This window comes from Salvia miltiorrhiza, chromosome 1 (assembly GCF_028751815.1).
Source record: "Salvia miltiorrhiza cultivar Shanhuang (shh) chromosome 1, IMPLAD_Smil_shh, whole genome shotgun sequence".
NCBI lineage: Eukaryota > Viridiplantae > Streptophyta > Magnoliopsida > Lamiales > Lamiaceae > Salvia > Salvia miltiorrhiza.
The window spans coordinates 15,561,009-15,633,097 of NC_080387.1; the positions used below are offsets into that span (position 1 = coordinate 15,561,009).

General features: G+C 38.6%; 3 protein-coding genes and 1 long non-coding RNA gene across 5 annotated transcripts; 2 read left to right on the top strand and 2 right to left on the bottom strand.

The window, feature by feature from the left end:
* Positions 1 to 4,823: 4,823 nt before the first annotated feature.
* On the bottom strand, positions 4,824 to 13,187 carry LOC131006710 (LRR repeats and ubiquitin-like domain-containing protein At2g30105). Its single transcript, XM_057933855.1, has 10 exons — positions 12,751 to 13,187; positions 12,571 to 12,665; positions 12,150 to 12,302; positions 9,937 to 10,047; positions 9,734 to 9,834; positions 8,051 to 8,188; positions 6,375 to 6,423; positions 5,933 to 5,998; positions 5,671 to 5,790; positions 4,824 to 5,137 (listed from the first exon to the last, which is right to left on the bottom strand). Exons 1-10 carry the CDS (start codon positions 12,923 to 12,925, stop codon positions 5,024 to 5,026), a joined length of 1,122 nt encoding a protein of 373 aa, XP_057789838.1. The 5' UTR covers positions 12,926 to 13,187; the 3' UTR covers positions 4,824 to 5,023.
* On the bottom strand, positions 7,046 to 8,027 carry LOC131006711 (uncharacterized). Its single transcript, XR_009095727.1, has 2 exons — positions 7,622 to 8,027; positions 7,046 to 7,287 (listed from the first exon to the last, which is right to left on the bottom strand). It is a non-coding gene; the product is annotated as an uncharacterized LOC131006711 (long non-coding RNA).
* Positions 13,188 to 29,305: 16,118 nt separating the features above from the next.
* Positions 29,306 to 31,022, top strand: LOC130985140 (uncharacterized). Its single transcript, XM_057907981.1, has 2 exons — positions 29,306 to 30,112; positions 30,426 to 31,022. The coding sequence occupies exons 1-2, from the start codon at positions 29,306 to 29,308 to the stop codon at positions 31,020 to 31,022; spliced, it is 1,404 nt and encodes a 467-aa protein (XP_057763964.1).
* A 3,181-nt stretch (positions 31,023 to 34,203) lies between these two features.
* LOC131006712 (uncharacterized protein At5g39865-like) lies at positions 34,204 to 36,495 on the top strand. 2 transcript variants are annotated; one of them, XM_057933856.1, is made up of 2 exons: positions 34,204 to 35,242; positions 35,807 to 36,495. In XM_057933856.1, the coding sequence occupies exons 1-2, from the start codon at positions 34,506 to 34,508 to the stop codon at positions 35,832 to 35,834; spliced, it is 765 nt and encodes a 254-aa protein (XP_057789839.1). In that variant the 5' UTR covers positions 34,204 to 34,505; the 3' UTR covers positions 35,835 to 36,495. The 2 variants fall into 2 exon arrangements, with proteins under 2 accessions (XP_057789839.1, XP_057789840.1); XM_057933857.1 differs by having other exon boundaries at positions 35,818 to 36,495.
* The last annotated feature ends 35,594 nt before the right edge of the window (positions 36,496 to 72,089 follow it).

Consider the following 72,089-nt stretch of genomic DNA (forward strand, 5'->3'; position numbering starts at 1 on the left):
TTCAAGATGAATCTTGAGCAAAGAAAAATCAGAGTATAATCCTAAAAGTGTTGCTTTTCATGTTTACAAATCTTCTTCTTCTCCTGATGTTACTAACAATGTTGAAAGTACAAATGTTAATCCATATGCTAATGATGTTAATCTTGCCGTGTTAGTCAAAAACTTCAACAACATGATGAAATATCTAAAGAAATCAAAGATCAAGTGTGGAAATAAAAGGACATCTTAAATGTCAATAGAATCCTCATCCTACATCACAAATGTTAAGAGGAACTTCAGTCCAACATCAGAGATTAGAAATTCTGGCAACATTCAATGCAGCGGTTGTCAAGGGATGGGTTCACTATGTAAATGAGTGTCCTACAATTGAAAGAAAAAGACAAGCAGCCACCCTTAGTGATAACTCACGTTCTAAGGAAGAACAAGTTATGTTGTTTGCAACTGTTGATGAGGAAGAAATGTTAGAAGACGAAATTCCCTCGAGAAGTTCGATGTTATCTCTGATGATGAAATGTCTCGTGAGTGAGGCTTAATGATCATATAATATCCCCAAAAGAAGAGATCACGCAACAAACTTCCATCTAAGTACTCGGGGCACGACGTTCGCTCAGCGATGATTCACTTAGGGAAAACGGATGTTGAGAACAAAATATCTCAAATGTTACCAAAAAAAAAAATCCCTATTGCATAAGGTGACATGTCTCTGATTCAAGAATGTTAGTTGATATTATTTGACGATGTTCCAACATTATGAACTAACATTGTCTCCTTTTTGTTTGCATTCATTATGCATATCATTTTTTTTTCTTTTCTCTCTCATTATCTGAACTTGCGTGGTCTTATCTGCATATTTGAATTTGGCTAAGGTTTGTTTTTTCATGTCTATCTCCTTATCTCTTATGGCTTCGATGAAATTAGTATTGCTTTGATATATGTTTTGAGGAGATTTTTATGGGATTTGAAAGTTATCTCCTTGTGCCTGAGAGTTTGATGTTGCTTGGAGTTTGAGGTTATAAATGTGCATTGCGTGTTAACATTTTTGACTTAAACATGTTGTTGGATGTTCTTTTCGAGATTTGTGCAAGTCTAAAAAACTCAAAAGTCATGGATAAAAACCATGATCTAAGAAAGTGTTTCAAAAGCTTCCTTCAACAGTTTGGCTTACCTGAAATTACTGCCAAACATCTTTCATCCCTCTCAAATTCTGATCCAACACAAGCTCTCTCATTCTCTCAACATCCATTGATGGATCTCCCAAAATCTAGTAAATCGTCGGTACCCTCACCAAAGGGTTCTCCCAAAAAGAGTACATCAAGCTCATCAATAGGGCCGAACGCCATCCCTGAAGATGAGCCACTTCGCAAAATGGACGCTCCCATAAATCCTAAGCGGATTGCCTCAATGACACCTGAAGAAGTTCATCACCACAAACACCTGGCCAGATTGCATGAATCCTTGGTAAAGTCTGTTCAAGAATTGAAAGAGAAAAACGAGAATAAGGGTAGGCTCCCAATGTTGCAGCAACTTCAGCCTTGCCTACTACCACACAACTTTTACAAAACCTACAGAATCCGCCACAAGCTAAGATTATGTCCATTCACCTCTGAAAGGGAAAAATGTATAATCGGAATCTGAAAAGAAGAAGGAAGCTAAGGCTTTGTCCAAATCAATGTCCTTTAGAAAATTTCTAAATGAGCGCAAGGCCGATCTACCATTCTTTTCAAAATACAAGCTTGACATCTTTCTTCAAGATAGAAGTTTATGGGGAACTATGCTAAATGTGCTTAGCTATTATGATTGTTCGAAAAATTTATGCAAACCTTTTGCCTAAGGCCTTTAACCATGAGTATACTAAGTTTGGGAAAGAGTTTATACATAGTTATGTTTTTATTTTTCTCCTGCCATGATTAACAAATATTGTTATAATGAGATTGTTAAAGCCAATGTTGATGACATTGAAGAGGAGAAAATGATAGATATGTTAACTGGAGGTAAGATGTCTGAGTGGACATCAAAGTTTGTTGCATCTACTTTGACTTGAAAGTTTGCGGTGCTGCATAAGATTGTTGTATTCAACTGGATGCCCAGTAAGAACACCACCATTCTCACCCGTGAACATGCTAAAACTTTGTTCAAAATAGGTAAGCCTCTAGCTTTCAGTTTTGGTGAACTTGTATTCTCTAACATCTCCCGCGCAACTTTCAAGTCAGCAGGGTCGACCATGATCTCTTATCCCAGCCGTAGTTACCATATGTTGGTCCAACAAGGTCTGCGAATGAAAAGGTCGTGTTAGTTGAAGAATGCAATGTTCTTGAGTTTTCCGAAACTCTACTAACACCCGATAGAGTGAAGAATCTCCCATCCAGCCCACCAAAACCTGGCAACACTAGCTCAACTCAGCTTGAGCTTGACAATGAAAAAGACTCGCTTAGTGCTGAGCTTGACAAGTATGGTGACCCAAAGGCTGGGGACAAAGATGTTACCACCTCCAGAAACAACGCTCCAGATGTTACCAACATTCCACCTGTCAAAGCCCATTTGTTTGTAGGATCCTCCAAGAAGGGGAAAGAACGATGTTGATCCGAGGCTTGAGGAACTTGATGCTACTATTGACATTGCAGAACTACAGAAAGCAATGGAAGAATTTGTCAAACTTAAACATCAAGTGCGCACCATGATGGACCGCAACAACAAAATGGGGTTGGCTATGCTTTCAAGGATTGAGCACACCAAAAAGGTGTTCCAACAGCTTCTTCATTTCCTTCCTTCAACCAAAAAGGGAGGAGTAGATTCTAGTCGCGCGCGGTTGCTATGTTGGGTGCTGGTGATGGAAATGTTGGTTGTCGATGTTGGACAATTTATGTTTTTTTATCTTCTTTTCAAAAACAATGTTTTGTTGGGTTGTAGATGCATGGACACCTCTTTAAATTTTGTTTTTGTGGTGCATGAGTACCTTTTTTATAACATTATGAAATGTTATCTTGGTCTTTTGTTATGTTGTTGATCTAATATTTCCTTGTTTTTTGTATACTTATGATAGTATATCTTGTTTTGTGTTGAGCTTCTGAATTCCCAGGTCCCAGTATCGCAAATGAAGGTCTGGCCTTCGGCCGACCTTCATAAGGTTAAGGGGAGTTTATAAGTTCAATGTTTCTTGTGTTACACTGACATTTGTTTTGCACGTTTTAGTATTATTAATTTTAAGGGAAGTTCTTAATTCTCTCTCGTTTGTTTCAGGGAGAGTGTTGCGCGATCATTCCTTTTTGATTGTTTTTTGAGGTCTGACCTCTTGTTTGATTGAATAGAAGTTTCTAATTTTTTCTTGATCTGAAATCTATAACATAGAATTCTTTTTTATATAGTTTTCTTTGTTTTTGTTTTTGTTGCATGAAGGAAATGATTAAGGGGGAGATTGTTATAGTCGATGTTTACTCCGACAATATTGGGTTGAATGTTGATAACAGTCAACATTCTAGAGTTTGCCCTTAACCTGAACTTTGACTCTCCATTGATAATTGTACTGATGCTACCATCATATTAGCAACAAATATCAAATCAATTAAATAATTGGGCTGAACAAATGCGGCCCTTGAAAAATGTAGAACTAGTTTATTGCATTATATAACACCTTATAACTACCAAAACCACGCTAGTCAACTTTAAAAATATCTAAATTAAAATAGAAAATTTAAAACTATTCACTAAGATTTATAAAAAAAATATAAAAAAAATAATAACTATATTCATAATTTTACCTTTCATATAATTTTTTTTTTTTTAAATTAACAAATTTAATTTATTTTTTTTGTTGTGAATTCAAATTTTTTAGCTACAATTCACAACCAATAATATTTCTAGTTGTTAATTCAAGTTTTAAAACTTGAATTCACAACTAACAATAGTGATGGTTGTGAATTCGAATTTTAAAGATTGAATTAACAACCTAGCTAAGGGGATTCCGCTCTATCAATTTTGCCACTCTTATCTACAATTGCAGCAAACTCCACTTTTGAAACACTTCGCCAAATCCAAACTGTTCAAGAAGAAAGGCCACAACTTGATCTACATCATTTGCTCTAGCGGCCTCGGCGGCGCTGTCACTCTGAACATCTCCCTCTGATTCTTCGCCACGAAATCAACGGCTTCTCGTGCGATGAAGAGTTGGTAGCTGAAGCTACCTCAGGGAAAATCACCATTTATTTTATTAAAATGTTTTTGGTGGACGAAAATAATATTTCCTCCGTCCCAAACAAAATGTCCTATTTCTTTTCGGCACAGAGATTAAAAAATGTGTATAAAGTAGATAAAGTGGGTTGGTAAAAATTATTTAAATATTAAGTATAGAGAGAGAGAGAGTGTATTGCCAAAAAAGGAAACATGACATTTCGTTTGAGACAGCCCAAAAAGAAAAACAGGACATTTCGTTTGGGACGGAGGGAGTAAATAGATATTTTGATACATTGACTCAACCCACTTTTGAGTACTTCAAATTAAAATTAGATAAGTAAAAGACCAACAAAGAAAGGGGAAAAATGAAAAATGCAGAATTTCTTGATTAAAATACTCCATAGCACCCCAAACCCACTTTGGAGTACTTCAAATTACAATTAGATAAGCAAGACACCAACAAATAAAGAGAAAAACAAAAAGGATCATTGATTGTCAAAGGACAAAATACCACCTTTTACTTATTTGTGACTGAAAGTTTTTGCCTCCCATTTATAAACATAAGATTGACAAATATAAGTGGGGAATTTTGCAAAGTTGAGATTGAGGAATAATCCGAAGCAGTATCTGAAACTATTCATATAAACAAGCAACCATTAGAAAACACAACAAATTTAATATAGTTTGAGATATCATGGGAAGAATAGTATATTACTAAACAAATTAGTAATAATGTTAAAGAATTGTATAACTAGTTATTATATCATTTTAACAAAATCAAGCCTAATTACATATAGGCCAGCAAAAGGGAATTTAAACTTATACCAAATTACCATGATTGAGTAAACATGCAATGTTACCAATTCTTGTCAGCACCTTCATCAAAGTCACCCGATCCATCAACTCGAAAATCAAGTTGCTTTTGATGCTTTAATCTACGACGCTCGTCAAAACTCTCCCATCCTTCAAACTGTGAAACAAGACAAGATTCAGACAAGGATGACTTGTTTGTATTGGCAAATAAAAATATCACTTTTGCAGGTTTTCAAAACTATTTTTTGCCAACCCTTAGTTAAAAAACTAGAATCGCATTCCTCTTCTAAACAAGTGAGTGGATCACTGTGTCATCATGGCTATGAAGTGGATACGGGAGATAATTCGGCATGCTGCACTTCACCAAACTTGAAACGGGAAAGGCTTCAAGTGAAAAATTAAATCCTAGAGTTGAAAATTCAAAGAAATGCCCTAAACATTCCATAAATACTAACCTAAAGACGATAATCTTCTTTTAAACCTTGACCTATATCTAGTACTCACAGGGAAGCTAAATCCTAATAAATAAAATATTTAGTAGCATCAGTAGCAGTCTTACTCGAAGTACATAAGTGTAACTTGATTGCTAAAACTAAAGCACTGTTTACATATGTTGGACAGGGCTATGAGATACATATTACTAAGCTAGATGTCTTCTGGAAAAGATTTATCTGAAAGGATGTTATGTACCTGGCGCAGAAGATCTATCGTTATTTCTGTTCCATGAAGATCCAGTATGGAAAGCTGTAAGCACAAGCGAAACAATGTTTTTGGCAGGGTTTTCAGCCCATTATTACTGAGATATAGTGCCTGCATAGGTTTCAAAAGAATAACTGTTCGATCATATAGGATTATTATCTGCTCTAAGGCTTTGGAACCTTGTTCCCACTGAAGGTTAGCAAATTGGAAAGGAAAACAAATGCTATGGTATATCACCAGAGAAAAGATTAACCTTTAATTTTCTTAAATTGCCGAATGTCTCCGGCAACTCACTCAGCAAATTACACGATAAATCAACCTGCGGGAAACTAAACCTAGTAAATAGGGGTAAATGATGAGGTTGGGAGCAGATAGGGATCCACACTGCTAACAGTTACTCCCTCCGTCCCATTACAAATGTCTCATTACTTTTAGGCACGGAGATTAATAAATGTGTAGAAAGTAGATGAAGTGAGCTGGTGGAAATTGTTTAAATATTAGGTATAGAGAGAGAATATATTGCCAAAAATGGAATGAGACATTTGTAATGGGACATACATTTGTAATGGAACAGAGGGAGTACAATTCTATACATAAGTGACCATTACACCAAATAACTTATCAAGTACTGTCATTATTACAAAAACCATAAAAAGGTAAATAGAATAGGAAAGGAGGAAAGAACAGGGTCATACTTCAACAAGAGAAATGCAATTTCCGATACTTGTAGGAATTGTTTTTAACCTGCAATCAGCAGAAGTACCAGTACGAAAGTCAGAAGTACCTTAATATATTAAGGAAAATTAGACACTATTCACTGCATGCCTCTACATAAAATTTAAAAATCCAGGAAAGGAAAACAACCATACCTTAATCCAAGACTTTTGACTTATTTGGATTAGTTAATTTAGTTATAGCTGTCAAGTACGCTTTATATATTGAAGAAATCAGCTTTATTCTTCCTTAAGAATGGAAAGTAGAACTCCGTCTCTTAACCTTTATCGCAAGTGGAAATACTTGGAAATTCAGACGGAGAATTATCAAACACATTTTATTTTTAAAACTTTATTAATACAACATTTTTTCAGCTAATTTTAAGAAATAATTCAACTATTAAATAACCAATTAATATTCAGAATACTTACTAGGTAAGTAGGTATATAAAGAAAAATATTGCTGGTAAGGTTATTATATAATTGGTTCAATGTTATCGATGGCGGATGGCGGTCCATGGCGGTCCGGCCTGAAAACCGCCATAAGGATATGGCGGGTGCCATGGCGGGTTATGGCGGACGCATGGCGGATTAATAAAATAATAATATATATACTTATATATATGCAAATTATGAAATTAAAACATGCAAAATCCAAGAAAAATCATAGAAAACTTGATATCCTAAGTTTAAACATGACATATTCCTAAGTTCAAAGTTTAAACATAACAAAATGCAATAATAAGTTCAAGTCTTCAACTTCAAGCATAAGACATAAGAAATAGATAGATAGATAATAATGCTAGTCCTCCTCATCAACATCCACGTAGTCATCATCTTCATCATCATCCAAAGGGCTGAAGAAGCTTCACCCGACGCCGACATTATTATCAACCTAAAAACGAAACAATGACAGATTGCAAATAAAAAAATCGCCAACTAAATCATAATTTTACATGAAGTATGAAATATTTTTCTTTGTTAATAAACTGAAAAATGTTAGAAAAGAAAAAAAAAATAATCTACTGTTAAAAATTGGCAGAATAGCAGATTACAAATAAGAAAAAATGACAACTAAATTTGTAATCATAATCTTAAACTGAAAAATTTCAGAAAATATGAAATAATCAAAATAATCTAGTGTTTAAATGAAATAAACTGCTATAAAAATGAAAAAAAAACAACTAAAAAATGAAAAATAACTAAAAAAACCAAAAAAATGGACCTACCTGAGGTCGCCGGAGATCGCCGGAGCTCGCCGGAGCAGTGGGTCGCCGGTGCGTCGCCGGAGCAGTGGTCGCCGGTCCGAGAATCAGAGGAGGCGCCGCTGAGCAGTTTCAAGTTTGAAGTTTGAACATTGGAGGCTACTACAATGTTGAAACCCTAATTTTTAAACCTAATATAACTAAGTCAAAGGGTCAAAGGGTCGGGTCAACGGGTCGACCCGCCTGTAAAGCGGGTATGGGCCAAATTTCCGCCATATCCCGCCATGGCCGCCATGGCGCCATGGATATGGCGGCCGCCATAACCCGCCATGGCAAAACTGCCATGCCATAACATTTTTATGGCGTCCTAGCCCAAAACCGCCACCGCCATCCGCCATGGCGGCGCCATGGCGGAAATTTGACAACACTGAATTGGTTTACTTGCCAGTTTACCTGTTATTCTGGGCTTTTAACACCTCAAGATCGGTCAGAAGACCTATTTCAGTAGGGATGCACACCAATTTGTTGTTTGCGATATGAAGTTGCTTCAGGCTTGTCAAAGCACCAAGTGCCGGAGGAACTGATGCCAAACTGTCAGAAACAAGATATATAAAGGCTTTATAACAATGGATTAGATCTACCTAAGATGTAAAATTTTAAATTATTGGGGTAGTAAATTTGTTGAGTGTACATATAAGAAATTGAATAAAAGTACAAAATGAGGATCACCTATCAAGCATTTATAGAATAGAAGAGAGATATAGACAAAATTATTTTACTAGCATACAGGAATGCAATAAGTAATATAAATACAATGCAACCAAACTGCAACAGTACTATGAACATAATTATGGCTCTAGAGGTTTAGAAGAATGGCCAATTTGCTATATTTTCCTCCAGAAACTGAACAAGTCAGTAAAAACTGGTATGAACCATTAGCACGAGTGTAAGAAAATGATGTAGAACTGTAAAAAAATGGCTTTAAAACACCCTAGAATACATTTGGAATGCATGTATAAATTGCCGCTAGAGGGCTGTAGCCTATAGCAATTCTTGGCATGTTTTATGATTATAATATCAGACCTCATGTTCAATCAAGCAAGAAAAACTCTAATCAGTGCAGCGGTAATTAGATAACCCAAAAATCTCTGTGATAACCAAACAATTTAAGAGAATTATAATAACTGCAACTGCAATAATAGCTGGGAAAAAAAAAAAAAAAAAAAAAAAAAAAAAAAAACTACTCCCTCCGTCTCCGAAAAACATGCGGCAATTTGGGTGGCACGGGTTTTAAGAAATGTTAGATGAGTGTATTGTGAGTGGAGAAGGGGTCCCACTTTATATAGTGTGATGTTACTTTAACAAAAAATAATGGTGGGCCATGATGATTTTTTTGTGAATGAGTATAAAAAGTAGGGATAAAAAATAAAGTGATGGTGTGGTAGTATTCAAAACTAGAAAGTGCATGTTTTTAAGAGACGGCTCAAAATGACAAAATGTGCATGCTTTTTGGAGACGGAAGGAGTACATAACTTAGACCCATCCAATCTTACAAGCAATTTCCAAGATTACTCTACAGCTTGCGTTTATTACATTTAGTATATTAAGACTCACTAAGATTACTCTACAGCTAGTAAAGCTCACTAAATTGCTCTTCGGTGCTGACTTATTTCATTACCCATCCCATTGTCCTCTTACTATCATGAAATCTAACAAAGCAACCTTCAAAGTATGCTTTCAGCTTGGGTTAATGAATTCAGTTTAGCAAAGCCTGTAACACTCCACAGGTAGCTCTTTGGGTACATAATACCTGCTTCATTTTATTCTACTGCTGTTGACCTTCCAGAAATAGAGGCAAAGTGGCAAACACAAGGAATCAACAAGGTAAGGATAGGGAAGGGAAAAAAGAAAAGAAAAAGAGAAACACAGGAACAACACCAACAAGGAAGCTAGAAACAGATCCAAGGACATATATAACTCGATAACCATGAAATTTCAGTAGCTCTAGTTCTTTTAGCAAGTTACTTATAAGTAGATATAGTCATCAATAAGTTACAATAAATGTAATAATCATTAACCAAGTACACATATGAAGAGACTAATCCAATGAAATTACTGGAGTATGAATGGACATACTTATTTTGGTTGAGTGAGAGAACAATGAGATGCTTCAAAGATGTTAATTCATCCCAGGCAATGGAAGTATCGGACAAAAGATTGCCATTAAGAAGCAGCTTCTACAGTAGCAGAAACATTACAAAAGAGAATAAGACAGCCTAGTTAAAGAAGCTTTAATCATTTAAGAATATTTTTCAGCTAAAGCATTGAGTTCTGTAGACCTGAATGATGCTTAAGCGGCAAATTTCAGCTGGCACCTCAAGTAAAGAGTTGTGGCTTACGTCAAGCACTCTAGCCAAAGATCCACAAGTCCAAGCTTCCTCAGGTACAGTCTTGCATATACAAGAAGTGTAACTCAAGGGTACACCAGAATGACTTAACAGAGTCAAACCAACTTCAGATATACGGATATTCTCCAACAGAAAGTTCCATACCCAAATATCAATGATGTTTTCCAAAATGAAAACATAAAAACTGAAAAGCATAGAATTTTCTCCAGAATTGTCATCTAAGAGAATGCTTGAGTTTCGTATGGCTGCTGATATGAAAGACAGATATCTCCTACCTCATGTAGATTGTGCAAAAGGGTAGAGGTACTAATATGATATAGAAGTTGGATGTTTAAAACACTTTGGACAAGATATTACCTTCAAGATTTTCACCACAGGTACACTTTAAAGTTTAAAGTACTTGATCAATTACACTAATAATTTACGTTTCATATCCATATATGCTCTGTTTTGTAATTCTAGGTTCATTAATAATTTCAAATGCAACATAATAGTAGGTACTAAAAGTCTCAAACTGTAACAGAAATAGGTAACATAGTGATATCTTTATGTTCCATACACAAGCAATTAGGTTCTGCATATCGTCTCAGTATATGTTCTGTGTCTAATTTTCATGTCGACGCTTAAAGTTTGAACTCTAATGCAAGTCAAAACTTCATGCTGTTATTTACTTTCCATTCATCACAGATCATTAACAAAAAAATTACGCAACACTGGACAGCACTTCTTGCTATATTTTTGTAAATCTAGATGAAAAAAGTAAGAGAAAAGATCTTTCTTCGTTACCCTTCACACAAATATACATCTCTTATAATTCACCTTCTTTTCCGGGTAATCTGAGGTAGGCCTCAAGACCAACAGTACTTAGCAGTTAGCACCACATCTATTTGCATAAATAATCCTGCTACCATTGAGTTGAAAAAAAAAAAGGAATGACTAATGTGCACTTGACTATTAACCAGGACTTCAAACACTTCAAAGTCACAACAAAGGAAAAGACATCATTTACCAATTACCATACTAGCATTAGAGCTGATCAACTACTCTCTTGAATCAAAAGTTATTTTTATTTAGCAGTAAGCAGATTCTCCTTAAGGACTTAAACTTCTTGATTAGTTTAAATACTATCTCAATATTAGAAGATCATGATCAGATAAGAACACATGGGAAATTACAGTAAGTATTGATGCCAAAAAAGTTGATTAGATGTTAAATATATGTTGTCTAGTATCATTATCTTCATTCTCCGGAAGAAAAAAAATGTGTGATCGAAACCATTCTTTACTAGATTAATCTTAACCAATCATTGGAAATCAACAACCAACTTTTCTGGTTTTCACATGGGTTCCAAATTGAATTTGACTTAGGAACCAATGATAGGAGACGTGTCCTCAACTTGAATCTCAAGGTCATACAAGTCAAAAGCTGACGACAAAGACACTATCCACAAGACATGAAGTAGTAGCTTAATAATAGATAGCAGCCAAAGAAGTCTACCACCTAGAGTCCTTTCAACAGCTTGTTGTGCTCTTTCCATTATTCTATAGAGACACAAAGGGGCCACATGTCTTTGTTGTAGTAATATGAATGTTTTTATCCTATTGATCATTCCATACCTAACCAGTTATCTACTTATCTATGTTATTATGCCACGAGACAGAATGTACGCCGTCCTATTACTATGGCTATTAGTCCTTGACGCATGAATTACCTATCACAAATTGAGGTACTGGGTTATCAAGTTAGGAGAAAATCAGCAATTTTGAACCACAGATGCTTGAAAATCTTTACTTTTGTCATAGATGATATAATTCAAACCAAATGGTACTACCAGTAATCCCAACTACATACCATTGTTTATTATTTCAGATTTATAATTTGATTGCTCGGCCCAAAATGTTAAAAACTGATGTGACTTTCTTCTATTCCCATAATGTTCTCGATAACATAAGACTATCTGTCATTATCCACGAATATATGAAAATATGTATGTGGATGTATGAAGCTGGTGAAGGTTCCCAAGTTAAACAAGTAATTGTGAAAAACAGCATCAATTAATCATCATATGTCAGACATTGATAAAAATACAAAAACAAAAAACTGAAGATTGCTAAAATTTCATGCTCAACATAAGTTTCGCATACCGTGAGACCACAATCCGACAATGCTATGACCCCAGAGAGTTTCCACCGTTCAAGTCGGCTCATGGTGACAATTTCTTCATTGTTTTTTCTCTTTTCTGTTGCAATACCCCTCGCTGCTCTTGAAGTGGGCAATTCTTTTTTCATTGGACCACCCTGTTCAAAGATATGCAAATTAGCACTGTTAGTATTCACAAACTACCTTGAAGCTCAAAATAACACTTGTTTCAATCTACCAAGATAGCTTTAGTTGAACCACTAGAATCGGCTAGCTATGAACCATTCATGTGTGTTTAATTCTATGAACGAAAAAACGAAACACATACGACAACATTCTATTCGTAAAGAAAAGACATTCATTGGGACCATCAAATTATCCCAACATAATTACTCCTATAACTAAAAAGAAGAAGAGGAAGCTTACCCCTTGATGAATACCTTGTGATGCCATGAGCATAATTTTGGACCTATCACTAATATCCGCCGAGGCCAATGTCGATTCGTCCGACATAACTTTCCCTGAAAAAATCGAAATTCATATACCAAAAAACCCTAATCAAAGTAATGTAAAGCTATCACAGCATAGAATAGAAGAGTAAAATACCTTTGAAGATGAGCTTTTGGCCTCGAGGGAGGACATCGGTGAGCGTTTGAAGGATAAGTTTAAGGTCTTTAATGGTGGCGTCCGCCGCAATTTCAACCGGTATGGATCGGCCCCCGAACTTCACACTCAACCTTAATTTGCTTGTTTCTCCAGATGTCGCCGCTTCCGAATCCATCTCGTCCGAGCTCGATGAATTATTTTGAATTAACACTACAGATTCCCAACGCTAACAATTCGATAATCACACACTTTTGTTTGCTCAAGAATAGGCAATCCAAAACAATTTTTAAAAAATCGAAGCTTTTCGAATTCCAGCGTAATACTCCCTCCGTCTAATTTTCATGTTGGGTTGGGCGTTCCAAAAAATTAATCTTATTCAATTTATGAAAACTACTCATAATAGAGTACCTTTGGAAATTCTAAAAGAAAAAAAAAAAGAGTACCTTTGGAAAAAAAAAAATAATCAATTTTATTTCATGATGAGTCATTTTTTTATTCACAATACAATTAATTAATACTTTAGTTAGTGCCATGCACGGTAACAATCGAAACACAATGATATTTTAGATAAATAAGTAAAAAATATGAGTGAACTTTTAAAATGACCACTTTCATATTGTAAAAATAAAAAATGTCCACTAAAAGAAAAAAATTAAAAAATGTCCACTGTTACCAAAATACCCTTCACATTAATAATTAAAAAAATGTCCACTTTACATCACCCCTTTAAAAGATCCCGCAATTCACAACCAGTGTAAATTCACAACCAAAAATTTTTGGTTGTGAATTGTGAATCCACTTTACATCACCCCTTTAAAAAATTTTGGTTGTGAATTCACAACCAATCGAATTCACAACCAGAATTTTTGTTTGTGAATTCACAACCAGTCGAATTCACAATCAAAATTTAATTCACAATCAATTTTTTTTGGTTTTGAATTCACAACTGAACTGAACTGAAACCCTAAACCCTAGTTGTGAATTATTACGATTGTGAATTCACAATTGAACTGAACTGAAACACTAAACCCTAAACCTAAACCTAAACCCTAGTTGTGAATTATTACAATTGTGAATTCACAGCTGAACTGAACTGAAACACTAAACCCTAAACCTAAACCCTAGTTGTGAATTATTACAATTGTGAATTCACAACTGAACTGAAACCCTAAACCTAAACCCTAGTTGTGAATTATTACAATTGTGAATTCACAACTGAACTGAAACCCTAAACCTAAACCCTAGTTGTGAATTATTACGATTGTGAATTCACAACTGAACTGAAACAGTAAATTCACAAATGAACTTAATCAGTAAATTCACAAATGAACTTAATCAGTAAATTCACAACTGAACTGAACTGAAACCCTAAACCCTAAACCTTAAACCCTAAACCTAAACCCTAGTTGTGAATTATTACGATTGTGAATTCACAACTGAACTGAAACCCTAAACCCTAAACCCTAAACCTAAACCCTAGTTGTGAATTATTACGATTGTGAATTCACAACTGAACTGAATTGAAACACTAAACCCTAGTTGTTAATTATTACAATTGTGAATTCACAGCTGAACAGAAACAGTAAATTCACAACTGAACTGAACTGAAACCCTAAACCTAAACCCTAGTTGTGAATTATTACGATTGTGAATTCACAACTGAACTGAAACAGTAAATTTATAAATGAACTTAATCAGTAAATTCACAATTGAACTGAACTGAAACCCTAAACCCTAAATCCTAAATCCTAAACCTAAACCCTAGTTGTGAATTATTATGATTGTGAATTCACAACTGAACTGAAACAGTAAATTCACAACTGAACTGAACTGAAACCGTAAACCCTAGTTGTGAATTATTACGATTGTGAATTCACAACTGAACTGAACTGAAACCGTAAACCCTAGTTGTGAACCCTAAACCCCAAACCCTAAACCCTAACCCTAAAATTTAATTCACAATCAGAATTTTTTGGTTGTGAATTAACAACCAGTCGAATTCACAATTAAAATTTAATTTACAAACATAATTTATTTTGGTTGTGAATTCAAGTAGTTGTGAATTTGGGGTTTTTAAAGTTTGAATTCGCAATTAAAACTAGAATTTGTTTTGATTGTGAATTCATAGATCTCATTGTGAATTCAAGAATATTAAGTTGTGAATTCATCGAGTTGGTTGTGAATTCAAGAACATTAAGTTGTGAATTCATAGATCTGAGCGTGAATTCAAGAATATTAAGTTGTGAATTCATAAATTTGGTTGTGAATTCAAGAACATTAATTCAAGAATATGTTTCTTTTTCAATCGATCAAATCTCTTTAATAAAATTCACAAATCATCACTAAAAAAAATATTACTCATTTTATTTCTTACAATAATTAAAAATTCTCATTTCAACCAAGCACATGTAATATAAATTTCCAATCACCAACACAAGAAAACAAAAATTTGAATCTCTGTTGCTACCATGGATTCATCGAGTGGAATATCGTCGAATTCATCGGGGCTGCAGACTCGGCATCGAAGGAGGATCTGCAGCAGACGATGGATTTGAGGAAGAGAAAGTGGATGATCTCCAACCGCGAGTCGGCGCGGCGGAGCCGCCTCCGGAAGCAGAAGCACATGGAGGAGCTGATGGCGCAGGTGGCCGAACTCTGCCTCCAGAACCACCAGATCCTCACCAGCCTCCGCACCACCACGCAGCACCACGTTGTCTTTCGACACCGTGCGGGTTGTCCCCAAACTCCATCACGGCGGCGCTCTCGACCCTCCAGTTGTCCTCATTCAGCGGCGTCATCCGCCTGAACGACACCTCCCTCTCTCTGCCGGATTGGAACACAGGGAGGCGGCTAGTGTGAAATTAGACCGGCTTAAGTCCAAGGGGCAATCTGCATAAACACAAGTACAAAGACATAATCACATTCTACAAATTAAGCTCTCGTTTCGGATTAATCATAGCACAAGTTATGATGCTATGATGAATTCATCTTCTATCTCAACTCTCTTCCAAAACCTCAGGCACACATAAAGAAGAAAACTACGAGAAAATCATTAGTCTGCCTAGCTGCATTATGAATTATCCGAGTTTTTGCTATGTTTTTTTACAATTCCCAAGATTTTGCAAGTTGATGTCTATTACTATGTAAATGTGGTATTCTAAGACATCAAAAATCTTTCATCAGTTTATTCTAAATCAGTATTCTAAGCATGCAAGAGCAACTCATAGATTCTTCTCAATCTCCTCCAAATTCATAGTGCTAACAACCTCGTGACTCACCAATTTACAGATAATGGCACCAATCATTTACATTTCAAATCCAAAGCCGCAAAATAACGTGAAATGAGGATAATGTCATTTCCACTTCAAATCCAAAACCTAAAAAAGAAAATGTGAAATGCAGATTCCAGCATAAGTTAAACCAAAACTAGAAAATCCCAAGCTTCCCATTTCACCAATTAACCACTCAACCATGCACCCAAATTTACACAAAATCAATTCCGGCATTACAGAGCAGAATAAAACTAGTATTCATTTTTCTAGTCTATACACACACGTAGTCCCAGAAATAGCAAAAATAAAGTAATGGGTAAGGAAATTACCAGGAGCAGCCAATGTGACAGGATGTCCCAATTGAAGAACCACCACCGCCAGAGAGAGAAAGGCTTCGCCAGCAATTCCTCACCTCTGAATTGTGCCACCGCCGTGCCTCCGCTTCAAGCTCAACCCTAGATCTGCGTAGAAGATGATCGGAAAATTGAAAATCAGCAACAAGGACGCCGAATCGCTGGCGGCGAAGGGGGAAAACCTCACGGAACTCGAAGCACCACCGCACTCATCCTCTTCTGCTTCGAAGGAATTGGTGGCGGGCGGAGGTTAAAGTCACGGCGAGGGGTGAAGCAGGAGCTGGTGGAGGCGACGAGGCCGGGGCAGCGGCGCTTCGCCGGCGATCTGAGCTCGAAGGAAGAGAGAGAGAGAGAGAGTGGGGGGGAGGGAGGGAGAGTGAAATTGTGAAAGAGAGAGAGGAGATGAAATGGGCTATTTTAGGCTGAGGGGCATTTTCGTCCTTTCAACCATAAAGTGGACAGTTTTTATTATTTTTATTTTAGTGGACATTTTTTATCTTTACAATATGAAAGTGGACAGTTTTATATATTTACTCTAAAAATATTTCCTTCATCCCCTAAATAATTTTTTGGGAATTGGAGGTACGGATTTTAAGACAAAATTATTAAATGTATTCAAAGTGGTGAAAAAGAGTTATAATCTATATTTTTGTAATTACAACATTAATTTTTTTTCTTGTCAAAGTGATGAAAAGTTGTTAAAAGAGTTATACTTTCTTCATCCCCTAAACACCAATTTTTTTCTCGACAATTTGATGATATTTTTGCAATTACAACATTAATTGAAAATAATATTTTAAAAATTAAAAAAGAGAGTGGAGAGAAGAGAAATGCGAGAGGAGAGAGAAAAGAAGAAATGTGAGAGAAGTTACAATATATATATATATATATATATATATATATATATATATATAATAATATAATATATAAAGGATTTTCTCCCTTCATTTTTTCTCTCTCTTTTCCCATCAATTTTTACACTATTTTTTTCTCTCTTTTTTATTATTTTAATTCTTTTCTAAGTATTGTCAAAATTGATTTATGAAGAAATATTCAATATGCATCTTAAGTTTAAGTTCGTAACAAGATCATTGGTATAAAAATCATCAAAAATAATTTTAAAATTAATAGGTTATTAAAATTTTAAAATATTTTATTTGTTTCTCTTTGTTAAAATTTTACAACTTTTTTATTTATGTCTGACGATGAGTGAATTATGTAGTTATCCTGGTTGTAACATGTGTGTAACAACTACCAGGGCTGCCTTCTACAGGCACCGGAAGACAGGGTTGGATCGCAATTAACATCCTGCGGTGGAAGTCCCCTTAGAACGATGCCTGAGTGACATCACTGTTGGAAAGCACCCATGTTGCGGTCCATCTCGTTGGAGAAAAAGACAAAATCCCGATAGTCTCTGACACACTCCGCGGCCTATGCACCTACTACCGTTACTCGAGGCATGAGGAGTGCGTGCACGCGTATGAACAAAAGACAAAAATACCCCTCCATTGTACTCTACAAATAGTTCGTCTATTTGTATTCACAGGGGACGCACATATAAGAGAGCACCTAAAATATTACTGTGACTTCCTCATTCAGATATTTTTCTTAAGTTATTGTTAATAGGTGATTAAATACATTGATAGTCGTGTGATCTTTATTTACTATTTCTGAGTTCATCTGATGGCGTCGTTTGTGGGAAAAGCATAGTTTAAGACGTGAGGTGTTTGTGTGTTCTTTACGACGGGAAAAATAGCTAAAATTTGGTACTGTTTTCTAGGATTCCCAAGGAGGATTCATGTCTTCACATGATGATTTTTGGGCAGAATGCATAGATCTTAGTGAAATTATGATTTCTACTGCGTGTGACAACGTTTATTAGTTGTGTGTGTGTGGGGAGGGGGGGTTTATGTGTAAATGTGCCTTTGATGGTTATTTTGGGTGCTTCGCTTAGTTGTTTTACGGGTCTCTTCGTTGTTGATTATGGGATGAATCGATTTTTGACAAAGTTACGAGTTTTTGAGCTGCAAAATTTTAGGGTTTACGAGGGGTTTTAGAATGTTCTAAATGTTCTACATGTTTTCATTCTTTCTCTGAGAATCTACTTAAATGTCTTTCATATTAGTGTTGTTGTGTTGTTGTTTTGTTGTATATGTTGAGTTGATGTTTTGCGTGTAGGAGAATTATGTATTTCTTAAGGGACTTCCATTATGGCTATGAATAACATACTCGGGTCTTCAGGTTTTCTGGTTCTCTAGATTTTTGTCTTATTTGACGCAATGACAGCCCTGGTTATCTTGGGCTGTATATTTATTATTAGGTTCCCTGGGGAATTTCCATGGACCACATAAAGGATATTTGTGGAATTTTTCTGGATCTTCGCTTTATATTATTAACAGTTATTATTAACAGGATCATGGAGAACACCACTGTCACCAAGGATCTCGGCGGGGATTTTGACAGTGAAGCTCAGGATCTCATTACTAATGTCCATGAAATGAACAGGGATGCTAACATTATCGGGTCAACACTGATAGGATCATCTCGACAAGTACCTATTGCACCCCCTTCAACGCCTGCATTGTTGAATGCAGGCTGGCTGCCATTGGATCTTTCCCACGGGATTGATAAATATCACTATGACAGAGCAAATGTTATCATTGTTCAATTATGCGGTTATGAGACAGATGATGGAAATTTCTTTTACTCCAATGGCTCCTAAGGCCCTGCTCTCGACAGTCGTGGGTGGGCAGGGATGTAAGTGTCGCCTAACGCCGATACGAAGGGTTCTACTTCGTGATCAAATCCCTGTAGTTAAGGGAAATGTTCCATCGGTAGTAACTGAGGCAGTTGATACAGCTAAGAGCCTAAGAATGACAATCAAGGCAAGTGACAAGGTATTGGACCATTTTATCCAGGGAAAATGAATCTCATTGAGGATGTCGGGGACACGTCTAGTAAGACCACACCTGTCACTAAGCTTCCTGGTAAGGAGTTACAAATGGAGGATCCAGCCTTGCTTCAGGAAAATGTATCCCTCATGCATAAACATATTCAAGAATTAGAAGCTGTCATCGAGGAGAAGGATCACAAAATTGAGATCTCACCCAGAGAGTGTGAGAGGGGAAAAGAGAAAGCTCGATCTGCGTGAAAAAAAATGCTCGAGATATAAGGAACACTTTGACCACAAGGGTAATAGTAAGTGCAAGGCTGTCACAAGCCACTCACGAGACAAAAACGATAAGAAAAAGAAACGAATAATTCCAGATGTGGGGCTAGTGTCGTGGTTGAGGTCAAACCCTTTTTTCGAGAACATACTAGCAGATGTCTTACTTCGTCACTATAAACCAATCACTCTAGATTACGATGGATCAGAGGATCCAGAGGTGCGTATGGTTAGGTTTGAATGATTGGTTATGCTACACCAATACACCGAGGGAATCAAGTGTCAGATTTTTTCCACCACATTATCAAGGTTGGCTTAGCAATGGTTCCGAAAATTAGAACCGGACTCTATCCACTCCATCGAGGATTTGCATGATCTATTCATGTGTCAGTTCGCAAGCTCCCGACGCACTGCAAAAATAGCAATATCACTTATGGAGATACACCAGAAACAAACAGAAACACTGTGGGAATATGCTGCTAGATTCAATATGGCCTCACTGAAGGTACCAAAAGTGAAATCACAGATCAAGGGATATGCCTTTGTTAGGGGATTGAAGCCTAGCGCATTTTTTTATGCTTTACAAGTGACACCACCCACAGATTTCGATGATATCAAAGCTGAATATAAGATGAACAAACCAAAGAAAGCCGAGAACAAAGCAGAGCAGTCTGTTGTGGAGTATTCGAGTGGGCCAGCATGCCCTTTGGGCTAAAAAATGTAGGAGTAACCTATCAAAGGATGGTAGATAATATTTTCCTGTTGAAATATGGTATCGACATATTGTAAGAGAATTTGAGAGATTGTAAATATTGTTCTTGTATTTCTGTATTGTATCTTGAGCATTACAGCACTCCCTTTTATAGGGATGAAAAAGAAATGTACAAGGAAAGTAATATCAAAGGAAACAAATAAATTAGGGATCCTTGATAGAGGATTTAACCCCTAAAATACTCTAACGAAATCTTTCCTTTCTAACACTCCCCCTCAAGTTGAGTGATGGGATTTTCGATGCTCAACTTGTCGAGTACTTCTGTAAAACTCTTGCAATTGACGGCTTTGGTAAGAATATCTGCGAGTTGGTCCTCGGATCGTACAAAGGGTAAAGCCACAACACCACTTTCGATCTTCTATTTGATGAAGTGTCTATCAACCTCCACATGTTTCGTCCTGTCATGTTGCACAGGATTTTCTGATATACTGATAGCAGCTTTGTTGTCACAGAACATCTGGCATGTCTTTGTTGGAAGGAGACCCAGTTCTGAGAGTAGTCTTCTTAACCAAAGAACTTCGGTCAGACCACTTTTGATTCCTCTAAACTCTGCTTCGGCACTGGAGAGTGCCACCACTTTCTGTTTTTTACTCCTCCAAGAGACAAGATTCCCTCCAATGAAGGCAAAGTATCCTGCTGTTGATTTCCTGTCAACTGGGTTTCCAGCCCAGTCAGCATCAGTGTAGGCTTGTATCTCGAGATGTCCAGTCTTCCTGAACAGTACTCCATAGTCAAAGGTTTCTTTCAAGTATCTCACAATTCTGAGTGTAGCTTCCATATGGTCAGCTTGTGGTTGGTGCATAAACTGACTCACAACTCCAACAACATACGCAATATCAGGCCGAGTATGGGAAAGATATATGAGTTTCCCTACCAAACGTTGATATTTTCCTCGATCCGCCAATTCAGCTCCCTTTACAATCTGTAGCCCATGATTGACAGCCATAGGCGTCTCAGCTGGCTTGCAATCTAGCATCCCTGTTTCTGCAAGAAGGTCAAGAGTATACTTCTTCTGATTGATAAAAATCCCTTTCTTTGATCTGAATACTTCGATCCCGAGAAAGTACTTTAGTTTCCCAAGGTCCTTCATTTTGAACTCCTCGAAAAGATTTGCTTTCAACTTTTGAATTTCTTCTAAGTCATCCCCTGTTATGATCATGTCATCAACATAAATGACTAAGCAAGAAATAAGATCACCTCGTTTCTTCAAGAATAAGGTGTGGTCTGAATTGCTTTGTTGGTACCCGAACTTCTTCATAGCTGTGGTGAATCTTCCAAACCAAGCTCTTGGAGACTGTTTGAGCCCATATAAAGTCTTTTTCAATCTGCATACCTCCCCTTCCTCGAACTCATCCGAAACACCTTGGGGTGCTTCCATGTATACCTCACGTTCTTCTTCAAGCTCACCATGAAGGAAGGCATTTGTAACATCAAATTGATGAAGATCCCAATCCTTGTTTGCAACAATGGAGAGGAGCACCCTGACAGTGTTCATTTTTGCCACAGGCGAGAAAGTTTCTGCATAGTCGATCCCATTTGTTTGAGTGTAGCCTTTTGTAACCAGCCGAGCTTTGTATCGCTCAATAGATCCATCTGGTTTTCGTTTGATTGTGAAAACCCATCTACATCCTACAATTTTCTTTCCTTTCGGCAACCGACACTTCTCCCATGTGTGATTCCGGTTCAGGGCCCCTATCTCCTTTTTCATAGCATCTCTCCAATGCTCGATCTTCAGGGCTTGCTCTGCTGTTTGTGGAATCTTCTCATCATATAAGGCCGCTTCATAGGCTGTGGCATTTTTGGATAAGTTTCGTTTGGCGATATTCCCAACTGAGTATCGGGAATTCCGCACAATTCTCTCTAGGGTATATCGTTTAGGAGGTACGCCCCGAGTACTCTTGGGTGGTAGCACATATCTCCCAGTATCACCATCCACCGTATTCTCCTCCCGTTCTTCTTCAACAACTTGAGACATATGATTAGTCAAATCGGAAACCACATTGGTAGGTTCAGAAGTTCCTACCGCAGATATCAGCGGCGGAGAAGATATAGGGGGCGGCAACAGACTAGATTGTTCAGAAGTGGATGAAGCATGATCGGTGGCAAGGTTAACTTTTTCTGTTGGATCTGCTTCCGTGCCTGGCATTGGTACAACATCAGATAGGTATAAATATGTCCGTGTATGTTGATGACATGATGGTAAGAAACACGCATGCGGCATCCCACCCTGGAGATCTCGAGGAAATTTTCGCTGTTATCTGCCAGCACAAGTTGATGCTCAATCCAACTAAGTGCGCCTTCAGAGTGAAAACGGGTAAATTCATGGGGTACCAAGTCACACCCAAGGGTATTGAGGTAAACAAAGACAAAGTCCAAGTTATCCAGGATATGACGCCCCACCCACGGGCGTAAATAAGGTCCAAGGTCTCAATGGAAGAATTATAGCGCTGGGCAGATTCATGTCTTGTTCGGCCGACAAAAGTTTGCCCTTCTGCAAAATTCTAAAGAAATGGTCCCGATTCGAGTGGACTGCCAACTGCCAACGTGCATTTGAAAATTTAAAAGTATACTTAGCAGAATTTCTTATACTCACAAAGCCAATGCCAGGGGAGCCATTGTATCTTTACATCGTTGTCGGCGTAGAAACTCTCAACTCAGTACTGATATGGGAAGAGCATAATCATCAAAGACCCATATATTTTGTGAGCAAGATCATGCAAGGAACGATGTTAGATAATTGATTTATGCCTGATTGTTCTTATTTTGGGGGTTTGATTGTGATATTCTGAGCTTATTTTGTTCTGGAATCTGGTGCGTTTATGAGTCTGTTGATGTTTTGCAGGAGATTCTAATAAAATAGGAGGAAGAATGCTATGTTGGAGTTTTGGATCAGAAATTGCTTATTTGGGCTCAAAGTGACGGCCGCAGCGCTGCAATCCCTCGCCAGCGCTGACAACACTCCCCAGAGCGGTCGAGGCAGCTAGAGCTGAACAAATTCGACAGAGCTGAATTCATTCACCAGAGTAGATTTTCAGAGCTGACAGAGCTGAATTCCAGAGCTGACCAAAACTCGCCAGAGCTGCGTATGTCTCCAGAGCTGGCAATCACGCGCAAGGCCGCCACACTGCTCCAGAGCTGGCAATCACTCGCCAGCGCTGCCGTGACTTGCCGAGTACTTTTTCCCAACTTGCACTCTCCTGTGCGCGCACGCATGTCTGGCCGACTCTATTAGGCCCAGTTGTGCAAGGCCCTCTTGATTGACTTTAGGGTTGATGAAAGGCAGTCTATAAAAAGGGCCTACGCTTGATCATAATTATCTCAACCTCCGGCACCAAAACAGTTTAGGGTTTTTCTAGTTTTCATAGTTCATTGAGTTTTCTGAGATTTTGTTTTAGTAGCTTTCAATTTCCGTTTGAGTTAATTTTTCGTTTCGAAGTTTTGATCAGTGACAGTGATTCTAGTCTCGCGACGATATTGGTATTTCTTATTACGTTAATCTCTTTGAATCTGCATGCATCATGTTTCGCTTTCAATTTGCAATTTCATTTCTGTCAAATTAGATTAGAAGTTTTTATTTACAGTTATTTAAATTGTTAGCGTAGTAGCTTTTTAATTCCTAGTAGCCTTTACTTTGCGCTTTTAATTCTGCCTAGGGTTTAATAGTTTATTTTCTAAGTTTTGTTTTAAGTTGAAATTTTAATTACAAGCATTAGTTTAATTATCATAATCGAACTTAAAATTTACTGCTTTCGCTGTGATACAATTAGGAGCCCTGTTGAATCTTCCTTGAGAGACGACTTGGGTTAGCTTACACGCTACAATAGATCTCGTTCGATTATGAGTCGATCTAGCATAGTGTTTAGGTTGAGTCAAATTTTGGCGCCGTTGCCGGAAAAGGTTTTAGGCGTTTTAATTGTGTCACTTTGTTTTCTGTTTTTATTTGCTTTGTTTATTTTTCTTTTTCTTGTTTCTGTCACTCTCTCCCTCCGGTGCGTTTAATCCGTGTGTTAAGTGTTGTGTATGCAGGGACGCCGTAGTCTAAAAAGAAAACTTGTGTCTCATTTGGACAACACTAACACGAGTATTTTCAGAAAGAACTGTAGCAAAGAAGTTTTTGAAGAACGAGAGGAAGGATCTGATTCTGACTCTGACGAAAAGGATCGTGACAGAGCAGACGCTCTCTATTCTGACTCTGAGGGCAAGGAACGTGCCAGAGCAGACGCTTTCTACTCTGACACCAATCTGAAGGATACCGCGAGCTCTGACTCTGACTGTGCAGAGGAGTCCTTAGAAAATGAGGAAGATGAGATGGAGCAAAACAATATGCAGTATATGGGAGACTTCACCCGGCCCGTCATAGGGAACACTAACACCTCGGCTATTGTGCTCCCTACCGTCGTAAGAAATTACAACTTGAAGCCAAATGATTCAAGTTTGCTACCTCTTTTCTACGGGATGCCGAATGAGGACGCCCTACAGTTCATTCGTGATTTTTGCACTCAAGTGCAAACCATCCCACTGCTGAATCTTACACAAGATCAGTTAAAGCTCAAGTGCTTCCCTTATGCACTTAAGGATAGGGCGAGGACGTGGTTGCTATCTCTACCGCCCAACTCCATAACCACTTAGGGGGAGGCGTGTGAGAAGTTTATGCTGAAGTATTACCCGAATCACAAGACACAGGAGATCAGAGCTCAAATCATGAACTTCATCCAAGGAACGAACGAGCCTTTTCATGAGGCTTGGGAGAGATTTCAAGAACTCCTTCGCCAGTGCCCGCAACATCAACTGACCACTGTAATGTTGATGCAATTTTTTTATGACGAGCAGGTGGTGCAGACTGCCCAATTCATGGTGGACAACACTGCAGGAGGAAACATTGCTAGGAATACTGCAGACGAGCTAAAGAAAATATTCAAAACCTTAGCTGAGAGCTTCCAGCAGAAATCAATCCGTGGAAAGAAGGCTGAGGCCAGTGCAGTGGCACCCCAGTATGAGCTGCAGAAGCAAGTAGCAGAAATTATGAGAGAAATGTAGCAGATGAAGATGGGTAGGGTGGAACCACCTCGTACCCATGAGCCTTATGTCGAGAGTTGTGGCATATGCGGCGAGTTTGGTCATGGAGTTAATGAATGCCACCAGATGGGTGAGTACTCACTAGAGGGAGAGGCCAAGGTGTATGCTGCCCAGGGGTACCAAGGAAGACCGCCATTTGAGCAACGCCATATATACAATCAAGGGCAACAGAGCTCAAGTATGGGATGGAGGAGTCAGCAGAACTCGGGATGGAGGAACCAAGCTCCTGGCCAAGGGTCAGGATTCAATCAAAACAACCAGTTCCGCCGAACTCCATAGCAGATGGGCTATCAGAGTCAACAACAGTTTTACCCACCTCAACCGCAATACCTTCCTCAGCAATATCAGCAGCAGTACCCCCAGCAGTACTCCATGCCACAAGGGAACTTTCAGCAGCCGCAGCAGTATCAGACTGCTCCCCAGCAGTTTCAGAAACAGGTTCATCCCTAGAAGTCATCCTTAGAGGATACTATGCAGTCTTTCATGGAGATGACCAAGCAAAACATGGAGTCTCAGTCCGCCACTATCAAGCGCCTTGAAACGACTGTTGGCCAACTTTCTGGTACCTTGAACCAGATTCAGCAGCAGCAGCAGACCGAGAAACTTCATGGTCAGCCATTGCAGGCTCATCAGGCTCTAGCTGTTACTGTTCTCCACAGTGGCAAGGTGGTGGATAATAAAGTGGAAATACCCAGCGCTGACAATCACCCGCCAGCGCTGACAAGGCCGCCAGCGCTGACAAGGCTGCCAGCGCTGATAAGGTCGCCAGCGCTGACAAGGACGCCAGCACTAACAAGGCTGCCATAGCTGACAAGGCCTCCAGCGCTAACAAGGCTGCCAGAGCTGACAAGGCTGCTGGCGCTGACAAGGCCACCAGCACTGGCGAGCACCTGCCAAAAACCTGCTGATGTTAAATCGAAGAGCACCTACCAGAAAGAGAAGGCAGTACAGTTGATGCAGCCAAAAGATGGAGAGATGGAGAAAGAGAAGGAGGTGAAACTTTACAAGTCCACTACGCTATATCGACCACCGATCTCTTTCCCTAGCAGATTGAGGAATGAAAAGCAGGATCAGCAGTTTGCAGATGTCTACAACATGCTGGCCAAGGTGAATGTAAATTTGCCTCTCCTAGACGTTATCAGGGAAGATGCCCCAAGGACTTCGGGAAAGGACGCCACAGAGAAGTGGAAGAGCAAAACTATGGAAGCTATCAAAGCTATCCAACGTCCAAGTCCGCCTTTGCCATCGGTGATTGTTGATCCAACCCAACCACTACCGAAATAAGGAGATCCAGGCAGCTTCATTTTTGGCATTGGTTTGGGTAGAGTTTGGGAGGTCTCGGACATGTTAGATTTGGGAGTGGCAGTTAATTTGATGCCGTTTGATCTCTTTGAGAAGCTGGGCAGGAAAGAAGACGAGCTGAAGTGCACTGCCATGAGGATTCAGCTGGCTGACGGTTCTATTAGCAGTCCGCGTGGACTGTTGAAGGACGTCAAGTAATGGTGAGAGGAATAAGAGTGTTGGCTGATTTTGTGGTGCTCGATGCAGGGAAAGGCATTAGAGGAGATAACGGCCATCTTGTTCTACTTGGCCGATCTTTTATAGCTACTACTCAGCCTCGCATTGATGTGGGATCTGGAACTTTGAGTATGGTCGGGTCAGGTAGATCGGTAATGTTCTCTGTTTTCGATAAGAAGCCTGCGATTTCTACTTCTTTATTGCATAACTGTTCTTGTGTTGAGATATTTGACCCTGTGGAATAGCAATGTATTGTGCAGGAATTTCTAGACAATCTGCAAGAGTTTGATAATTATATGCAGGAGGAGGATGAAATAGTGCAGGAGTTTCTCGATGACCTGCAAGCTGAGGTGGTCATGGAAGAAAAGTTCATGGATAAGCTGCCACTTGAAGTTAATGCAGTGCAAGAATTACCGACTCACTTGAAAGAGGAAGCAACCGTTGAAGAAGAATGGACTGACATGCTGCCACGCAATGATGGTGTCGTGTAGTGTGTACTGCCTGTGGAAAAGAAGAAAGATGGGAGCTTGCGATCTGGCTCCCGAAAAAGAGTTGTGGAGAAAGTTGTGAATGTGATGAGCGCTTTATGCTCAGTAGGAGAAACCGCAGCTGCAATTAAAGAGGATGTGTTTTCACAGGGATTAAGGCAGCTGAAGTTTCAACGTGACTTTGGTTAAGGATTTCTCTAAGTCGGGCTGGCGACTTTAAAACTAGCGCTGCATGGGAGGCAACCTATGTTCTTTTTTATTTCCTTTCTGCTTGTTCTTTGTTTCCTGTTTTGTGTGTTTCTTGTTTTGGTACCCATCTGGTTGGTTTGAATTTTGGGTGTTCTTGTTTGTGTTGCAGAGGATGGGAATTACAGCGCTGCTGCGTTTTGCAGAAGAGTTTATTCGCCAGCTCTGCCAAGGCCGCCAGCGCTGCCAAGGTCGCCAGCGCTGACAAGGCTGCCAGCGCTGATAAGGCTGCCAGCGCTGACAAGGGCCGCCAGTGCTGACTTTCCCCTCGCCGAGTCCTGAGAACAGCGCTGACAAACCACTTCGCCGCCTCTCATAGTGCTCTGTTTTTCATGGCCAATTTTCAGGGACGTTCTTCTAACTCTTTATATCTTTTGCCCTGAGGACATGGCTTTCTTTTTGTGAGGGGGGGAGGGGGTGTCTTGTTTTGATGAGTACATGATGTTGATTTTGGGCGATTGGTCTCTTGTTCTTAGCTTGTTCTTGGATGCTTGCTAATTTTTATGAATTTGTGGAAGAGATGGTTTTTGCTGTGAATTTCGGGTTAGTGTTGATTGGTGGTTATTTTGGTTTTGCTTTTAATATATGGCTCTTGTTTGTGCAAAGAATTATGAGTTTTGTTGCAACACTGTTGTAAGCAAGTGAAACGTGATTTGTCCGGTAGATGTGGTCAGCTCTGGATAGTCATCTCTGGAACCGTAGTCTGCTCTGGATACGATGTGGTCTGCTATGGAATATTCAGCTCTGTGGAGGTACACTCTGTTCTGGAGATGGAATCAGCTCTGTCGAGCTTAGTCAGCTCTGCTCTGGCAAATGAGTTCTACTCTGGAGATGGTGAGCTCTGACTATGGAGTCAGCTCTGGCTATGGCATTTCAGCTCTGTCAAGCTTGGTCAGTTCTGGCGCGGGATTGTCAACTCTGCTCTGGCATAGACTATTCCGCTCTGGGTACCAGTTTGCGCCTAAAAACGCAATTCTAATCCAAAATCTCCAGAATACCATTCTTTCTCCTATTTTATAAAAATCTCATGCAAAGCATAAAACAGACTCATAACGCACCATATTCCAGAATAATTAACTCTAACATGGCACAAACAAACCCTTAAAATACGAACAATTAGGCCTTAATCACATATTATATAATTTCTTTTTGAATGAAATATGTACTCCCTCCGTCCCGCTATTGATGTCCCATTACTTTTCGGCACGAAGATTAAGGAGAAGCAAATTAGATGAATTAGGAGTGTGGTCCACATGATTTAGTTTGTGATTAAGGAATAGTTAATTATTTCTATTTAATCATTATTAAAAAAGACTTTTTTTTTATAATTTAATTTTATATAATCTGTAATTTAATTTATTTTAATATAATCTGTAATTTTTTTTAATCTTACCTAAATTTCGAACAAACATGTGCATAAGTTTGGAATTGGAATCCAATTCTCCAACTCAGCATCTGCCTATAATTCAATCATCACATGCAGCAAAACATAAAAAAAAAATGGCGCCACAATGAAAAAGTGCAAACTGTTCCAGAATTTTGCATTGAAATTTTAAACAACATTCAAATTTCCCACCGTTTTTTACAAGTTCAGTTCCTTTATAAATAGGGCAGAACCCACATTTGACACACAACAACTCCTACAAAACAGAAAAAACTCCAACATGGCTAGAAGGAAGGATCTCTCGGCCTTTGAAAGGGCTGCCATAATCCAGTTTCTTCTTGAAGGAAGCCACAATGGAAAACCAGCTAGAGGCAAGATCAATGCTGCAGTTCAAAAGTGGAGTTGTTGCCGACGAACGATTAGTCGTATTTGGGCAGCTGCAAATAAACAAAGAGCAAGTGGTGAGGTAATAAGTTCATTGAGTAAAAAAAAGCTTAGGCCAAGGAGAAAACTGGTTCATCTTGATTTAAATTTGATTGCTAGCTTAGAATTGTCAAAGAGATCTACCATAAGAAGGCTTGCATGTGGGATTAAATGCAGTAAAAGCACAGTGGGTAGGTGGATTAAATTGGGACTGATCAGACCTCATTCTAGTGCAATAAAACCTGATCTAACTACTCCAAACAAGTTGCTTAGGCTACGGTTTTCCTTAGAAGCTCTAGAATATGACAGGATTCTTAGGAGTTTAACTTTCAAAAGCATGCAGAACACAATTCACATTGATGAGAAATGGTTCTACATCACAAAAAGTAATCAGCGGTTCTATTTGACACCTGATGAGATAGACCCTCATAGGACATGCAAGAACAAGAAGTTCATCACCAAGGTGATGTTCATGTGTGCTGTATGTAGGCCAGTGTTTGGGCCTAATGGTGAATGCTTGTTTGATGGAAAAATTGGAATTTTTCCATTCACTGAACTTGTTCCAGCCAAAAGAAACAGTAAGAACAGGGCAGCAGGTACTATGGAGTGGAAACCAATTCAAAGCATCACCAAACAAGTAGTGAAAGACTGCCTAATATACCAGGTATATAGGGTGAATGAGATATGCCCTAAATGTAACAACAGCATGTTCCAAGTTCAACTGATTTCTGTGTATGATTAGTTGTATTGAATGATTCAATATGCTGTGTATGTATGGCAGTTTTTAATGTATGGCAGTGGGTACTTAAGAATAAATGCAGTGGTAGTGTGAACTTAAGATTTATGGCAGTGGGTACTTAAGAATACATGCAGTGGCAGTGTGTATGTATGTATGGCAGTGTGTATGTATGTATGGCAGTGGCTATTTAAGAATAAATGCTGAGTTTGTTTATTTGATTTTTTTTTTTAAAAATCAGATCATCCCTGCTATTAAAGCAAAGTGGCCAGCAAATGCAAGCAAAACCATATATATACAGCAAGATAATGCTAGGCCTCACATTCAAGACTCAGACCCAGATTTCAGGGCAGTAGCTTCAGCTGATGGCTTTGATATTCACTTGGTGCATCAACCACCAAACTCCCCAGATACAAACATCAATGATCTGGGGTGGTTCAGGGCAATACAAAGCCTCCAAACTGAATCAATGTCTACAAATGTTGATGGTCTAGTGAATGCAGTCATCAAGTCATTCAATGAGTTAAGGCCTAGCACTTTGAATAAGGTGTTTATAAGTTTGCAAAGCTGTATGGTTGAAATCTTGAAGGTTAAGGGGAGGAATAGCTACAAGATCCCTCATCTAGGGAAGGATGCTTTAATTAGACAGGATAAGCTTCCCTTGAATTTACAAGTTCCAAGTGAACTTGTTAGGGAGTGTTTATCCTACTTAATTGAGAATGGAGCATTGGCATATGGTGATACACTAATGAATGAGTTGGGAGTGCAAGCAGGATGCACAGATGAGGTTCAGATGATGGTTCATCAACTTCAAATTCAAGGAACAGAAGTTATGTGAAGAAGAAGAAGACATTTTGGTATTTTTTGTAAATGCATAAGCTTTTATTACTGCAATATGATGTAAATGCAGAAGCTTTAATGCAAAGCTGTGAATGTAAAGCTGTGAATTTTTGTAAATGATCAGACCTCATTATAAATGCAGGAAGGATATGCTTGTAAATGCAGAAACTTTTGTAAATGCAGAAACTTTTATAAATGCAGAAGCTTTGGTTTTTTTTGTACATGAATGAAAGGATATGCAGAGTTGTACTTAACATGAATGCAGAGGCTATGAATGCTGCACACAAAACCATCAAGACAAAAAAAAAACAGCCAACCAGAACCAAAAACACCACCAGCCAACCACAACCAAAACCAACACCACCATCAGCCAGCCAAACCAGAACCAACAGCACCATAAACATCAACCAACAACTCAAAAAAACCCATTAATGCTAGAACAACGGAAACCAAACCATAAGAACAGGGGAACATGGAAGAATCAGGTTTTTTGCATATCATAAATTCTTGTTTAAATCATAGCAGAACCACAACCAACCGAGACATAAAAAATGAACATCAATCATCATTTCAGACCACCTTTAAACACATACCATAAGCACAACAGATCGCCCAAGAACCTACACCAAAATAAAGAGTAGGCTAGATCTCACCAGAAAAAAATCAGGCAGCATGGATTTCAGCATCAACAACACGCTGTCGTTCATATCCCTATGTTGCCAGTTTTCCTCACACATAAAAAATGAATCTGGGTAAGAACTAGGGTTTGAATCACAAATCGGTTCTTCACCGGAGGAAGAACTAGGGATAGACGAAGTGAGTGTACCTTCTTGGACTAAAGCCCGGCGACGCCAATCTTTGCATCCATCTTCAATCACCAACAATTGAATCCAATTCTCCAGCTCAGCCATCCATTTGAAATCATACTTGTCTCCGTAGGATTTCGACATTCAATCGGTGGAATCCCTCAGAAAGTGAACAATTTTGTGTTATTCGACGAAAGTCGTAAGAGAGAGAGAGAGATAGCTTCAGATCTTTTGTAAATCTACATCATAGGGATCGGGACATTATCGGCGATGGAGAAGGATTAGGAGGTGAGAGATGAATGCAGAGAGGCTGCGGCTTACACCCAAGAAAGGCGGCAAACGGCGAACTAGGGATTTCAGACGGCGGAGTGATGCGAAATGAGAGATGAAGCTTCGCGAGAGAGAGAGAGACAGAATAGATTAGGGTTTCTCAGTGCGGCGGAATCGAGAGCCAAAATTAAAGAGGAAATGAAATGGGCTCCCCAAATCCGAGTCCAATTAGTTAATCATTAGGCATTTTAATTAGCATTAAGTAAGCCCTTATTATTTCCTAAAAAGGAAACGGGACATTATCGGTGGGACAACCCAAAAAGGAATACGAGACATGAATAGCGGGACGGAGGGAGTACTAAAATATTATTGTATGCAATGATCATATATGTTCAATGCTGAAATAGAAATTTTATTGAAGAAAAAAGAAGCAAAAACCTTTGGAAGCACAGGCGCAAACAAGGAGGGTGTCAGAAAAAACCCAAAATGAGGAAAGGACAACAAACCCAAGCGAAAAGAAAGCAAAAACAAAACAAAACAACGAAAGAAGGACGAAACGAAATAGTCCGCAAAGAGTAACAGCCGAGCCCGAGCAACAGAGATCATATATGTTCAATAAATGTAAATAAAATTATTAAAATATTCATATTGATAATATTAATGATTTTACAGAGATTTATATATTTATTTATTTATTCATTCTTTTTTGAAGATTTAGTCAGTATATTATGATTCAATTGTATAATGTGATGCCATTGACTATGAACATGAGACTTCAAAATATGGCATCCAACAAAGAGTCCGATAAGTAGAAGAAGTTTTAAGAGTGAAATGCGAGTATTCAGATGGAACAAATAGTGACAATTATAATGATTATGCATCTATTGATCCTCTGGAGGATGCATTGCTTAAATCATTTGAAGATCCAATAAAAGACATCGTCACAGTACTTACCCGCATACTTCAGCAACATCAACGACAATTCTTATTATAAAGAACAAGAAATAGTTGCTCCTACCCATATATATACAACTTCTAAATCTTAATACTCATATATCATTAATAAATAATTTAAAATTTTTAACTATAAAAATTACTTTATTTAATAGTATATATTTTCAATAATATCTTTCATAATTCATATCGGGGCTAGTTTTTTTAGTAGTAGTACTAGCAAAGTAATAAATAAATTGATCAAATTTTGTTTCTCTCGCTGGTTAGCAATAACAATTTTGATATATTTTTTTTGTTTTTTTAAAGGAATAATTTGATATTTGTCAATTGGGTTTTGTAAATAGCAAGCGAAATTAAAATTACATTTTTTCTTTCAATTTTCAAAACAAAATGATTACGTTTTTGTGATAAGATGGAAACATTCTCTATTCAGTATATTATTTGCTATGTCAAATTTTGGATTGCTAGATAAAATTGAGGCTAATGAAATTGTGGTAGATCAAAAAGTGAAATTATTATAGAAATGTTTCAAAGTAGTATATAAAAAAAAAGATATAGAAATGATTATTAAATGTGACACAGTTATCACTAGTTTTAAATGAGTTCATACTGAATCATGTTTTTTTATGCCTAAAGTATGTTAAATAATTTCAAACTGGTCAAATCCAAATACAAGTCAAAGATCGTTTGAAATTCTCCCATCTGAAATGAGGCTTGAGTTTATATTTCACAGGCATAAAAAAAATCAAAGGCTTAGTACAAGTAAAACTAATTAAATGATTCCCTCAAAAAAAAAAAAAATTAAATTAAATGATGAACTTTTTTGTATTCAATTAGAATATATTCTTTAGGCATATCTCTCTGCAATACTTTAGTGAGTATTAAGTTCACTGGCCATATATATCCTCTCTCAATGTGCATACTTATTATATCACCCATATTATCAGCATTATTTTTGCATTAAAAACAATAATGGAAATGTTTATTAACGATAGTGACAAATGCTCGACTTTCACATCGTCGTTTGGGAGAATACGCTAAAAAATGAACTAAATTAAACCATGCTCCACAAATCTTGAAAATGATAGAAAACTAGGTTTTAATTAATCATACAGTAAAAGTGAATACTATATTATAAATAGAGCACCTAATCCAAATTGCGACACACCCCTCCAACTACCTTAACCAACCCCCCCAAAATTCTCTTCGAATTCCCAAATTTCCCTTCACGAATTAAAACCCCTCTAGAAATTGTGAAGAAATCGCCAAGAAAAATAAAAATAAAAAAATACTCTGCAAAACCACCCGCCAAACCTAAACCCCCATTTTCTCACTCCCACAAATCTCGATTGCCGAGAAATCTGCATTGCATTCATACGATTAAACAATCAATTTCTGGTCTCAGCAGCAATCGAGTTGTCGCGGCGATTGATTGAATTGGAAGTAAACCCATGTGGCTTGGACGAACCAAATCAAGGGTTCGGTTCCACGACGCACCGCCGCCGCCGCCCAAATTCGCCTGCTCCTCCTTCAAAGACATCCACATTCTCCTCTCCGACGACGACGGCGGCGGCGGCGGTGATACTCTTGGTTCCCCTAGAAGGCTCTCCATTTGCCACCGCACGCGCAGCAGTGTCAAGTCCCTCATCCGCAGCCTCTCTCACCTCCCGTTCCTCGAAGACGCCGCCGCGGCCGCGGTTGCGGCGGAGGAGAAGAAGGAGGAGGAGCTCCGCCCGGAAATCCGCATTCCCGGAGCGGAGGCAACTATAGTGGTTTACTTCACGAGTTTGCGGGTAGTTCGGTCCACATTCGAGGACTGCAAGGCCGTCCGATCGATCCTGCGTGCGTTCCGCGTTCCGATCGACGAGCGCGATCTGTCGATGGACGGGCGCTTCACGGAGGAGCTGCAGGGGATCTTAGGCCTGACGGAGAAGTCGAAGCTGATGCTGCCGAGGGTCTTCATCGGCGGCAGATACATCGGCGGGGCTGAGGAGGTCCGCTGCCTCCACGAGACCGGCGAGCTGAAGAAGTACGTGGAGAGGCTGCCGCGCGCCGAGCTCGGCACGTGCGACACATGCGGTGGATACGGATTCATCCTCTGCATAGAATGCGACGGCAGCCGGAAGTGCTACAGCGAGAAAGCCGGCTTCAGAAGTTGTACGTTGTGCAATGAGAATGGCCTCATTAGGTGCCCTTCTTGTTCCTCTGCGCCCCTCTGAACTGTTTTTTTTTTTTTTTTGCTGATATTGCGTTTTATGCAAATCTTACTTGGTTTGTTTGGATTTTTAGTCTTTAGTTTTCTATACATAAATCATTGATCAACATGCTAAAGATTGATGTGGAACATGAAGCACTCGAGCTTTAGCTTTAACAAGTTAGTGGTTTTATGTGAGCTATGGCTTGAGTTACTTTTGCTGTAGTTGATTTTGCTTGATTTTAGTATAGTTTTCTTTGACTGAGTGGCCTGCAAAAGGAAGAAAGAGTATTTTATTGCTTCCTTTGCTTCCATGTTCCATCCTATTCGCATCGTGGATGAATTTTGCAAGTGGTTTTTTATTGTGATTAAGAATTGATAACTAAACCGTTAAATAGTTTGTGTCTTGCATTTGTTATTGATCCACTTGGTTTGTTAAGAATGTGAGAGATGGTGGTTGTAGTTGATAAGAAAATGTTATGTAATTGCATTTATCATGGACTACATCCTTAAACGAAGTTGTATACCTTAAGAATGGTCTGACGTTTGAAGTCGTAGATGTACTGCAGAGCATGAGGAAAGATGAGGTGATCTGCAGAGTTAGAGAGTATAGGAAGGATAATTATCAGTTTGCAATGAGGCAACGAAGCAGCTATCTCTCGCAAATGGAGTGAGTGAAACCATAATTTGCATTGCTCAATAGGCAGTTGCTTGTATGCAATAAGGGCTTCTGGACAATATGATTCATGTGATGATTTCAATCCATCATTTTCCCAGAAATATGTGCTTAGATATATTGTAATTCTGAGATGAATAGTGTAGTGGGTGAAATTAAGTTTGGAAAACAGGAAATATTCTTCATCCCCACAGAAAGTGTAGTCGTAGAGAAGGAATGATGCCCAGGCCATTATTGATGTTTCCACTTTGCAGAATTTGGAGGAAAAGTCGAGAGTGAGCATGTTTTACACTTGCTTCTGACAATATGTTATCTTGTTTGGGAATATTAGATCTGTCAAGTAGGGCTCAGTCATAATTCATATAAACAAACTAGGCCCATTTATGAAATGGGCTAGTTAGATGTGGGTGGGGTGGCTTTGTATGCAATGCAACATTGATATTAGATGACAACATGTGAGCCCATATTATTGGTCCTTGGTGAAGGGGGAGTTTCACTCTATTTCGATGTAAATACCTTTAGGATGTGTAATCTTTGATTGATAGTAAATGTCTCATCTGTTTTCGCTCATTTCCTACGAAAGAGAATTTCACCCTTTCTCATTCCTTTTTTCCACTTCAAGAAAGAATAATATTATCACACGAAAAATGAAGAGATAAGAAGTGAAAAGAATGAATTAGAAACGATGAAATTATCTTTTGAAGGAAATGAGGGGAAAAAAATGAGACATTTGAAGGAAGATTTTTTTGTTATTCCTCTATTTTCCATGATAAATTTATCTACCAAAGAAAACGCACCCTTACTATATGTACAAATATGTTGAATATAATTTTTGCAACAATTTATAGTTTTATATGTTGATATTCGTATGTAATTATGTAAAAAGTAATATAGGTAATAAAATTGGAGATGTAGCAGCAATAAATAATATAGATTTAGAGGGTGTTTGGCTAAGCTTATTTTAAAGAACTTATAAGCTCTTGGAGCTTATAAGATGTTTCAAGAGCTTATAAGATGTAATTTTTAAGAGCTTATAAGTTGTCAAAGTGTTTGGATAATTGAGCTTATAAGCTAGAGAGTGAATTTTTTTGTTAGAGAGAGAAAATATTTTTTTAGAGAGAGAAAATCGAAGAAAAATGAACTTAAATGATATACGATGAAAATAATAAATTATAATTGAAAAATAGTTGTAAAATGATTGTTTTATATGAGATTATAAAAAAATAAGTTGGGGTAGAGGAACTTATTTTTTGGGGAGCTTATAAGCTCTTGGAGCTTATTTTTGGAGGTTATAAGCTGTTTAGGAGCTTATTTTGCCAAACACTTTGAAGGAGCTTATAAGCTCCTAAACAGCTTATAAGCTGTTTTGAGGAGCTTATAAGCTTAGCCAAACACCCTCTTAGTTGTTGGAATCAACACACCCTTGCCTAAATTTTTAATTCTAACATGAATGTGCAATCACAACTGTTCAACTTAAAGCGTAACCTTTAGATTGGAGAATCATGCATATTTATTTATTTATTTATATTAAAAAACACAATTAAATAGATAAAAAGAAAGAAAGAAAAACTTATATTTAACGGGGGGTGGGGAGGGTCCTTATTTAAAAGGGTCAGGTGAGTAGAAACAAGGACTCACTAACGTGTCAACAAATTTTTAGGAAGGGCTATGTAGTCCCTTATTGATATGACCCTTGCCGATCAATCAATCGAACACACAAACAGAAGACTTTGGAAACGAACGAATGGATGGAAAAATCCCAAAACCTCTGAATCTAACCTACATAATGATATAGGCGAATCAATTCCCTATACCCCAACGTGATGTTGACGCAGCAACTCAGGGACGATGAATGACTCCCGACGAGGGTTGGTTGACTCGCCGTTACGCCGATGGATGAATTCGACTTGGAATTACAAGAAGAATTCGAAAGCTTTCAAGAGAGAATAAAACTCACAGTTTTGATAAAAAATAGGTTCAATTTCGTCCAACATGAGAAGACCTATATATAGGCAAAGGCTAAATGATATGAATCTCGCCAACGGCTATGCGGAAGTTTTAATAACTTGAATTGAAATAAGATATAAAGTGGAATATCCCAAAACCCCTGACCTAATCTACGAAGTTTCCTAGAGAGCGGATCTCTAGACCCCAACGATGTGATCGGTGCAGCAACTCGGAGACGTTGAATGACACACGACGAGTGATGATGAACTCGCCGATACGCCGATAAGTTGAATTTGCTTGCGCAAAATTCAGGAAGAACTCGTAGTTCTCAAGAGAGATTAACTCACAAATATCATATATCAAAAATTAGTTCCGTTTTTCGTTCACATGTAGCCATATATATAGGCAAACTAAAACCCTAATCTAATGAAGGAAATAACGTAAAAACAAGGAAACTTAAAAACAAGGAAACAAAGAATCTTGATCAGCAAGCTAAAATAACCCTAGCGAGAAATCCAGCTCTGTACGCTCTGCTCTGCACGTCCGCTCTGCTTTGTGCCGTCTGCTCTACACGTCCGCTCGGCTTTTGATTTCTTTGGCGAGTGCATGACTTCGCTGCTCTGGGCTTTTGATTTCTCTGCTCTGGCCTTTTGATTTCTCTGGCGAGTGCATCTGCTCTGGCGCGAACTTAGCTCTGTGCGGGCTGCATCATTCCCCTCTTCTTGAAGAGGATTTGTCCTCAAATCCAAGTCGTCGATGTAAATGCCTGGATCAGAAACCAAATGCTTTGACTCTAACTCTGATTTTGCTTGAAACTTGAACAAGAAAAATTTGTTGGTGAAACTACTGCCATGCTTCACGTCTCGGCCGAACAGCCATGGTGGCTTCAACCTTTTATCTGTAGCGTGGGAGCTTCCGAACAGCCATGGTTGTTTCCGAACAGTCATGATTGCTTCAGCCATGGTTGCTTCAACCCTCAGCGCTGCATCACAAAAGACCGCACTGTTATACGTGTCTAATGGAAACGGAACCTTCACCAATTTCCTCAGCTTGGTATCTCCAATATCAATCTTCCATGGCATCTTAGGTTCCGTGAACAAGATCAGTTCGAACTTAATTGCACCATCACAGCGCTGCTCCTTAATGTTCACTTGCTCCGCTGCCTGTTCGTCGACATCGCATCGCTGCTCCTTTTCAACGCCCTGAACTGGTGTCAAAGCCTGTGCTTCCAAGGGAGATTTCTCACGCACTTCCTCACGTGAATCCTTCAATTCCAGCAACTTAAGATGGGACTCCTCATTTTGGACAGCAGCAACCTCTCTATCGACTTCCACCACAACTGCCACTTCGTCGTCGGTCGCCTCCAATTTTGGCATATCAGGATCGGTCTCTTCATCTTTGATAGCAACAACCTCTCTATCAATTTCCACCTCAACCTGCATCTCCTTCTTCTCGACCGGCTGCTCCCTGGACTTCACCTCATCCGCTTCATTGTGCAGTTGCTGCAGTAGCACGTGATCCTCATAAATTTGTTTAGGACTAAGGGAAACCAGTGCCACCTTCCTGTGCTTATACGCGAAGGAGTACTTGTTGGTGACTGCATCATGAGTAGCTCGTATATCAACCTGCCACGGTCTACCCAACAAAATGTGGGTCGCCTGCATGGGAATAACATCGCACAAAACCTCATCTTCATACCTCCCAATGCGAAAAGGCACTTTCACTTGCTTGGTGACCTCGACGACGCCGGTCTCATTCAGCCATGGCAGATTATACGGTTCGGGGTGATTCAACTCGGGCAGCCCCAATCTCGTCACCATGAACCTACTCGCCATATTCGTACAACTTTCTCCATCAATGATCACACTGCACAACTTATCGTGGACAAGAACTCTCGTGTGAAAGAGAGTCTCCCACTGCTCGCTCTCATGGGGTCCGAATCCCTGACATGTACGACACTTCGTATCTCGATTGCAACCATCAAAAACTGCCGGATGGCCGTGAGTTGCTGAACTCACACTCATACTCTCTCAAGAACGTAAAGACCCAAACAGAAAAGACAAAACCCTGGATAATTTCGACCCTTACGAAACCTGGATGATGATACCAAATGATATGTACCTCGCCGGTAACCTCTTGAACTTCACCGGAATGAACAAATAAATACGCGCGGAAGACTTGAAACGAGAAATAAAGTAAAGATAAAGGGTGGAAGTTTGTCCCAAAACCCCTGACCTAATCTACGTAGTTTTCTAGAGAACGGATCTCTAGACCCCAACGATGTGATCGGTGCAGCAACTCGGGGACGCTGAATGACACACGACGAGGGATGATAAACTCGCCGATACGCCGATAAGTTGAATTTGCTTGGGCAAAATTCAGGAAGAACTCGAAGTCCTCAAGAGAGAATAATCTCACGAATTTGATTGGCCAGAGGAATCGTCCCGACAGAGAAATCATCCCGAGCATAGGAATCGTCCCGACAGAGGAACCTCGGCTTTGCCAGAGCAGAGGAATCATTCCGAGTAGAGGAATCGTCCCGACAGAGGAATCGTCCCGAGCAGAGGAATCGTCCCGACAGAGGAACCTCGGCTTTTCCAGAGCAGAGGAATCGTCCCGACAGAGCGAACTTAGCTCTGTGCGGGCTGCATCACTAAACCTAATCTAATAAGGAAACAACTTGACTAACAAGCAAAATAAGCCCTAATTTTGAAAATACTAAACAGCCAAACAAGGCCCTTATTGCAAATTTCGAAAATAACAAAAATAAACTAAAAACTATTGGGCTCTAAAATAACAAGGCTAAAAATAAATAAATAAAGTCTTCAGAACAATTAAATCTTCAAGCTTCGACCCTCTCACACGTAAGTCCAACTCACCAACTCCATCATCTCCCAGATCTTGCACGAACGAACTTTAGGCTGCATCATTCCCCTCCTCTTGAAGAGAATTTGTCCTCAAATCTAAGTCGTCACTTACATAAAAAGGAAACATTTCCTTGCACATATGCAACCATTCCTAAGCACCAGGTTCAAACACCACTTTGACGAAGTAACTAGGACTCAAACTCTTCCTCACGTGCCCTTTGGCCAGCAACTCAATGATCGGTCTTTCCTCCTTCATGGCCCACTTCCAATCACTAGTCCTTGCAAGAAGGGACTTATGCATCAATCCACTCTCCCTTTTAACTACGGGCTGCTCCTTGGACTTCACCTTCTCCGCCTCCTTTTGCAACTGCACTTGATCCTCATAAACTTGTTGAGGAGTAAGAGGAACAAGTGACACATTCTTCTGTTTATACTCAAAGGAATATTTGTTGGTGAAGCCATCATAAGTCACGCGTCGATCAAAATGCCATAGACACCCCAACAAGATGTGGCTCGCTTGCATGGGAATCACATCACACAACACCTCATCCTCATACTTCCCAATGCTAAAAGGAACATTCACTTGTCTCGTAACTTTGATGACACCGGTCTCATTCAACGACTACAAACGGTACAACTGGGGTGCTTTACCTCGGTCAGTCCCAATCTCTCAACCATGGCTCTACTAGCCACGTTCGCGCAACTCCCTCCATCAATAATCATGCTGCACACCTTGTCTTGAACAAGACATCTCGTGTGAAAGAGATTCTCCCGTTGCTCGCTCTCATCAGATTGAGTTTGAACACTCAAAGCTCTCCTAGCTACCATCAGCTGTCCAGCAGGTGCGAAAATCTCCTTAATCTCATCTTCATAGTCGACATTCTCCAAAACTGGCATATATCTGGATCGGTCTCCTCACCATCAGTCACAACTTCGCTGTCATTTCTCATGATCATAAGTCTCCAATTTGGACACTCACTTATAATATGCCCAAATTCTTGACACTTGAAACACTTCTTATCTTGATTTCGACCATCAAAAACTGCCTGATTTGCTGAATTCGAACCCTCGGGTTGGGGCCTAAAGAACGACTTCTTTTCATCTCTCGGCGGCGTCTCCTTCTTCTATTGGTTCTCTTTTGACGAGGAACCACTAGAAATTGGTTGGGATTGCCTCCAATTGCCCTGATTTTGTCTTTGGTTGCTGCTGTTGTTGCCTCTCCTCTTGAGTTGATTCTCTATCTTGATGGCCATGTGGACCATATCCTCCAACTCAACATAGTGCTACAACTCCACCTTATCACGAATATCCCAATGCAAACCAGCTAGGAATCTCGCCATAGTCGCCTCCCGTTCCTCCACAACATTGGCTCGAATCATGACAACCTCTATCTCCTTGTAATACTCATCCACGCTCCTACTGCCTTACTTCAAAATCTGTAACTTGTTGAAAAGCTCTCGGTAGTAATGATTAGGCACAAATCACTTCCTCATCACCGCCTTCATCTCATGCCAATTATGAATTGGTGGTTCACTGTTTCTCCTTCTACTCGTCACCATCTGATCTCACCAAACAAGTGCATAATCTGAGAACTCTATTGCAGCCAACTTCACCTTTTTGAGCGTTGTGGCAGTCAAACAAAAGCTCTACCTTTCTCTCCCATTCAAGATACAATTTTGGATCGTTTTTCCCTTGGAAGAAGGGAATGTTCATCTTAATGTTGCCCAGATTGTTATCCTGCCATGTCCTACCGCCATCTCGATGCCAGTCCTCTTCCTCATTCTGACGATACTGAATTCGATCTCCTCTACCACCACGGCGTCATCTGCCGCCTCGGCTTCCTCCTCGAGTGAAATTGGTCTCTTTGGAGTGAGACTGCTCGATCTGATCGATCCTTTCATGCACCTCTTCCAACTCGGATCTCAGAATATTGCCCAATTCTGATCGAAGTGCCTCCATTATGAATTTCGTCTTTGGATCAATAACAGGTTGATCCTCCAAATTGGAACCCTGTTCATATTTCTTTAACATATTGACACAGAAAATAAGAAACGGTTAGTAAAAACAAAATAGGAACCTCACCACCTCACAAGCACTCGTGTATATCACTCAACAATGATTCACTCAGCACTCGTGTATCACTCAAATCAATGGCTTTTTGCACTCTAAAAATCTCACTCTCTCTTGTCTTTTACCACTCATGTTCTCTCTCAAGGAATCGAAATCCCTCAAACTACCAACTGAACTCAACACCAACAATAACAAACGAACCACCAAAAGAAACGTCCTATAAGATCACCACAACAACAAAACTGACTCTAAAGGCTCTATACTACCCAACGAAGAAGAAAGACACGAAGAAACGAAAACTGAAAACTCAAAAACGTGCTGCACAGAAACTGTCTCAACACGCTCTAAATTACCCAAGGAACCCAGAAAACACAACTGAACACAAAGAAAATTTGAAAAAAGCGCACGCAGAAGATGCCCTAACAGACTCTACATGACCCAAGGAACCCAGAAAATACTACGAGATTTAATCAAAATTCGAAAAAAGTGTACATAGAAACTGTCCGAAAAGACTTTATATGACCCAATGAAATAAATGAACAAAATTGCAAAAGATGAATTTTCGGAAATTTCTATACTTTTTTTTCTAACCCTTACGGAATCTAGATTCTGAAAAACTCAAGAACCAGACGAAATTATAAAGTATGGATGTCAATGGGCGTGTATGAAAGCTAATATAATCTCTTAGGGTTGTATGGATACGCGGAAACGGATATATGGAATTCTGGCAAGTCGTAAGATATATGGTAACACAGAAAATCAAAACAAACGACACAATATATGGCAAATATATGTAAAACAGAAAACACGGAACCCTACAATACGAAACAAGCGAAACCCTAAATTGCAGAAACACGGCAAACGAAAATACAGAAACGCAGTAATATGGAAAAACACGGAAACCCTCAAACAGAAACCCCTAGGAAACGTCTACCCTTGACACGAAGAAAGAAAACGGAAAAGAAACCTGGGTACGAAACGCGGCTCTGGTGCCAAATGATATGACCCTTGCCGATCAACCAATCGAACACGCAAACGGAAGACTTTGAAAACAAACAAACGGATGGGAAAATCCCAAAACCTCTAAATCTAACCCACATAATGATATACACGAATGAATTCTCTATACCCCAACGTGATGTTGACGCAGCAACTCGAGGACAATGAATGACACCCGACGAGGGTTGGTTGACTCGCTGTTACGCCGATAGATGAATTCGACTTGGAATTTCAAGAAGAATTCGAAAGCTCTCAAGAAAGAATAAAACTCACAGTTTTGATAAAAAAATAGGTTCAATTTCGTTCAACATGAGAAGGCCTATATATAGGCAATGACTAAACCTAATCTAATAAGGAAACAACTTGACTAACAAGCAAAATGAGCCCTAATTTCGAAAATACTAAACAGCCAAACAAGGCCCCTATTCCTAATTTTGAAAATAATAAAAATAAACTAAAAACTATTGGGCTCTAAAATAACAACACTGAAAATAAATAAATAAAGTCTTCAGAACAATTAAATCTTCAAGCTTCGGCCCTTTCACACGTAAGTCCAACTCACCAACTCCATCATCTCCCAGATATTGCACGAACGAACATTGGGCTGCATCACTTATGTCTTTGATAAAACTTCTATTTAAAATATTTGAAGATTAAACCTCAAAGTCAATTAAACCATAATAATATAGCATGTCTACCATATGGTTTGATTGATTCACGATCGTAACGATATGATGGCCCAAAGATGTGTTGTTTTGGTTGTAGTGTATCTAGGGATGGCAATGGGCCGGATCCTATTTGGTCCAGATCCAGATCCGTATTTTCTTACTTAGGTTCAGATCTGGTCCAGATTCGTTGGATTTAAAAAAATAAGATTCAGGTCCAGATCTATAAGATCCACAGGGTCTCGGGTCCAGATCCAGATCCATATTTATTTTCTTTTTAAAACATTAATAAATTTTAAATAAACTCAAATTAAAATTGAATTTGATCTAGACTTTCAACAATTATTAATAAATAAATAATTAAATCATAATCTATATAAAAAATTACTATAAAAATTCATAATAAGTAAGAATATAATAATCAAGTACTAAATACTATATTAGTATTATAATGAGATACACACTTATTGTAACTGTATATGTAAAAAATGGTGAAAATTAATTATAACATTATTAAAATCAATTTTATCTCTATCTTCAGCACAATATCTAGTAACAGTGGAACAATGTGGCTTCTATTTTGACATTGAAAGAATAATAATAATAATAATAATAATAATAATAATAATAATAATAATAATAATAATAATAACTAAAATTTAAATCAAGATATAAGTAAATGATTATCTTTAATAGAATTATATATTATTTATGAAAATAGATGTAGATTTTAGAGTTCAATAACAATAAAATAAAGTTATACTCCCTTTCGTCCATGAAAGAACTTTCTAGGAGGGAGTGTCACAGGTTTTAGGAAAAAAATATTGTTGAGTGTATTGAGAGTGGATAAAAGGTACTTGAGTGTATTGAGAGTGGTGACAATGTGTTATAATTAATATTGAGAGCTGTGAAAAGTGAAAAGTAAGAGGATTATAAGTGGTGGGTATAGTCCAAAAATAGGTAGGAAGTTCTTTTGTGGACGTCCCAAAACGGAAAGATAGGAAGTTCTTTCGTGGACGGAGAGAGTATATTTTTTATATATCACTGGATCCGCGGGCCGGATCTGGCTCTTAAAAGTTTTGCTCCAGATGCAGATCCGCAAATCTTAGGAGTAATCTAGATCCGGTCCAGATTCATCGGGTCTATTTTTTACAAGGCCCAGATTCTCTAAAAAGGATCTGGATCCACGGATCTGGACTGGGTCCAGGATCCATTGCCATCCCTAAGTGTATCACCTCACTCACGCACATATGTTTTATAAAGTAGAGCTGTGTTACAAAGTGTGGCAGTATAGACAACCCCAAAAGAAAGATGCAAGTAACAAAATTCCAAAGTAAAACTATTCTAGGCAGGTTACCTAGTTTCTTACCAAAGATTTTTTAAGTAGCTTAGCCCAAGGTCTGTCCAAAAGCTGATGTATCATGACAACAGGTGAAAAGGTGTGTTTGGTGTATCCAACACAACCTGCATCCAACCAAGGCTTTTATGTAAGTGCCATCATCTGGTGTAGGTGTTTGTTCCAACGAGGTTCATGGGTGCTTAATGACAAGCTACATGGCTTAACACATAATTGATGGCAGACGTTGTGAAGCCAGTATCGACCATGGTTTCCAATGCGCAAGCAATGGCCACTCATCGCCTAGAATCATTGATGCCTAATGATAGGCTTAGAGATATGTCAAACGTCTGATAGTGTGGCCAACGTCACCCGAAGGGAGAGGAGCCTGGTGCGTACGCGCGCAGTCGTAAAGGTTGAGGGCCAATCTTAGTCTGATTATTTTAGTGCCAAAGATCTTGTCTTTTTACGTCTTGTAGGGAAACTACACTTCATGCTTATGTTTCCATAGTCAGCACCTCATTATAACTTTGGTTGGCCTGCAAATGTCTGAGCTTGAAGGTAGGCGTGGTGGGGCAGCAAAGGCATCCAACTCCGTCAGTGGAAGACTCCAGTCAAGAGCTTAGTGCGAGTGTAAGCAACAACTACCGAGCACTGAGAAGTTAACAAGAACCCGATGGGTTTAGACACCCCAAAGCTAATCAAAACCACTAAAGAGGCGGCAAGTGATAAGGGCTTCAATCATTTGCCGATACAAATAATGATAGTGGGCAGTTGGTTATATCAACGAGAGCCACCAAAGGAGCATTTGCAAATCAACAACGAACCAACAATACTTAAAAATAATGAATTTCAAAGGGGTATAACATGAATCGCTACATCGAAGAGGTTCTTGTAGTAATTAACAATTTCCTTCACTATTTCATTTATAAAATGTTTGCTCTCCGTTTTCCTTAGAAATAAAGAAAAATGTGTTAGTGACATTGCATTTAACCACAAAGAAGAATTATTTAGAATTTTTGTTAGAGTGCGTAAAATGTTGGTAGTTTGCCTTTTAATGAAAGAAATCATTTTCGGATGTGTCCAGAAATTAAGCTTTCTTTCTCACTTCCAACTCTTCGTTGAGGCACTTGGACTGCCTCGAGTTCAGAATGCACAATATTGGCCTTTTCCACCAAGTTGTTAAATTCTTTGTTGTTGAAACCTTTTAAGGCTTTTGCAAATTCTTAAGGTTGTTTGAGAGGTCAAGCTGTGTTTTTCTGTTGCTGATCAAGTTTTAATTATCCTATAAAATATTGATAAAAACTTGGATAGTTAAGCCAAAAATTAAATAATTTAACTGGTCTGTGGAACTTTGGTGTTTCTTAAAAAGATAAGACATTGCCGCCAAATAGTACGAATAAATCACCTGGGTAAGGAAGTTTGTTCTATAAAGGAGGATTTCATTCATCAACACATTGTTGATCATTTTCTCTATCAATATTAAAGTAATACGTCGTGTTGGTTCAAGTAAAATGACAGCGGGTGTCAACAAGTCCAACCGCAGTTGAAGCATCAACAAACTCAATATAATCTCTTTCAGGTGGAGTTCTACCACCAATCCTTTCCATGAGGTCCAAGATGTTGTTGAAGTCACCCACCACAACTATTTGTTTATTTTGAGGGGTGTGTTGCACTATTGTATACCAGAGGAACCTACACTTAATTAGTACACAAAAAGTATAAACCAAAGTAATGGACGAGGTTCTATTTGATAGTTGACAAGTAACTTTGACTAGTAGCAATTGTTCTTCAGAAACATGTTCTTTATTACAACTCCAAATGAGTAAGACACGACCACCTTTTATTATATCAAAATTATTTAGATAAGACCACATGGAAAAAGTTTTTGTATCATTTTATTTGTTTTTTCCTCATCTAGTTTTCTTTCAAACAATACCAGCTAGATCTATTTTATTTCTTAAGATGTGTTCGGCTAAGGCAACATGCTTATGGGCCCTAATTTCCAATTTGTAAAATCATTAGATAACCTTAGAGAATTTCTTACCTTGACCCCGATGCGGGGTCACCAGAAATGATAAAATGGTGAACAAAATTAATTTAATTCAAAAGTCATAGTAATTGAGTGTCCTGGTAGCTCTGCCAACTCGCAGGTCATGGAGCTACTTTTAATCCCTTCTTGCCATATGTCAACTTTTTATTGGTGTATTAAATTTTTTTAGATAAAATTTTATAATATTTGTTTTTTGTAAAAAATATATTAAAATTATATTAAAATTTTTATTATTTTCAGCTCTATAAATAGAACCTAATTTCTCTATATTTTCACACACAATTAAATATGTAATTTGCATTTTCTAGTTGTATTTTTAAGTTTCACGTATTGTACTTTGATTTATTTAATTTCAGTTATGTGTTTAATTATTGTAATCTTCATTTGTGATTGAGATAAGTATCAATTATAATATATGACAATGTTTAATTATAATATGATTACAATTTTTTTAAAAAATTAAATAAATATTTATTTTATTTTGTTAAATATAATAATAAATATTTAATTTTAATTTATATTTTATTTTAGATATTAGATAATTAAAAATAAAGTGAAAAGAAAAAAAATATGTAGGTTTGGTTGGTGTCACCATTTGGAATAAAAATTATATTAGGTTGTGGGTTGTGTAGATGGATGAGAGAGAAATGAATACTCCCTCCGTCCCATTATTGATGACTTGTTTTCCTTTTTGGGCTGTCCCAATATTCATGGCATGTTTCCTATTTTAGATATGTTTAGGGTACAATTAACTCTCACTAATTATATTATAAAAGCAAAAAATACACCAAATCCAAAAAAAACACTCTCGGCTCTCTCTCATCCGCCTCCACCCTCACCTTCTCCACCCTAATCTTTCTTTCTTTCCTCTCCTCCGTGGACTTTTCTGACCGCCGTCGAGCTCTAGATCCCTCACGCGACTGTTCTCCTCAGGTTCGACCGAACTGCCGCCGCCAAGCTCTAGCTCCCTATTCTGACGCCTCTATTCTCCTCGGGTTCGGCCAACACAACAAAGTCACCGCCGGCCATCTCCGATTCACGTACGACAGCGCCTCAACACAACAAGTTCCAGTACCCCTAGAATACATCTCTCTCTCCTCACTGACTCTCTCTCTCTCCTCCTCCGCCTCTCCTGTCCTGTACCCTCGCTAGACTTCTCTTCCACATTCGTTAGACTCCTCCTCCACCATTGTTGCTTTGTGGAGCTTTGTGGCGATCTGTTCTGCTCTGCTCTGGACCGTTTGCTCTGCTCTAGCATTCTGGAAGTTTGCTCTGCTCCGGCATTCTACTCAGCTCTGCTCTGGCATGTTTGCTCTGCTCTGTCATGTTTGCTCTGCTCTGAAGACCTCCTCTGCTCTGGCATAACGACTTCAGCTCTGGCGAGCTTGGCTCTGGTCTGGCGCGGGATTCAGCTCTGGTCTGGCGCGAGCTTGGCTCTGTTCGGGCTGCATCAGGATGGATTTTGGTCCATTACCCAATATCCTCCCAGCAGACGTCCATCAAGGGTACAATCACTACATTTCAAAAGCTCCAGGTCCTATGTACCTTAAAGTTATTCAATTCTTTTCGGAATTCAAAGTTCCCTGGATCTTTTGCTGGAGTTATGCTATTGCACAATTCCATCCAGAACCATTACCCATGTCAATTATCAGAGAATTCAAAATTAAATGGTGGAAAAATTTCTCCACCAAGCTCTGTAATTTCAATGTTGTCCAGAAGTTTCTCTAGACAGTTGAAAAATCCAAGTGGGAGAAACCAGTTCAAGAGAAAACCATCCCAGATCATCCTTCCAATGAAAAGAAGAAAGAAATAAATTTGTTTCTACCCCATCTCTATCGCTTCCTGTAGTGTTTTTGATTTGAACAATAACATAAAATTTTGCATCTCCTCGGACAAGCCACTGATCATAAAGTTGGCCACAAAATATTCCTTTAAATACTTGATAGTGCCACTAATCAATATACAAGACCTCAACTATTCATACTTCTCAACATAGTTAATATAAGATCCTGTTTGTTTCAGGTTTTTGAATTCCATAAGAATTTTTCCTTCATTAATATCTTCAAATGTAGTAGCTACCACCTGTAGGAATTTCTCCCAACCAACCTCAGCAATGTTCTCATACCCAAAGTTTTGAAATCATTAAGCTTTTCCTTCAAAATTATGTATAGCCATCTAAACTTTATGCTTATTACTCAAATCAATAGTTAATCTAAAATAGCTATTACACTTAATAACGTAGGAGCGGGTTCATTCCATCAAATTTGGGAAAATTAACCTTATGGAAGGGACGTCTCGTACTAGAGTTAGAATAAAAAATCCTAGACATGAGATGAGTTTTTAAAAGAAATTAATACTTCCCCTTGCTTCGGAGTAGGGTGGATCTCCCATTAGTGATTCTTCCTCAAATTGTGTTTTACCCTTGTTAAGATTTAATAATTGGAGTTGAATTTGGGCTAACAGATTCTAAAGATGTTCACACCTTTTGTCAATCCCTTGCATATTTTGTTCTAACTTTCATCCACACCTGAAATTTGCTCCTGTAGCCTAGTCTTTCTTCAGCGGACTCTCTTTATTGTGTCCGTTTGTACAAACTGATCGAGTTTCTTTTGTGCATCATGCAGGTCATTAAATTGGGTAACATCAGCCATTTATGCCCAAAATTTGTCAATGATAGCAAGAACCTAGGCTCTGAGATACCAATTGTAGTAAACCCATATTGTAATTTGGAGTTATTTTGTTAGAAAACAATGGAACAGTAGATCAAATCCGAATGTAGAAAGGAATGAGAGAGTTTAGAGAAACTAGGGAGGACAAGATAATTCTCATTGCTTAACTTTCTTAACGGACAATGGACTCTATATTAAGTGGTCCCAAAATACAACCATAAATTAGCAAAAATATGAGAATAAGCTTTAAAACAATATGCATTTTCAAGAAGTGTGCGACTTCACAACATCTAGTCCTTAACTATCAGCCACGTGGATGAGCAGGATTAAAAACGAATTTCTCTTTTTGCATCCCATACTCACCAAAATTCCCAACTTCAAACTCAAGCCCTAATTATTCCTTAATTTCCTCAGTCTGCACAAGTGATGCAGCCCAAGGTTCGTTGGTGCAAGACCCGGTGCATGTTCCTGTTGGTCCAGTTACAAGAGCTCGAGCCAAGAAGTTCAAGGAGAGCTTGATGATCTTAGTTGAAGAAGTTTGGAAGCAAGAGTTGATCAAGAAGCCAATTGGAGATTGTGGAGTTGGCGAATTGAGCCCGTGTTTGATTAATCTTATTACGTGCGAGTGGGCCGAAGTGTGAAAGACTTCAATTTTTATTTACTTAGCTTTATTTCGCAGCCCATTAGTTAGGGCCTTGTTAATTTTCGGATTTTTAAAGTAAGGGTCTTGTTTGGCCTATTAGGGCTTGTTTTTAAGTTGTTTCCTTATTAGACTAGGTTTAGTTGTGCCTATATATAAGGTTACTATGTGTTGGACGAATTTTCAGCCTACCTTTAATCAAATTGTGAGTTTTTATTCTCTCTTGAGAGTTTCGAATTCTTCTTGATTTTTCCAAGACGAATTCAATTTATCGACGTAACGGCGAGATCAACCAACCCTCGTCGGGTGTCATTCAGCGTCCCTGAGTTGCTGCGTCAACTGCACGTTGGGGTTTAGGGATCCGTTCGCCTAAATCATTCCGTGGGTTAGATTCAGAGGTTTTGGGATTTCCATCCTTTCCGTTCCAGTTCAGTCTTCCGCGTGCGTTGTGTTCGATCGATCGGCAAGGATCGTATCATTTGGCACCAGAGCCGCGTTTCGTATCCAGGTTTCGTTTTCATTTCTGTGTCAAGGGTAGAATTTTAGGGTTTCCGTTTTCTGCGTTTTTAGGGTTCTCTACGTCCGAGTTTTCTGTTCCGTTTTCTGCGTCTGATTTTCTTCTGCTGTGATTTCAATACCATAATATCTTTTGAATTCAGTTATCTGCGTGGTCTGATTTACTCATAAACATACACGCTTATACACATCCATCATCATACGACTTACACACATCCATATAAATCCATACGTCATAATTTTCGTTTGGTTCTTGAATTTTCTTTTTTTTCAGAACCTATAGTCTGTTAGGGTCCGAAAAAAAAAAAAAAAGTATAGAATTTCCGAAAATTTTGTTACAGCATCTTGTTCCCATAGTTCACTGGCATCGTATAGATCCTTTTGGGGCAGTTTCTGCGTACTTTTTCGGTTTTTGCTTATTTCTCGTTGTGTTTTCTGGAGTCCTTGGGTAGTATAGAGCCTTTCGGGACAGTTTCGACGTACACTTTTTTCCAGTTTTCGATTATTTCTCGTTGTGTTTTCTGAAATCCTTGGGTAGAATAGAGCGTTTTGAGCCTGTTTCTGCGCAGTACTTTTTGGGTTGTTCAGTCTGCGTTTCTGGTAGTTTTCGTTTTCGTTGGGGTTTAGGGATTCGTTCGCCTAAATCATTCCGTGGGTTAGATTCAGAGGTTTTGGGATTCCATCTTCTGTTCGTTGTTCAAGTCTTCCGTTTTGCAATTGCCGTGTTATTCATGATGGCTTCACCAACAAATATTCATTTGAATACAAGCAGAAAAAGGTGTCGCTTGTTCCTCTTACTCCTAAACAAGTTTATGAGGATCAAGTGCAATTGCAAAAGGAGGCGGACAAGGTGAAGTCAAAGGAGCAGCCCGTGGAGAAGAAGGAGAATGGGTTGATTCATAAGTCCTTTCTTGCTCGGGCTAGTGATTTGAAGTGGTGTGTACAGGAGGAGAGGCCGATCATGCTGTTGCGATATCAGGAGAACTTGGTTATTACTAACGATCTCTCTTCTCTACCCCCTTCTATTCGTTCTGTTTTGCAGGAGTTTGATGATGTTTTTCCCGACGATACACCTGCCGGTTTACCACCAATTCGAGGGATTGAGCATCAGATTGACTTTGTGCCCGGCGCTACACTGCCGAACCGACCAGCTTACCGAACCAATCCAGAGGAGACAAAGGAGTTGGAGAGGCAAATTGGCGAGTTATTGGCCAAAGGGCATGTGAGGGAGAGTTTGAGTCCTTGTGCGGTACCCGTTCTACTTGTACCAAAGAAGGACTCGTCTTTGAGGATGTGCTGTGATTGCCGAGCCATCAACAACATCACGGTAAAGTATCGCCATCCTATCCCTCGTTTAGATGATATGCTAGATGAGTTGCATGGTTCTTGTGTCTTTTCTAAGATCGATTTGCGTAGTGGATACCATCAGATTAGGATTAAGGAAGGTGATGAATGGAAAACTGCTTTTAAGACAAAACTTGGTTTGTATGAGTGGTTAGTTATGCCTTTTGGTTTGACTAATGCGCCTAGTACGTTCATGCGTCTTATGAATCATGTTTTGCGTGCTTTCATTGGCAGATTTGTTGTTGTCTACTTTGATAATATCCTCATTTATAGCCAGAATCATGATGAGCATGTTGAACATTTGAGGTCTGTTATGGATGTGCTTCGCAAGGAAAAGTTGTTTGCTAACCTTAAGAAGTGCATTTTCGGTACGGACAAGCTTGTGTTTCTTGGTTTTGTTGTTAGTGCGCAGGGTGTACAGGTTGATGACGAGAAGATACGAGCTATCCAAGAGTGGCCAACGCCGACGAACGTTGCAGCAGTTCGAAGCTTTCATGGACTTGCTAGTTTCTACAGGCGATTCGTGCCTCATTTTAGCAGTGTTGCAGCACCATTGACGGAAGTCATCAAGAAGAATGTGGAGTTTAAGTGGGGCAAGGCGCAAGAGGAGGCATTTCAACAGTTGAAATACAAATTGACCCACGCCCCGGTATTATCTCTTCCTAATTTCTCCAAATCTTTTGAGATTGAATGTGATGCTTCTGGTGTTGGCATTGGTGCAGTGTTGATGCAAGAGAGACGACCCATTGCGTACTTCAGCGAGAAGCTAAACGGGGCGACGTTGAGTTATCCCACGTATGATAAGGAGCTGTACGCATTGGTGAGAGCTTTGCAAACGTGGCAGCACTACTTGTGGCCCAATGAGTTCGTCATTCACACGGATCACGAGTCGTTGAAACACTTGAAGGGGCAGCACAAGTTGAACAAGCGGCATGCGAGGTGGATGGAGTTCATTGAGACGTTTCCCTACGTCATCAAATACAAGCAAGGTAAAGAGAATGTGGTGGCTGACGCACTTTCTCGGAGGTATGCCTTGATCTCTACCTTAGATGCTAAGTTGCTTGGTTTTGAGTGTATCAAGAGTTTGTATGAGCATGATGCTGATTTTGGTGAGATTTATCTAGCATGTGCGAGAGCTGCGAGTGGAGAGTATTTTAGGCATGATGACTATCTTTTTAGGAAGAATAAGTTATGTGTTCCTAAATGTTCTTTACGTGAGTTGTTATTGCTTGAGTCTCATGGTGGGGGTTTGATGGGACATTTTGGCATTGCTAAGACTTTAGCTGTTCTGCATGAGCATTTCTTTTGGCCTCATATGAAACGTGATGTTGAGAGAATTTGTGGTCGATGTGTTACATGTAAACAAGCTAAGTCTAGGGTGAGTTCCCATGGATTGTATACACCATTGCCTATTCCTACATCACCTTGGATTGATATTTCTATAGATTTTGTGTTAGGTTTGCCTAGGACTAAGCGTGGTCGAGATTCCATCTTTGTGGTTGTTGATCGATTTTCTAAGATGGCACATTTCATTCCATGCCATAAATCTGATGATGCATCTCATGTAGCTGATCTATTCTTTAGAGAGATTGTTAGATTGCATGGCATGCCTAGGACTATTGTTTCTGATAGGGATTCGAAGTTCTTGAGCTACTTTTGGAAGACTTTGTGGTGTAAGTTGGGTACTAAACTTTTGTTTTCTACTACTTGTCATCCACAAACTGATGGTCAAACAGAGGTAGTGAATCGGACTTTGTCTACTTTGCTTAGAGCTATTATCAAGAAGAACATTAAGTCTTGGGAAGATTGTTTGCCTCATGTTGAGTTTGCTTATAATCGTTCTGTTCATTCTGCTACTCAATTTTCGCCATTTGAGATTGTGTATGGATTTAATCCTTTGACTCCATTGGATTTATCTCCCTTACCTGAGCATGAGTATACTAACCTTGATGGCAAGAAAAAGGCTGATTTTGTGAAGCAGATTCATGAGAAGGCAAGGCTGAATATTGAGAGGCGCAGCAAGCAGTATGCCGAGCAAGCCAACAAAGGACGTCGCAAAGTAGTGTTTGAGCCCGGTGATTGGGTATGGCTGCACATGCGCAAGGAAAGGTTTCCATTGCAGCGGAGATCCAAGTTACTTCCTAGAGGCGACGGGCCATTTCAAGTGTTGGAGCGCATCAATGACAATGCCTACAAGTTGGACTTACCAGGTGAGTATAATGTGAGTGCTTCTTTTAATGTGACTGATTTGAGTCCTTTTGATGTAGGTGATGCTTTGGATTTGAGGACAAATCCTCTTCAAGAGGAGGGGAATGATGCAGCCCAAGGTTCGTTGGTGCAAGACCCGGTGCATGTTCCTGTTGGTCCAGTTACAAGAGCTCGAGCCAAGAAGTTCAAGGAGAGCTTGATGATCTTAGTTGAAGAAGTTTGGAAGCAAGAGTTGATCAAGAAGCCAATTGGAGATTGTGGAGTTGGCGAATTGAGCCCGTGTTTGATTAATCTTATTACGTGCGAGTGGGCCGAAGTGTGAAAGACTTCAATTTTTATTTACTTAGCTTTATTTCGCAGCCCATTAGTTAGGGCCTTGTTAATTTTCGGATTTTTAAAGTAAGGGTCTTGTTTGGCCTATTAGGGCTTGTTTTTAAGTTGTTTCCTTATTAGACTAGGTTTAGTTGTGCCTATATATAAGGTTACTATGTGTTGGACGAATTTTCAGCCTACCTTTAATCAAATTGTGAGTTTTTATTCTCTCTTGAGAGTTTCGAATTCTTCTTGATTTTTCCAAGACGAATTCAATTTATCGACGTAACGGCGAGATCAACCAACCCTCGTCGGGTGTCATTCAGCGTCCCTGAGTTGCTGCGTCAACTGCACGTTGGGGTTTAGGGATCCGTTCGCCTAAATCATTCCGTGGGTTAGATTCAGAGGTTTTGGGATTTCCATCCTTTCCGTTCCAGTTCAGTCTTCCGCGTGCGTTGTGTTCGATCGATCGGCAAGGATCGTATCAACAAGATCATTTTTTTCCTCCTCCATCTCCTTTGATCTATAACAGACTCATCCACAAAGCCCAAATAAGAGTTACGACCCTCAACTTCCAGAAACTAATGATCTGAGAGTTGGTCTTAATATTCCACACATATCAGCACATGAGAGATCTTCCTATAGATTAAATCAAACTAAGAAATTCAGCTTAAACTGATCAGACTTTATCACAATCCCAAAGCACGTGGTCCATATCTTCCGATGAATTCCAACAAATAGAGTTGTAATTAGGAGAAATTAATACACGTGAGCGTGGGCAAACGACCATGCAACACACGCTAACAGAGAAGAGAGCAACACACAAGAATGTACAATAATAGATACACTTTTGTATGTCATAAAAAATAATTAAAATTCTTTCACAAAAAATTACACGAAAAATTAACTACACTTTAACATGTCACAAAAAATAACTACAGTTTCACATGTCACAAAAATAAGGGTTAAATACATGTAAATTCATGAACTATTCATTTTAACATGAACTTTCAAAAATTCATTTTTATACATCAACTTTGGGACCTCATTCATATTTAACAATAGATTCATCTTTGACGATTTAAAAATACACGTGGATCTGACTTGTTGATATGAACTTCGCCGGTAACTTCTTGAACTTCACCGGAATAAACAAATAAATAGCGCGGAAGACTTGAAATGAGAAATAAAGTAAAGATAAAGGGTGGAATTTTATCCCAAAACCCCTGACCTAATCTACGAAGTTTCCTAGAGAACGGATCTCTAGACCCCAACGATGTGATCGGTGCAGCAACTCAGAGACGTTGAATGACACACGGCGAGGGATGATGAACTCGTCGATTCGTCGATAGGTTGAATTCTTGTTTGGAATAATCAAGAAGAATTTGAAACTTGAGAGAGAATAAACTCACAATATTATTATCAAAAATCGTCTACTCTTCGTCCAGTACATCGCAGCCCTATTTTTAGGGAACAGGAAACCCTAACGTAAATAAGGAAACAAACGTAAACAAAGAAACAAAGAAACTTGTTCAGTAAGTAAAAAAAAAACCCTAGCGAGAAATCCAGCTCTGTACGCTCTGCTTTGTTCTGGAAGTTCGCTCTGTCGGGACGATTCCTCTGTTCTGGCAAAGCCGAGGTTCCTCTGTCGGGACGATTCCTCTGCTCGGATCCGCTGCCCTGCTCGGTTCCACTGCTCTGCTCGGTTCCGCTGCTCTGCTCGGCTCCGCTGCTCTGACGAGTTGACTTCGCTGCTCTGGGCCTTTTGATTTCTCTGGCGAGTGCATGACTTCGCTGCTCTGGGCTTTTGATTTCTCTGCTCTGGCCTTTTGATTTCTCTGGCGAGTGCATGACTTCGCTGCTCTGGCGGAACGACTTCAGCTCTGGCATCCTTGGCTCTGGTCTGGCGCGGGATTCAACTCTGCTCTGGCGCGAGCTTGGCTCTGTTCGGGCTGCATCACTTGTAGACTTACTACCCTTTATCTTCCATTTTATCAGTCTTCCCATGTGTTTTAGGAAGGGTAAGTTAGCCTAGCCGAAGTGCCACATGTATTTTTAAATCATCGGAGATGAATTAATTTGTTGTTGAAATTGAACAGAATCCCAAAGTTGGTATATAAAAATGAATTTTTGAAAGTTCGTGCTAAATGTTCGTGAATTTAGATGCATTTAATCCTAAAAATAACTACACTTTAACATGTCATGAAAATAGTTGAAACATCAAATATTACCAGATCTAGTGTGACACACATAATAACTATTTAACTATAACATGTTACAATTTTATTTAGTAACATTTATAAGTGTCACTATTTATCAAAACTCATGTTACTAGTGAAACATTTTGGTGTAGCGCTAATCATGGTGTGTATTAGTTGATTTTTATTTTTATTTTTTATTACGAGGGCATTAACATGCAGAATAAGTTGAGATGAAACAATCTATTGTTGGGAACATAGTGAAATATCCTAGCCCTTGTTTTAATGATACCAAAATCGTTAAGTTTTCTTTGTAATAGACTAGAAGCTTTCGAAATCTAGTGTTGGAGAGTTTGTTTAATGTTCTGAAAACTGAAGACCAGAGAAATGAAGAATGAAGAACGAAGGACTGAAGACTGAAGAACTCGACTGATGTTCGCGATTAAAGACAGAGTCAAATATTGATGTTTGAATAAACGAGTTTCTCAACTGAAGAATCACCTATGACTGATTCATTAATGCAGGGCACGTGGATTTAGCAAACTGATACTAAAGTCAAGTATCAGTTAACATTCTTCCTCGAACTGATACTCCAGAAGCTTAAAGGAAAGCCACGCACGTCAAGTACAACCACATTAAATGCAGAGATACAGAGGATCGTCCTTTCTCTGCAGAGCATTCCTTTTTGGTGATTACCTTTTCAGAGGCGTCTTACCTCCTGTACCTGAGTAGCCGTTTCTCACCAAACAAGGAACCTCGAAGATTGAAGCCCCAGCCAAATTTGAATTACTCTCCAACGGATGAATTCTTGAAGACCATCTCCGCCAACGGATCTATTCAAGACCTCTCCTATAAACAGAGCTCAAGGATCACTTCAATGTTTACCGATTCAAATACACAAGCTGAAACGCTGCCGAAATCGCAACTCAGCCAATCAAAGCCTTCCCAAGTTTGAATCGAATGAGAGAATCCTAAAGCCAAAATCAGTTCATTGCTGATTACATACATTCTCTTAGAACCTTAGGCAAATACTTGTTTATCCAAAGCCTAAGTTACCGATTACAGAGAGTCTGTTCTCTGTAATCTAGTTGGTAGTTTTCGAACCTCATTTCAACTGGCCGAAAAGAGAGTTTGATCCGAGAGGAGTTCAGACAGTGTTCTGACTCCAAGAGATCTTAGCCACCGCTAGCAAAGGCATTGTGGTGTCTTAGCGTGCTAAGAGTGCTTGAGAAATCCAACCCAGTGTGTTGGTACTAAAAATTTGATTTTCAGTTGTAAGGTTTGCTGTGCACCCGTAAGCACAAGCCCAGAGTATTTGTCAGTGTGATTAACTGACCATGGACGTAGGAATTGGATTTCGAACCACGTAAAACTTCTTTTGTCGTTTATCGCTTTCAGTTATTTACTTTCTTATCTGCACACAAACTCTTTGTTAACTGAAACTGATTAATTGCAAAGTGAAATTAAAATCTTGACAACATGTTAATCACAAAGGCTATTTCAAAAGAAAAGTTTTTCACTGCCACTGTTATTAGTCTAACTGATCAATCTTCGGATAGTTAGTAAGATTCATAACACTCCTCTGTTTTATAACAAGACTGAAGCCTCACACATATCAGTTAATGCCTTGCACTTAACTGACATCTCTTTACTAAAGAGAGATTCAATATCAGTTTTCAACATTTGCCTTGCACTTAACTGACATCTCTTTACTAAAGAGAGATTCAGTATCAGTTTTCAACATTTGCAACTAAAGTTTTCTTTAAACTCTTTCAACAGTCAAAAGGTTGTTCTGTTTGTTTTTGAAAAATAGCCTATAGGTGTATTCTCCCCCCTATACACCTATCTTGACCTTCCAGGACCTATCATCTATTTTACAATTAGGGCTCGTTTGCTATGGATGATAAGTGTGGGATAGATACCTATAACACCCTAATATGTAGTTTGCTTCATAACTCAAAGCCCTTTATAAATTAAATGGCCTGTTATCTATTATCTGTATCTTTTGGTTCTGTATCGCACCCGAGAGGTGTGATAGCTAGCGCAATACCTTTTTTTATATATCTTATCAAACATGATATTGATATCTAATAAAATAATAAATATCAGTCAAATATATCGCACATTATCTCATATCCAGCAAACAAGCACTTGGTGTGTCTTCTTTCTGTCCTCTCATTCTATGTTAGAAAAATTTTTACTCCCTCCGTCCCACGAATTTTGACACGTTTGATTTCTGTACGAGAATTAAGGAATTGTAGATTAGTGTTTTAACTGTGTAATTAATAAAGTATAAAAGTGAAAGTATGAGAGATAATGTAATAAAAGTGATAAAGTATGAGAGAGAATGTAATAATTATTACATTATTTAGAAATGCGTTAAGATTCGTGGGATGGCCCAAAAAGGAAAACATGTCAAGATTCGTGGGACGGAGGAAGTACAATGATTTTATATTTTTTAAATGATAAATTTTTTATCCTTTAGAAACATTTAACTAAATGGTGAAGACTTTTGTCTTAATTTCAATCACCCTTTCAAGAGATGTATTCAATCTCCCCACTTCCTTCATTTCCCAACTAAAAAGAAAAAAGAGAATTTCCACAATTGTATATTTATATTAAAATATTTCAAACATAAAATGTAACATGAAGGGGGACACCAATTGTGGACCCAAAAAATTCATGAAAACTAAATATATAGTCGTAAACCAGCACATATTTTTTTTGTTCTCCTCTACGCATATTATATAGTCGTAAACCAGCACAGATTTTTTTTCTCTCCTCCTGCTACCGATGATTGCCAGCTACATATTCGAAATTAAGACTAAAAATAGTTGTCAATTTCCAAATTTGCAGGGGTGTATGTAATTACCTATGCAAGTTCATTTTGAAAATATTTAGAAAATTTTGAAAAATATTCAAATTGTTAAGGATCTCAGGGTCGAAAAGTTAGTAATTTTTACAACTATAACTATATGTAACTCTTACTCGTACTCTGATTAAATTTTTAGGTTCATCCGGCAGACCGTCATCAGCTGGATTCCGTCCTCGTTCTAATATTTATTCATTTCTAATCAATTAATTAAGATTAATACATCTAATTAAGATCTAACAAATCTTAATTGAAATTCTAATTAGTTAATAAATATAAATAAACAAATAAATGATAAACCCAAGTTTTTTTCTTTTTCTTTTTACCATTTATTTAACCTTTTGTTTACTTGCGAGGAAATCACTTCACATAAAAGATTTATTCCTTGAATGGCATCTAATTGACTATTTTATCTATCTCAGTACGTGTTTCATTTGCAAGATTTGGAGAAGGTTTCACGTAAAAGAGCGAGGAGTTACGATTTGAAAATTTTAGCCCCCAAAAGAAAAAAGATTCGAGCTGGTGATAAGATTAAACGAGATTAGTTTGTGCCATTATGGCAACCTTCCCAAATGTTTGCCAATCCCATTCACACAGAAAACACACAATTAATTGTAATGGCGACGAAAATCACACCACGTGAACCTTACATTTCATGGAGATTCTCGACGCCACATGAAAACTCAAATTCATTAACCTAAAAATAAAATTCAACAACAATTAATCAGTTCCAGACATCAGCTCCTCCTCCTCCTCCAAGTTGAGATACTGATCGACTTCTTCTTCTTCTTCGCCGTCGTCGATCATGGATTCCTCTGCTGCTGTGTTGTTATTGAGCTCTTGGGATATGAACTGGTCCATCTCCAGCTGCATCAGACGCTCTTGATAAAACTCGATGCTGTAGGGTTTATTCGCTTCTGAGACTGAGCCCTTGTCTTTAATTAGGGCTTCTTTCAGCTCTCTTATCTCGCGTCGCTTCTCATCTAGCTTCTCTGCAATTGCAAACACCCACAATTTTAGGGTTTTTCTTATTTTATAATCACATATATAGTTGGATGTTATTCACCTTCGGAGATCTTTGATTCCGCGGTGCGAATGTCGAGGAGGTTTCTCAGCGATTCGTTTTCGAGCTGCAGTGCTCTCTTCTTCTCGTTGTGGGTTTCGATTTGTGGGGTTAGAGACGCTACCAACTCCTACAAAAACCAATACATATAGATTTTGAATAGAATGATGGATTATTTAAACACATGCAAATTTAATTAATTAATTAGACCTCCAAATCTTTGACCCTCTTTTCCATGTCGGTTATATGCTGAGATCGCTTCATTCTAGATCTCTGCGCAGATATCCTGTTGGAGATGGTCCTATAAATTCACACCAAAGATCGAGTTAGTCTGCATGCTATACATATATAATTAATTAAAATTAAAATGAAAAATAATTAATTTACCTTCTAAACGTTTTGGTATCCATGTTAGCATCGAGCCTGCGACCATGGATAAGCTCGAACTGGATGGCCATGTCAAGATTCGACTTCTCAGGCTGACGTGGAGGCAATGGGCACTTGAGCTTCATCAACTCCTTCTTCCAATATTCTCTCATTTTCTCAACATCAGCCGATGATGAACTGGGAGAATCAGCTTGGATATCTGATTTCAGCTCAAATGGGGTTGCCATTTCTTGATGAAGAATTTGAAAGTGGGCAGCAAAGCTAGAGTTTTAATTTGCTAGGTGTGTGTGTGTGTGGAAATGGGGAGCTCAAAGCACTGCATATATACACAAACTCGCCATAACTCAAGACTGGTAGCGGATGGTATCAACTTTGTCCTTATGTATATCATTCACTCCAAAATTTTCAAATTCTTCTTTGCATAGAGATATCTACACTCGGATAAATTAGGTGAAATTTATTGGAATATACTTACTTTTGAAACAAATGGTTTGCTGTCACTGCTTCATCAGATCTTATTTCCAAATCAAATGTGCATTCCAAGTAGATGAGTATTACTTCTGAGTTTACCTCGATGTGTTTTAATTAGTTAGTACGTACTGTATTAATGCAAAGCTTATCCCAGATGGATTTGTTGGAATATAAGTATATATAATGGAGAATTTATTTAATTGGTAGGAGGAAATTTGAAGAAATTGGTTGTGGACGTGTGTGTGCTTAAGAATTTTAGTGGGAGAATTGGAGTTTGCTAACACAATCTTTCTTCCATTCACTTCCTTAATTACTTTCTATTCAATCCCATAACATGGTTACATATTTATAGTGGCCGGTACATAGTAGTAGCTAGATGATTCTAGAGTTCTCTCACATATTATTTTCCTAACACTTCTCTAGAATTTTCTATACACTCTAGAATTATCTAGTTTTAGCTATTTCTTCTTAATTATAACTTATTCTAGATCTTTCTCTTTTCTCTATCTCATTCTCAACTAATCTAGAATAATCTTTACAAAATATCTATACAAATCAAGTTTATATTCCAACACTCCCCCTTAAACTTGATTTGTTATTCTGAGCAAAACTTCGAACTTGGCGAAATCCTTTCCCGACGAGCCTTCCTTTATATTTTTCAACTTCACCTTTGAAATTCTTTTTAACCTTATGCACCCACTTGACTCCAATAGCCTTGTGCCTTTCCGGTAGTGTCACGAGCTCACACGTATCATTCTTGTTTATAGCTTTGATCTCTTCGTCCATTGCAACTCGACAATTTTCACTATTTGCTGCTTCAGGTTCATAATCAGCAGATAGGCAAAACAAGGTGAGATCTTCTAACCTTTCAGTGTCTTCATATATCTCATCCAAATTCCTTGCTCGTGGTGTGGCTCTTTCATTTAAGAAAGATGGTGGCGAGTCTTCAGTAACTTGTATAGGTGAAGCTGGCGGAGTCACTACCTCTTGTTGGACTTCTCCAACTTGCTCGACTGTCCTTTCATCTTCGAATTGTGGGATGAAGGTGAAGTCACCACTGGGATTAAAATCCCATACTCCTTCTTCGTCGAACTCCACATCTCGACTTATCACTGTTTTCTTGGTATTTGGATTATATAACTTATAGCCTTTAGAGTTAGAGTCGTACCCGATAAAGATGAATGCTTCGCTTTTATCGTCGAGCTTCTTCCTTCTCTCATCTGGTACATGCACGTAGGCTTTGCTCCCAAATACCTTTAGGTGGGAAATTCCTGGCTTTCTCCCGCTCCAGGCTTCTTGTGGAGTCATTCCCCACACGCTCCTTGTCGGCGATCGGTTGGATAGGTACACCGCGCACGCCACTGCTTCGGCCCAAAACTCTTTAGGCAGATTCTTCGTCTTTAGCATGCTCCTCGCCATCTCCATGATTGTCCTATTTTTTCTTTCCGCCACTCCATTTTGTTGGGGGGATCTTGGAACTGTCAGGGGCCGTCGAATTCCATTTGCTTCGCAAAATTCTAGAAACTCCCTTGACGTGAATTCTCCGCCTCGATCGGACCTCAGGGCCTTGATTTGTCGTCCGCTCTCCTTCTCGACGGCAGCTTTGAATTTCTTGAATGCATCAAATACTTCCGACTTCTGCTTCAAGAAGTATACCCACGTTTTTCTAGAAAAATCATCAATGAATAGCAGAAAATAATTATTTTTACCCAGGGAGCTTGGATTTATTGGCCCACACACGTCAGCATGAATCAACTCCAGTGGCTTTTGAGCTCTTGAGCTTGACTCCTTTGGAAACGGCTTTCTGAACTGCTTCCCGAGTAGACAACCTTCGCAGAGTTGATCGGGATGTTTGATGGATGGTAGGCCTCTCACCATCTCTTTTTTGGACAATAACTCCAAACCACCAAAATTTAAGTGCCCAAACCGAAGATGCCACAACCAAGACTTATCTTGGTAACATGCTTTCAGGCATTTTGCCACATCATTTCTAATATTTAATAGAAACATTCTATTTTTCGACATTGGCACCTTGGCAATAAGATTATTTTTGTCATCTCTTATTGAAAGGTTATAATCTCTCATGTGAATATCATAACCTTTCTCCAACAGTTGTCCCAAACTCAAGATATTATTTTTCATATTGGGCACGTAATAAACATTGGAAATAAATTCATGACTTCCATTCTTCAAGCGGATTAAAATTTTTCCTTTTCCTTTAACTGGAATTTTAGATTCATCACCAAAGGAGACGTTGCCACTTACCGACTCATCGAGCTCCACAAACATATTTCTTTTCCCGCACATGTGATTGCTAGCACCAGTGTCGAGGTACCACGTGTCATCTTGTCTTCCAGCTTCTCCTTTATATGCCAGAAGCACACTACCAATATCTTGATTTGTACTTTCGGCGTAATTGGCCTTCTCTTCAATCCTTACTTTTTCACTTCTGCACTCAGAAGCATAGTGCCCAAATTTATGGCAATTATAACACTTTATCGAAGATTTATCGTACCTCGATTGCGGGTTGCTCCTCCCCCGACCATTTGTAAACTCCTTTCTTTCACTACTGTTGACGAAGTCTCCTCGTCCTCGTCCACGTCCACGGCCTCGGCCTCTGGCTCGATCTTGTCCTTGGCCACGTCCTTTCCCGAACTGTCCATGGTCATTGCTCGGACCTTCTTCTTTCTCTTTCGGGCTTACTTGCAACTTTAAAAGTTGCTCTGAAATCTCTTGCTTCTTCTTTTGCTTCTCCTCGTATGCTTGCAACGACCCCAACAAGAGATCGATTGTCATCTCCTCCAAATTTTTAGTTTCTTCGATCGTTACCACAATGTGCTCAAACTTTGGGGTTAGTGAGCGCAATATTTTCTCCATAATTCTTACATCCTCCAATTTTTCACCATTTCTTTTCATTTGATTAGACACCGCCAAGACTCTTGAAAAATAATCCGAAATTGATTCGGACTCTTTCATATACAAAGACTCAAATTCTCCTCTTAAAGTTTGAAGTCGTACCTTTTTTACTTGCTCCGCTCCTTTGCACGCGTTCTGGAGCTTCTCCCACGCTTCTTTGGCGGTACTCGCATTTGAGATCTTCTCGAAATCGTCGTCCCCCAGCGCTTGATAAATGAGATAGAGAGCCTTCTTGTCTCTCTTTCTGGCGTCTCGCAATCTATCCTTTTGTTGTTGGGATAGTGCGGCCTCGTCCCGCGGCTCCTCGTAGCCGTTCTCCACGATCTCCCAAACGTCGTGGGCTCCCAATATCGCCTTCATCTTGATGCTCCAATTGTCGAAGTTGCTCTTGTTGAGCATGGGGACTTGAAACGATTGTAGGTTGGCCATTCCACAGGTAGGATTTTATGGCTCTGATACCACTTTGTTGGAATATAAGTATATATAATGGAGAATTTATTTAATTGGTAGGAGGAAATTTGAAGAAATTGGTTGTGGACGTGTGTGTGCTTAAGAATTTTAGTGGGAGAATTGGAGTTTGCTAACACAATCTTTCTTCCATTCACTTCCTTAATTACTTTCTATTCAATCCCATAACATGGTTACATATTTATAGTGGCCGGTACATAGTAGTAGCTAGATGATTCTAGAGTTCTCTCACATATTATTTTCCTAACACTTCTCTAGAATTTTCTATACACTCTAGAATTATCTAGTTTTAGCTATTTCTTCTTAATTATAACTTATTCTAGATCTTTCTCTTTTCTCTATCTCATTCTCAACTAATCTAGAATAATCTTTACAAAATATCTATACAAATCAAGTTTATATTCCAACAAGATTTACACAATTAATTAATGGGAAAGTCCTAAGTTGCGCTGAGAATATATATTTGGCAATGGATGAAACAATGAGATGCAAATAATTGTGGAAGTGGAAGTGGAAGTGGAAGTGTACGAGTAATATATATGAACATATAGAGAATAGAGATCAAATCAGAGCCATTGATCTCACCAAAATCAATGAATCAGATTCATCCGAATTCTTCAAGTTTAGGAAATCCCGTAAATTCCTCATTTTCTAATTTTGGGAACCAACGAACATTATTATGAACTTACGAACATACTAATGTTCGTCGATGTGTTCGTATAAAAAATAAATGAACATATTAATGTTCGTCGATATGTTAATATAAAAACAAATGAACATACAAATAAACATACTTATGTTCGTAAGTTCATAATAATGTTCGTTGGTTCCCAGAATTGGAAAATGAGGAATTTACGGGATTTCCTAAACTTGAAGAATTCAGATGAATCCGATTCATTGATTTTGGTGAGATCAACGGCTCTGATTTGGTCTTCATTCTCTATATAGGGGAGTGGTCTCCATTGAACTCTTCCATATATATATATATATATATATATATATATATATATATAGAAGTGCACTCCAGTGAGACCCCTTATTTTTCGTGAGACGCTGAGTACAATGAATAAGACATATATACTGATGAACAAGGCAGTATATACTAATGAATAACACAATTTAAAATATTTCGCTCCCTTCAGTATTCGAACTCTGAGAAAAAAATTCGCCCTCGAGGTACAATATCAACCATATGATTGATAAAATAAATGCACGAGATCGTGTCTAAGATCTTACGAAAAATAGGGGTCTCATTTGAGAGCTCCCCTTAAAAATAGGGGGTCTCATATATATAGGGGAGGGCTACCGTGAGAGCACCTCTTAAAATAAGAAATAAGAACTAGGAAAAACGTATGAATTTTATGTAGAACACGTATGAATTCGTTGTATAAAGGTATGAATTGCGAAAAATAAATTTTTGCTACCTCTGAAATTCGAACTCAGGACTATGAATTCATCCAACAGGATGATGAATCAACCGTAGATCTTGATGATCTAGGGGTTGAAAATGATTCTTATTTTATATATTAAAAGTTTACTTATTTTAGCCCTCTCATATATATATATATATATATATATATATATATATATATATATAGGAAGAGGTTCTAATAAAAACCTCTGTTAAAATGAGAACTAGGAACCTAATCTTGACCTTTTAAATATTAGATATAATGGTTAGGATTTAGTCAACAAAAGAAACTGTGCATCTATTATATTCCCTCCGTCCCACCCAAGATGCTACATATTCCTTTTTGGGCCGTCCCAACGAAGATGCTACATTTCTATATTTGGCAAAAATAAGGAATTTTAAATACTTAATTAACACTAATTAATTATTTCTTTATTACATTCTCTCTCCTACTTTATCACTTTATTATCTTCTCTTTCTTACTTTATCACTTTATTACATTCTCTTTCTTACTTTATCACTTTCTTTCTCCTACTTTATCACTTTATTATTACACACTTAAAACATTAATCTACAACTCCTTAAATCCCGTGCCGAAAGGTAAATGTAGCGTCTTGGCCGGGACGGAGGGAGTATTTTACTGTGCAATTAAAAAATATGCAATTTATGCAATTGAAGCCAACAATGCAAAATACTCAAGCAAATCGAAATTGTGCATCTCTGCAATTGAAACTGTGCATCTATGCAATCGAAATTGTGCATATGTAGTTTAATCTCAGCCCTCTATTTTATTTAAATCAATGGTTTTAAATTGGTTCCTAGTTTTCATCTTAAGTGGGGTTTTTATATTAACCCTACCCTATATATATATATATATATATATATGGAGAGCTTCAAGAAAGAACCACTAAATAAAAGAAGAACGAAGAACTATTTTCAGCCATTCGATCATCAAGATCTACGGTAGATACAACATCTTGTTGGATGAATGCAGATCCTGGTGTTAGGTCTGGAGGGTCTCGAATAGGTGTATGGGGGAGGGGGGGAATACACCTATAGGCTATTTTTAAAGATAAAACTTGAAACACAAACTGACTCAACCTTTTTAGTTAAAAGAGTTTTATCAAAACAAGGTTGACGACTGATACTGAATACTCTTCAGTAAAGAGTTATCAGTTAAGTCAGAGACTTTAATTGATACACGTAAAGCTTCAGTCGAGTTTGTTGAACAGAGAGATGTTATGAATCTTACTGACTACCCGAAGATAAATAAGTTAGACTAATAACACACGCAGCGGAAAACTTTTGTTTCGAAATAGCCTGTGAGATTAATCACGTTGTCAGAAATTAAGTTTCTCTTTGCAGTTAATCAGTTTTCAGTTGGAGAAGATTTGTGCACAGATAAGAATGTAAAAACTGAAAGTTGTAAACAACACAAAGATTTTTAAGTGGTCCAGAAAATACTTCCTACATCCACGTTCAGTTGATCAGACCGACAACTTCACTGGGCATGTGCTTGCGGGTGCACAGCAAACCTGGGTGTGTGCTTACGAGTGCACAACAAACCTGGACGACTGAAGATCCTATCTTCAGTACCAACACACCTGGTTGGATTTCTCACTCTTAGCGCACACTGGTCTGAACTCCTTACAACTCAAACTCTCGATTCGGTTAATAGAAAAGAGGTTCGAAAACTTGCCAACTAGATTACAAAGAACAAGTTCTCTGTAATCAGTTATACATAGGCTTTGGATATACAATATTTGCCTAAGTTCTAAGAGAATGTTTGTAATCAGCAGTGACTGATTTTTGGCTTTGTGATTCTCTTCTTCGATTCAAACTTTGGAATGACTTTGAATTACTGAGTAACGAATTCGGCAGCATTTCAGCTAATGTAGTTGAATCGGTGAAGATTGAAGTGATCCTCGAGCTCTATTTATAGGAGACATCTTGAATAGATCTGTTGGCTGAAATGGTCTTCAAGAATTCTTCCGTTAGAGAGTAATTTGAACTTGGGCTGAGGCTTCAATCTTCGAGGTTCCTTTGTTTGGTGAGAACGGCTACTAAGGAGCAGGAGATAGGACATCTCTGAAAAGGTAATCACCAAAAAGGAAGGGCCTATACGGAGAAAGAACGATCCTGAGATCTCTGCATTTAATGCGACTGTACTCTGGAGTGTGTGGCTTCCTTTAAACTTTAGAGGTTCGGTCCGAGGAAGAATGTTTTGACTGATACTTGACTTTAGTATCAGTTCGCTGAATCCACGTGGCTCGCATAAAATAATCAGTCGTAACTGATTCTTGGATTGGTTAGTCAAATATTAGTATTTGACTTTGCCTTAATCGTTACATCAGTCGGCAACTTCAATTTTCAGTCTTCAGTCCTCCGGCTTCAGACTTCAGTCTTCAGAATAACAACTAAACTAGAAAAGAACTCTAACACTTGAGTTCGAACAGTTCTAGTGTATTACAAGTGAAACTTAAGGATTTTGGTATCATCAAAACTATGATTAGAATATTTCACTAAGTTCTCCACAATTTCCCCTTTTTGATGATGCCAAAACCACACAACAGTTCTAAGACAAGAAAAGACAGAACAAGAACAGCAAGTTGCTAAACAGGGTGAATACTATTCCCCCTTAACAAGATAACCTGTAAACTTGCATTCTCGAATGAAAAACACAACAGTTCAAACAAACTAAACGAACACAAAACTGCAGTAAATAATTAGAGCCTGGACAAAAAGATATTGTCTTCAGGTTGAGATCAAAAGAAGTTTATTTCATTTCATTAAAGATAACTGATGAGAAGTCAGTTAAGATACAAGGTACAGAGCAAAACATACAAATGAGTAAAAATAAAAACACATGGACACCACTCATGGACTCCAGCTGTTTGCCTGTTTGCGCTTTTGAACTTCGTCTTGATCTTCATCTTTTTGTTCCTGAGCTTGTTTCTTCTGCACTTATCGTCTGTTGACGCGGGGTCTTTCTGGCTAATCTTCTCCATGGTCTTCTGTTGATCATTTTGCTTTACCAACTTCAGTGTTTGAGAAGGTTTTTCTCTGAGTTATTTTCCCCCATTGTGGCAATATAAAAAAGGAAGGAATGACTGAAGAAGGAAGCTAGGACCATTCGAGGGTACAAGAAGCTAGCAAGAAGGTCCGGTAGAGAAAGGTGCCGGAGGGGTGATGGAGATAGAGAAGAGAAGGGCGAAGGAGAAGAAGAAGAAAGTAGAAGGTAGGGAAGATGAGTGTTTGAGGTGAGAAGAAGAGAGGGGCAGGGGTAAGGTTGCATGGCTCTTAGAGGTAGACAGAGAAAGAGCAGCTATCATGCAAACCGAAGAGGGAGGATGAGAGGCTTAAGAGATAGAGGAATGAGAAAAGGTTGAGAAGTGTGTGGGAAAGAAAAATTGAATCAGTGATAGTCGTGAGGACAGACACTATCGATGACCCCTGCACTAGGTCTTTATTGAGAAGACCGCGTGCGGTGGGTTGCGCCAGCTGAAAACGAGTTACTGCTCATTGTTGTTGCACGCCATGGAAGCTCACAAAAGATGTGAGAGGAGCTAATTAAAAGTTAGGTGAAGTCCTCTTTTGAGAGAGGTACTTCAAACTGTATCCTCCAGAAATGAAAAAGGCTTCTTGGTGCCGGGCATTACGAGGGAAGACACCTTTGTCGCTGGATATAAGTGATAGTAGAAACAAGCTTGACGTCGGAGAAACGTTGAGATCCAGTGGAAGGGTCCAATGAAGACCAAGTGTGTGAGCGTCTTTCTCCCACTCCATGACTTCGTTGTCATTGATCTCTCCATTGTTGAAATGAAAGTTTTCTGCAACTTTTGGAAAGTGTTCTCACAGAAGAGTCTGTGGAAAGATGTTAGTTGTTGAAGAAAATAATTCAAGGCAACGAGGTATATATAGACTATATTTCCAAGAGAGATGATGAAAAATTATTTTGAAAGTTGTGCCTAAAACAATTTTGAAGAAAATTTTTCACGTCCGCCGTCACTGCAGAGGACGGAAGCTTCAAAAGGTAGAAAAAGTAATAAAAATAATTGCAATTTGTCAAATCAATGAGATTTTCAAGATTTTTATTTCAGAGGCAAAGGAGTTGGAAAGAAGTTAAGTAAAGGATCAGGACAAGTTAAAACACTTTTAAATCCAATTAAAAGTACTTGTCCTTCACGGATATTTCATTTTCCAACAATCAGTTAAAGTCTTTGAAAGATACTGATCAGTTAGAGAAAGATTTTTGAAGACTATTAAGAACTCATAACTGAATTAACTGATATACACAGGGTAAGTTGAAGATACTTACTAATCGACTAATCATTGTAGTCAGTCGATACCACTTTTTCTGGTTGACTTATTGGAGTAAGTTCCCCCTCAGATGTAGACTCATCTTCTTAGGTTGCCACGTCATCAGTTGAGGAGCACTAGTTGACTGAGCAAGAGTCATTGTGACTGCAGTTGAAGACTTCAAGATCAACATCAATCTTCAAGGTTGATGAGGCCGATCCTTCCACAAAGATCATTGAACCTATCTTCTGGAAGAGCTTTGGTCAGCAAGTTTTCTCTCTGAACTGCGGTCGGAATCCATTCAACTGAGACATTTTTCTTTTCCACATAATCACAAATGAAGTGATGACAGATTGTGATATGCTTGACTCTAGTGTGATGAACTAGATTCTGCGAGATGGCAATAGCACTGGAGCTGTCGCAATAGATTGGGACTTCATTTTCTTCGATTTCA

Bases quoted from the DNA above. Each gene is read 5' to 3' on its own strand.
- LOC130985140 (XM_057907981.1), top strand. From the start codon at position 29,306: ATGGCTAGAAGGAAGGATCTCTCGGCCTTTGAAAGGGCTGCCATAATC. The intron at 30,113-30,425 runs GTATATAGGGTG...TTTAAAAATCAG, and splicing joins AAGACTGCCTAATATACCAG to ATCATCCCTGCTATTAAAGC.
- LOC131006710 (XM_057933855.1), bottom strand. From the start codon at position 12,925: ATGGATTCGGAAGCGGCGACATCTGGAGAAACAAGCAAATTAAGGTTG. The intron at 12,303-12,570 runs GTAAGCTTCCTC...ATCTTTGAACAG, and splicing joins CACAAGGTATTCATCAAGGG to GGTGGTCCAATGAAAAAAGA. The intron at 6,424-8,050 runs GTAAACTGGCAA...TGCTGATTGCAG, and splicing joins TTAAAAGCCCAGAATAACAG to GTTAAAAACAATTCCTACAA.
- LOC131006712 (XM_057933856.1), top strand. From the start codon at position 34,506: ATGTGGCTTGGACGAACCAAATCAAGGGTTCGGTTCCACGACGCACCG. The intron at 35,243-35,806 runs GTGCCCTTCTTG...TTGAAGTCGTAG, and splicing joins AATGAGAATGGCCTCATTAG to ATGTACTGCAGAGCATGAGG.